At 41.6% G+C, this 60,948-nt stretch overlaps 2 protein-coding genes across 3 annotated transcripts; both read right to left on the reverse strand.

The window, feature by feature from the left end:
• Positions 1-16,890: 16,890 nt before the first annotated feature.
• LOC310811329 (serine/threonine-protein kinase pim-1-like) lies at positions 16,891-26,123 on the reverse strand (the record flags this gene model as incomplete). Its single annotated transcript, XM_083679450.1, has 7 exons — positions 16,891-16,982; positions 17,443-17,619; positions 17,983-18,361; positions 18,560-18,610; positions 24,382-24,476; positions 24,755-25,165; positions 26,102-26,123. 7 exons carry the CDS (start codon positions 26,121-26,123, stop codon positions 16,891-16,893), a joined length of 1,227 nt encoding a protein of 408 aa, XP_083535576.1.
• A 17,539-nt stretch (positions 26,124-43,662) lies between these two features.
• On the reverse strand, positions 43,663-60,554 carry plekhf2 (pleckstrin homology domain containing, family F (with FYVE domain) member 2). 2 transcript variants are annotated; one of them, XM_083679519.1, is made up of 2 exons: positions 60,432-60,554; positions 43,663-47,478 (listed from the first exon to the last, which is right to left on the reverse strand). In XM_083679519.1, the coding sequence occupies exon 2, from the start codon at positions 47,465-47,467 to the stop codon at positions 46,724-46,726; it is 744 nt and encodes a 247-aa protein (XP_083535645.1). In that variant the 5' UTR covers positions 47,468-47,478; positions 60,432-60,554; the 3' UTR covers positions 43,663-46,723. The 2 variants fall into 2 exon arrangements, with proteins under 2 accessions (XP_083535645.1, XP_083535646.1); XM_083679520.1 differs by lacking the exon at positions 60,432-60,554 and adding an exon at positions 47,625-47,730.
• Between the last annotated feature and the right edge of the window lie 394 nt (positions 60,555-60,948).

The raw sequence follows: 60,948 nt of genomic DNA on the forward strand, positions 1-60,948 counted from the left end.
CTGACAAATACACACATACAAACATGAAAATGAGTCATCTACAACAAATGTTTAACCCCAAGGAATAACTACTCAAATTAACCTGCAGTTTGAAGGAAATTACAAATTACAAATCTTAAGTACAATTCTAGTAGTCTAGGGACCTCAATATTTGGCAACCTACACATCTTAGAATAGTTATTACTTAGTTAGCCAGTGCAAAACACTGGGAGTGGTAGGTCTCGAAAAAAAAAAAGGAAAATATAAATGAAAATAAATAGACAATTTGGCAGATGTATTATTTGAAAGAAGGCATACACATCAGTCATTTTAAGTTCTGGATGAGCCATGTGATGCAGAAACCTTAGCGCAAAGAACAAGTACATCTTCCATACTTCAGTCAGGACACTTAAGTCGTTTAATGTCATTTGGTTTAATAAAATGTATAAATAGGTTTGCCATAATGGATGGCTCCGCTCTGATAAAGCTCCCCACCTGAAATTAAACAACATTATATATACACATAATATACATAGCGGGGAGCCCATAAACTTCTAACCCCCAAAACAGCAGAACCATCCAATACCATTAAGACTATGTGGCCGATCTAATACTGGTACCTGCTTAGCAGGGTGACCTGCCCGGTGTCCCCCTGCACCGTGTGCAGCAATGGGCTTGACCAACCTGGATCAGACGGGGGTCATTATGTGAAACTAAAACTGTGTCCGATCTAACAACCGATACCTGCTTAGCAGAGTGACCCTCCCGGTGTCCCCCCACACCATGCTGATGCAGGGACGATGCTTGATCACCTGGATCTGACGGGGGTCATACTAGCATTATGTTAAACTAAACTATGTGTTTACAGTGAATCCACCACTGCTTCCTGCACATGTCTTAGGATTGGCCAGGACATGTCTAGAAACCACGTCATGGTTCTGTGCTAGAACACAAAGCACATCTGCAATCCAACTTGGATGATTATCGAGATCTGCCTGGTCATTCTACTTACTACGCAATCAGTAACCAGCCACCACCTGATATGAGTAACTGTTTCATTGCATGCTTTCTTCTTACATTCAACAGCATACATCTCTATATCATACATTACTCAGCGCCTTTTGGGCTTCACAATTCTTTAGAATTCAATCTAATAATAATAATAATAATGCATTTTATTTGGAGGCGCCTTTCAGGTCACCCAAGGTCACCTTACAGAAGAGAAGTAAAAGCAAAAGCATGACATCAATCATTAAAAACAAAACAAACAACACATTTAGATAAAAACAAGTGAAGTGCAGAGTGTCCAATTTATAGAACGTATGCCAGTTTGAACAGGTGGGTTTTGAGTTGGGACTTGAATGTTGTGATGGAGTCGGACTGTCTTATGTGTGGGGGGAGAGAATTCCAGAGCTTGGGTGCTGAGCAGCTGAAGGCTCGGGCACCCATGGTGCTGAAGCATGACGTGGGGATGGTTAGCAGTCCAGCAGAGGTTGAGCGAAGGGAGCGGGAGGGAGTGTATTCATGGAGGAGGTCACGGAGGTAAGTGGGGGCTAGATTGTGGAGGGATTTGTAGGTGAGGAGAAGGTTTTTGTACTGGATGCGGTAATGTACCGGGAGCCAGTGAAGTTGGATGAGGACAGGGGTGATGTGGTCAGATGATTTAGTGCGGGTGATGATCCGGGCGGCCGAGTTCTGAATGATCTGCAGTCTGTTGATGAGTTTGGTGGGGAGTCCGGTAAGGAGGGCATTACAGTAGTCAATGCGTGGTGTGACAAGTGAGTTGACCAGGATTTCAGTGCTGGATTGGGTCAGTGATGGGCGGAGTCTGGAGATGTTGCGGAGGTGGAAGAATGCAGTCCGGGTGATGTTCTGAATATGGGAAGTAAATGACAAGGTGTTGTCCAAGATGACACCGAGGCTCTTGACTTGGGGGGAGAAGGGTACGGGGGATCCATCGATGATGATGGGTGGAGCTGGGGTGTGTTGTAATTTGGTGAGGGTGGATTTGGAGCCGATGTAATGTAATGTAACATTCATATGCTGCTGAGGATATTGACCCATCGGCCTCAATATGGTTATTTGCTGCACTCCATCGCATCCATCGCTCCATGTTATACATTATATGTACTCAGCACTTGTCACTCTTTGATTCCAACTTGACGTCTTAAGATGCTGAGGAGAGATGTGTGCAAGTGCCTGTGTTCCATCTTCATCAGGGTTGCCGTCGACACCTCCGCTGAGGTTGCAGCATCAAAGCAGAAGGAGTGAAGTGTGTATGCTCCCGGATTTAGCCCACTGCCACCGACGATGCCTACAAACCGATGTTCATCATCGAGGAGGGAAAACCTATGACCAGATGCCGGTCATCCGACTCCTGCGCCATGTGGGCTAAATCCGGGAGCATACACACTTCACTCCTACAAGCCCACTCTCTACTCCATTCTACCTCCCAATACCTGTGCCCAGTCAGACCTTCTTTTGCAGAGCACTAGCTTCCAGTGGTCAAAACTGTCTGGGTGATCTGGATGCGGATGGTCCTCTGGCACCTGTCTCACTTTTCTGTTTTCCTTGTCAAGAACAAGGTTTCTGTTGCCCGTGTTTGGGTCCAGTGTGAGCTCACATCAATCTGATGGGGAGACAAGATTGAATACAATATAACATTTTTGTTTTATTCTATAAACTACTGACAACATTTCTCCCAAATTCTAAATAAAAATATTGTCATTTAGAGCATTTATTTGCAGAAAATGAGGTCAAAATAACAAAAAAGTTTTCAGATCTCAAATAATGCAAAGAAAACAAGTTCATATTCATTTTTAAACAACACAATACTAATGTTTTAACTTAGGAAGAGTTCAGAAATCAATATTTGGTGGAATAACCCTGATTTACAATCACAGCTTTCATGCGTCTTGGCATGCTCTCCACCAGTCTTTCATATTGCTGTTGGGAGACTTTATGCCACTCCTGGCGCAAAAATTCAAGCAGCTCGGCTTTGTTTGATGGCTTGTGACCATCCATCTTCCTCTTGATCACATTTCAGAGGTTTTCAATGGGGTTCAGGTCCGGAGAGGGTCTTGATCTGGACAGGGTCTTGATCTGGTGGTCCTCCATCCACACCTTGATTGACCTGACTGTGTGGCATTGTCCTGCTGGAAAAACCAATCCTCAGAGCTGGGGAACATTGTCAGAGCAGAAGGAAACAAGTTCTTCCAGGACAACTTTGTACATGGCTTGATTCATGCGTCCTTCACAAAGACAAATCTGCCCAATTCCAGCTTTGCTGAAGCACCCCCAAATCATCACCGATCCTCCACCAAATTTCACAGTAGGTGCGAGACACTGTGGCTTGTAGGCCTCTCCAGGTCTCCGTCTAACCATTAGACAACCAGGTGTTTGGCAAAGCTCAAAATTGGACTCATCAGAGAAGATGACATTACTCCAATCCTTATGGTCTTTTGCAAACCTCAGCCTGGCTTCTTGTTGATGAAGGGCTTTTTTCTAGCTTTGCACAACTTCAGCCCTGCCCCTAGGAGCCTGTTTCGAACTGTCCTCACCGTGCACTTCACCCCAGCTGACGTTTGCCATTCTTTTTGTAGGTCACTTGATGTCATCCTACGGTTGTTGAGTGACAGTCGAATGAGTTGGCGGTCATCCTGGTGAGTGGAGAGTCATTTTCGCCATCTGTCGGTCTGTAGCTTTGTTGTCCCTACTGTCTGCTGCTTGACCTTGTTCTTATGAACCGCAGTCTTTGAAATTTCAAGGATGGAAGCAACCTGACGCTCACTGTATCCCTCTGCCAATAAAGCCAGAATTGAACCCTTCTTTTCCTCACTCAAAACTTTTCTTTTCAACTCTTTTGGCATGGTCAATAGTTATTTTTTTATTACAATTACTTTTGAGGTACTACTAGCACTGTTTTTGCCATCCAGCTGGTCGTATTGCAAGAGGATAGTGATGATCAGTACCTCATTAAGTAGAATGAGGTGTGCCTGTATTGGAATTCAATAGACACTGGAATGGAATGGCTGCCATACATGTAGAGATGCTGATTTAAGAAAAATTTGGAGTGGACTTTTAATTTTTTTTTTGTATATATTATATAAGATATATTTTGTTTTCAGTTTAAGCTTGATGCAACGTGGATAATGCTAATTGCTGAGTTAAGTTCCTGAATTGCTTCTCTACTTGGATGTAGGACAGCTTACAATTGCTTTTCTGCCATGTCAGAAGCTGAAAACCTCTTGTGTTTTTAATGACGTTGAGATTTTTAGATTAGATTAAACTTTATTGTCATTGTGCAGAGTACAAGTACAGAGACAACGAAATGCAGTTAGCGTCTAACCAGAAGTGCAAAAAAAGCAGAAAAGTGCAGTGTGAACAATATATACAGGTAGTGCAGTATAAGCAATATATGAGCAGTATAAGTAGTGCAGTATAAGCAGTATATGAGCAGTATAAATAGTGCAGTATAAGCAGTATATGTATTAACAGTAACATTATAAGCAGAATAAATATAGAATGCAGTATGAACAGTATAAGCAGCATATGAGCTGTATAAGCAGTGCAGTATAAGCAGTATATGTATTAACAGTAACATTATAAGCAGAATAAATATAGAATGCAGTATGAACAGTATAAGCAGCATATGAGCTGTATAAGCAGTGCAGTATAAGCAGTATATGTATTAACAGTAACATTATAAGCAGAATAAATATAGAATGCAGTATGAACAGTATAAGCAGCATATGAGCTGTATAAGCAGTGCAGTATAAGCAGTATATATGTATTAACAGTAGCATTAAAGCAAAGTAAATAAGCAGAATAAATATGGAATGCAGTATGAACAGTATAAACAGATACTCACTGCTCACCACATTTCCTCAAACCCCTAATCCACCCTGGGTAGTGGAATATTGGCCCAAGGCCTACCCTTAGGATGTCTACCATTCGGATGAGTTTGGAGGTAAAATCCTCAAACAAGCTTTTGTTGTTTGCAGTTAAATCCTGTTGGTGACAATGTTGTCGAAGACCTACATTTCCTAAGCCCAGATTTTAGCCAACATTCTCCATCATTCTCCACGCTAGAAAGGAACCATAAAATAGGCATGTCATATCAGTTATCAAATCAGTTTTTCTGTGACTGACAAACTGAAAGGGAGAGGAATTTCCCAGTAAGAAATGGACTCACTGTAGCCTGGTTGCCATTTGGTTTCTTATTTGTTGTTGTTATATTGTTATATTTGTCATAGTCTCTCCCCACAGCTGTGTTATTGTTGGCAAGCAAGACTATATTTGGCATTATAACATAAACATAAACAGATATGGCAGTCATGTCCAGCATCATGTTCCAATATCTAAGGGACTGATCATTATTTATGATGGGGGGGGGGGGGGGGGGGTACGAGGAAATCAGAAAATGTATGACCCTCCCTCAAGCAAAATATGTTTTCACATTATCCTCCCTGAACGCTTGAAAAGTGACCTTTCCCCCCTTCAATAAATACTGATTAAAACATTAAGTAGATAGCAGAGCACTTCTAGGACGAGACAACCTGTTATAGTCGTAAGTCCAGACTCCTGCTGATCAACAATACGCACACACAGACAGATCAATGCTGATTCAATACCAGTGGCGTGTAATAGGCTATCTATTCAAAATAAAATAAATACACTTGTTTTTCATGTGGCAGGCTCCTGGTTTGGCAGAGTTTAGTCATTTTGGGTCAGTGCTTAATTTGTAAATCAGGAGGTGCCAAAACTCTGAAGTGAGCATGAGAGAGGGGTTGACCTGAGAAGCTCAAAGGTGCAGGAATGCATTAGAAAAGTCTCCCTTTAAAACAAAATGTGGCCTAAAAACAAATAGTGCTATTCACAGTGGCGTCATTTCAGTTAAACCTGGGGTATTACAGAATAATTGGTGCAAAACTTCATAATCCTAATTTGTTCAGAGGGTCTCTGAGTCCTCTCCTAGGAACATTTTGTATTTTTAAGTGATTTTGATGCAATTTAAGCAGCAGTTTGGTTTTCATGCAATTTAAGAAGCAGTTTGTTTGAAACCGAGCCACAACATCTGCGTCAATTAGTGCCATGTATAAAGGTCACATATTTTACTTGAAGTTGCTCACACAAGATTCAGATTGGGCAAGTGTTTAGTTGTTGAAATAAACATTGTAAACATCCCTACAGTGCAGCACCAATCACATGCAGTATCATTCTTTGAATTATCCTACGTAACGCAACTCACAATACACTGTATCAACATATCACAAACATGAACTGAGGAGTAATTCGTGTTTTTTAGTAAAGAATTAGATGTTGACATCATTACTCATCTCTCCTGACCCAGATTCACACCAGTACACCCCATTGTGTATGATCTTTCCCATGAGAGCTTGAGAGTGCATGTCGATCCTGTCACTGATCCCCAGTCAGTACTACAATCCGTCAGTCCTCTTGATGATGTGTACCTCTTCACTTTCCATCTAGTAGAGTTATATTGGGCCTGACACACAGAGAAGCTGAAGGTGACAGACCTGAGACATACAGATAGCACCATAGAAAGGGAGAGAATTAAACATGAAGTTGGTTGCATTTATCTATTCATAAAAAAACATTGAAATCGATTTAATAAAAGCATTAAGCATTTTTTCTTCTTTTGGCTCTACACTCCAAAAGTTTGAATTTGAAATCAACAGTTAGTATAAGATTAAAGTAGTTATTCTCAGGTTTTATTTAATGGTATTGGAGTACATACTGACCAATATGCTATGAAAGTCCAGACATCACAAACTGCAGAACTGGAGACATTTTTGGAGACAGACGTCACCGTGATTATGATTGCTAGCAAAAGTAAAGATAAAGGTATTCCTCATACCAGAGCTGGACAATAGCAAATTGCCAACTGTAAGGATGGACTAGGATGGCTCATCCATGTGTCCATGAGTGATAAGCTTTATAAAACTGATGCCAATACCAAAACTCCATTATTACTGAATGAATTAAACATGGATCGAAGCAGAGATTCTCATCAGTGTGCTACTGTATATGGGCCAGAGAAAAATTATAACACAGTTTGTGCGATTGGTAATAAAGACCATATTCAATACCAATCAGGCCATAAATTATAGGCCTTCAGTGGAAGTTTGCATTGAATGTCCACAGAGACAGTCTGAACAAATTCATTATTAGATACTGTCCCCATACAAATATGAAAACTGTTTAGGGCTATTTGTATGACAGAGTTACATAAACATGCATTTCACTATGTGAGGACACTCAATTCTAAACAACCTCACATGAGTAAACTAAGAAAAGTCTCCCTAGTCCCTAGTAAAAAATGACCCTTTATATCTTGTATGACATTTTCAAAGAAGAGCGGAGATAAAGCAGCATCTTTTTCCAGAATGACTTGTAGATCATAGTATACCAATGTTTAAGACAACATAAAGCCAAGTTAAACCAGCCAACAGCACTGTAGAGATTTATGTGTCAGAAGGTTTTTGTTAGTAAACCTTAGGGTAGCATGCTACACAGAAGCAAGTAACTTTAGCAATTTTATCTACCAAGATTCCTAGATATGTGTATGATTAAACTATGGAAGACCATGTAAGAGGTTACTTGGGAATGGACTGCAAAGAGAGTTTCAGTTTACTGAAAAATGCAATATGGAGCACTAGAGGTAGTAGCTAACAATGTTTCCAAGTGACTCTTGGAGAATTCGATCCAGGTTGTTGACATTCATTAACTTTAATAATGACATATGTAGATGTTATGTCATGTTCATGTGCTTAAATATTTGTAATGCTCAGCATGTGTCACAAGTTGTAATACATTTCACTTGTTTTACAGGTTAAGACCACATCAACACCACACAGGACACAGACATAAGTACCCCAAAAAAATTCTTTATTTCATCTTCTTTTACAGGTATAATCCAAATTGAGAGGGGCCCTTATTTTCCCCTCACTGTTAGATTTGCCCTGACTGACTGTGCTTGCTGCAGGCCTGTTCATCACCCAATGTAATGTGTAGTATACTGTAGCACCCACCTTGTACATGTTTTATATCATAGTTATGCACAGCCTAAGTTAATTTGTACAGGGAATTTACTGTGATAAATCCAGCCCAAGCTTGTTCCAGTGAATTTAATTATTTCCTTTGAGTCAGTGTAGCCGAGATCTCTAGAATGCTAGCCAGGCTAGTTCACCTTGCTATTCATTTAGTTCTCCGCCTTCATACATAAAACCCCCATAGAGAGTGATATACTTCCTTGACCCCTCCTGTCTCCCTAGTATAGGCTTGCTGTTCCTTCCTGTATTGATCCTCTTTTCAGTGGAGGATTCTTTTCATACAACATTTGTTGATTGTTTGAAATGTGTTTTCGCTGCCCGCTCATTTGAGTTCACGCGTCACAGAAGACCTTGGGCTTTCACTCTATGCCTTACATACACTCGAGAAGCTTGTCAGAAAATATGCCACCCCCAGAGCACGTTGACTTCTCTTTGGCTTGCCTCAATTGTCTGGGGGTGGATGTGCAGTCTTCTATAAGCGTCAACAAACACACTCTACAAACCTTTCTCCTCTCTTTCATCTCCTTTTTCCTTCTCCCCTCGGCACTCTCTTTCTCTGTTGGATGATAGAGCATTTGTTCTTTTCAATCCTTTGGGCCAGAAGTCTCTCTCCTCTGAAGTAAGCAGCCTCATTCTTCCTTGAGGATGTATTACTGCATTTCACACTGATTGCTGTGTCTGTTGACATCAGGCATTCTGACCTGAGACACCCCCTTCTCCTCCTCATCTGACATGTTACTTCCGGCTTCACAGTCTAGAGAGGAGCCTCCACATTTACTCCCAAGCCATTTCCTCTTACAGAGTTTGACAGAAAGGCCATTAAGACAATTAGAATCAACTGTGAAGCCCCATGAGAAACATGAGTGATATATTGAAGAGAGAATTTGAGGAATACACTAAGATACTCAGACAGCTGACTCCTCCGAACTAGCTCAGGTCATGCATCATGTATTATTCCATTTTGAGTGGTAGTCATTAGGCTAATCCCTTGACATCCATGACAGCTTATTTGGCGATAACATTGCAGAAACGTTTTGCCTGCTACTTTTGTAGATGATAGTGATTCATTCCCTGCATCTCTTCAGTGAGTGTGTGTGTACATGCGTGCATTTGTGCAAGTCTAAAAAATAAAATTAAAATTAAAAAAATTAAATAAATAAAATTATTTTCTTCTAGCATTGTGACTGCCAACAGCCCCTGGTCCTAACATAGATTACCTTTTTCTTATGATGACTGATGGATAGATGATTCACTCACTTAGACAAATGTATTTGTTGTAAGTTGTTTTGGATAAAGGCGTCTGCTAAATGCCATAAATGTAAATGTAAATGTCTATGTCTTTGTGTAGAAAGTCATGCCAAACACTGCAAACGTGTGTAACCTCTCATCCAATTTATATAAGTTTGACACATGACTGACACCCCTTCAAACTGCTGGTGGCAAGGCAAATACAGTTTTTCCCAATCATTTAAACACGTTTCCTGAAACTATAGCTCAATTTCTCAAAACTCGAAACACAAAACTAAAAAGAGTTAACCATTTTGTCAAAACTCCACGAATCTCTTGCAAAATGAAACACTACACTCAAAACCATGTTCTCTATTCTCAAAACTGATTATTGTGATTCGTGCTCTGGTCCTCTTCCTGTGGGGGGATGAGGATATTGTTGAGTGCATCAAAGAAGGTTAGCAGACGGGCAGTGTTGTAGGGACCAAGTTGGGCATGGTGATGGATGACCCCCATGGTGACCAATGGCTGCGCACAGTGTCACATTTCCCCCACGCAGGCCAGGGACATCGATGATGGCACGATTTCCAATGATGTTCCTCCCCCACCGCCTGGTCCTGGTCAGGTTGAACCTTGCCTCGTTGATGAATATGTATTCATGTGGAGCAGCACTGGCATCAAGTTCAAGCACTCTCTGAAAAAGAGAAAATGACCATATCAGACAATAGGCCTACATACAGGAACACTGAAGTGCATAGTGACCAGTTATAGGCTTACATTCAGGACCAGCTATAGGCCTACATTCAGGACCAGCTATAGGCCTACATACAGGAACACTGAGGTGTATAGTGACATATACAGTGTCTATACAGAGTACTGGAAGGATGTGGTCAGTTACAGTAACCTGCTGTACTCACTTGCACATATTGGTAACGTAGCTCCTTCACTCTGTCAGCGTTGCACTCAAACGGTACGCGATATAACTGTTTCATTCGAAGCTGGTGTTTCTTCAGGACACAATCTATTGTGGACAGGCTGACCTGGTCAATGTTTGGGAAGAGGACATCTTATCTTGTATGACTCTGTGTTTAATTTTCCTCAGTGTAATGGCATTATCAGCCAACCCCATGTTGATGATGGTGGCCTCTTCCTCATCTGGAAATTTGCCTCTGCCTCCTTGCTGGTCGTCTTTCTATTCTGTGAAGTGTACACAGTAAAGGCTACACATATATCATAAATGTAAGACAAAACAACATTACACTATACATTTGTCTAAGCACTGTAGATATCCATAGAAACCATAAAGTTACATGACTGTAATTACTGGAGAGAGTATAGAAGACTACTGAAGTGGTTCCTTACCTATTCTCATCTCTAAATGCCCGGATAGTTGAGGCTACTGTGAAGTGGCTCAAATTCAGCTGGACTCGCTGCCCAGCTTCGGTCATTATTAGGCCATGATTGAATGCATGGTCAACCAAAGTTGCACGGATTTCATTAGACATATTGGCTCGCCTTCCTCTTCCTCCTCCTCTTCCTCTTGCTCTCACTCTTCCTCTTCCTCTCTGTCCTCCATGCTGCTCCATTTTCCCACAGTAGAGGTCACCTGAGGCCTCTTTTATGCTCTGACACATGATTGAAGTGTTTTGAGTTTGAACAGGTGAGAAGTGAGTGAGACCAATTGTTAATTAGGGTGTCATTTTGAAGGCCAGTGTTTTCCAGGTGAACAAAGTGTGCTAAATGATGCAATTTGTGCTTCGAGTTTTGCAAACATGTGATTTAGAATTTCTATTTGAATGAAAACAATGGAATTGTGCTTAGAGTTTAGCAGTCTGGAGTCTTGTTGTTGATACATGAGCTTCAAGTTTTCAGACTTGTGTGCATAGTTCCTTTTTTGTGTGTATACAATGGAGAAAAACTGTAAAAGATTGTCAGGATGTGACATGTTGGTGACTTTCCTAGAGTTCTCCAGAGGAGGGAAGAGCAGACTTGTTAACTCATCTGCCAATCATGTCTCCCCTGAACGACAACTCTCCAGGCATGCCTGTGGTGTGAGGGGAACATAAATCAAATCCACTGAATATCTTCATAACTGATGCCAAGTTGATTAATTCTCATTTAGCTAGGTTAGGTGAGGACAATGAGTAATCTCATCCAAGGAAGATTTCACACTCACCCTCATCTACAGTGCCATCCATAAGTATTGAAAAGAGGAAGCATTTTGTCTTCTTTTAGCTCTATACACCAACAGTTTGGATTTTAAATCAAACAATTACTATGGGGTTAAAGTAGAGATTCTCAGCATTAATACAGATTTCTTTCATTTTTTTTCCCTCATCCTTCGACTCAAGGCCAGCACGATCCTCTCCACGCGTTCCTTGGCTGTCTGAAACCCGGCAAGCTTATAGAATAGGGCTCCGGGCAGCTGAGAGGAAATGGAGTAAAACCGGCCTTCCTGATGACCTAAAACCTTATCTCTCTCTCCTCCTCAACTACACCTCCTCTGCATCAGCTGCTAAAGCTTCTTACTACCATTCCAAAATTCAATCCTCTGCTTCTGACCCAAGGAAACTGTTCTCCACATTTCTCACTCCTCAACCCACCTCCTCCCCCCCTATCTGCAGATGACTTTGTCACCTACTTTGAAAAGAAGGTTGATGACATTAGCAGCTAAGTTATCGCCAACACTGCTACCACTCCTTCCAAACCCACTGCGCTACACTCAGTCTCTGGTTTATCAGCTCTTTCCCCCCCCTCCCCTGATGATATTCTAAAACTGGTCACATCCAAGCGGGCAACCACCTGCCCTCTCGATCCTATTCCCTTTCTCCAATACATTTTCAAAGACTTCCTTCCGTTCCTTACCACCATAATCTATTCCTCTTTATCCACAGGATCTGTCCCAGAGGCCTTCAAGACAGCCAGAGTCAAGCCTCTTCTCAAGAAACCAACTCTTGACCCGTCTGCTGTACATAACTACAGACAGGTATCCCTTCTCTCCTTCTTATCTAAAACCCTTGAAACCCTAACCAACTGTCTCACTATCTCCTTCAAAACAACCTCCTTGACCCTCACCAATCTGGCTTTAAGGCTAGGCACTCTACTGAGACTGCTCTCCTTGCTGTCATGGAGGCCCTCACCTTTGCTCAAGCTTCCTCCCTCTCCTCTGTTCTCATTCTTCTGGACCTGTCTGCTGCATTCGACACAGTAAACCACTTGATCCTTCTCTCCACCCTCTCAGAACTGGGCATCTCTGGCTTGGCACTCTCCTGGTTTGCATTCTACCTGGCCGATCGCTCTTACCAGGTGACGTGGAGAGGCTCCGTCCTAGGGCCCTTACTGTTCTCCCACTATACCAAATCTCTTGGCTTGGTAATTACCTCACATGGTTTCTCCTACCACTGCTACGCAGATGACACTCAACTCCTTGGCAACTCCTTGGCAACACCTGTCACTGGCTCCCGGTAGCAGCTCGCATCAGATTCAAGACCCTGGTGCTCGCCTACCGGGCAGCAAAGGGAACAGATCCTCCCTACTTGCAAGCAATGGTCAGCCCCCAAACCCCTGCCCAATCACTCCGCTCTTCCACCTCGGCTGGCCTCTACGTGGGTGCAGCAGTCGCGCTATTCGGTCACGGCTTTTCACTGTCCTGGCGCCCCGCTGGTGGAACAAGCTGTCAGGACTGCAGAGTCACTACCTACCTTCCGCTGAAGACCCATCTCTTCAGGCTACATCTTGACTGTCCCTCCTAAAGACCCCTTCATGCCCACTACCCCCCTGTACAGTTTATCTACTGTAAATAAAAATAAATAAAAAGTTAAAAAAATTCTTCCTTCTTCTAGCATTGTGACTGCCAGTGGCCCCTGGTCCTAGCATAGATTTGTTTTTCTTATGACTGATGTATAGATGATTCACTTACTTAGACAAATGTACTTTGGATAAAGGCGTCTGCTAAATGTCTAAAATGTAAAATAATGTAAATGTAAATATGCTGCAGTAGATTTGTTTATCACATTCCCTTGACAATGTTTGTCTTTTTGAGAACTATATTTCTCAGCACAGGGCAGAAACCACCACAATCTCACAAAATAGATACTTAATCATTGGTTTCTTACTACAATTTTAAATTGTCTTTCACCGTTCTATAAAAGCAATAATTCCCTCAAGGCCGTGATTTATCATCAATATTGTCACTTGGTAGAGTTATGGCGACACTCTACTGTGTGTCGTGCCTAACTACTCCTCCTACCCGGGACAATATTGAAGATAAATCACGGCTTTGAGGGAATTATTGCTTAACTATTACTACTGTCAGAGAGTAGGGCTTGATTTGTTCTCTCAAGGAAGTTGCTCTTGAGGTAACTGGCGTGACCCTCAATTACGTCCCAACTGACAGGACAAGAGCAGCTCTCAACGAGAAGAGAGGGTGTTATTTATAATTTATAACGCTGTTAACGAGATTCACTCATTATGCATTCAAAGTGCTGTGTCCCAGGATTCTATATCTTGATGTGTACCCTTTCAATATTACATGATAACATGGTGGAATGTTGATTTAGGCCAACATTCTCTCAACATTCTGTTACTGAAACTGCCATGGAACTTTCAGGACTCTTAAATAAAACCAGCATGAGAATGATTCAGTATCTTAAAATGATTACACAACCGTGCACTCTCTTGTCAACCAGTTCTACCCCAATAAAACCACCTTGCACTTTCTCTCTATCTACCATATCTTAACGATCCTCTAACCTTGTCTCATCTGTCTGGCTATCCTACCTTGTGACTATCCTATTCTTACTTTTTTTCAACTACCCAGCCATCAGCCTTTTATATATGCCAAAACCATAGCACCCTCTCCACCATGTTTCACAGATGAGGTGGTATGCTGTGAATCTTGGACAGATCCTTTTTTCTCCAAACTTTCCATCTTGCAATCACTCTGATACATGATAATATTCACCTTACCTGTCCACAAGACCGTTTTCCAGACCTCTGCATGGTTTTTAGGTATTTCTTTAGCAAACTGTAACCTGACCATCCTTTTTGAGGATAACTAGTGGTTTGCACCTTGCAGTGAAGCCTCTGTAGTTCGGCTGGTGATGTATTCTGCGTATGATAGTCTCTGACACATTCACACTGACCTCCTGGAGAGTGTTCCTGATCTGTGGGACAGTTGTTTCGTTTTTTTTCTTAATTATTTGCATAATTAGCATTCATAATTAGCATTCTCATCCACTGTAGAAGTCTTCCATGGCCTACCAGCCCGTTTGTGATTGCTGAGCTCACCAGTGCTTTCATTGTTTTTTAATATTGTTACAAACTGTTGATTTTGGTAAGTCTAAGGTTTTGGCTATGTTTCTGATTGACTATATGCTACCCTCTGACCATCTTTTATCCATGGGTCCATCAAACTATCTCACTTTCTTTCAACTACCTAGCTAACTATCTATCTATTGTCAACAGTAAGCAATCTTTACATTTTTCCCACTACCCCACTCCCACTGCTGTAAATTGCACTTTGATGGTGGAATTTGGGAGACTGCTCACAAGCAGATGGGAGATATTGACATCTGACAAGATCACTGCCCTGAGCCCTGAGCCCTGAGCCAGACACTGGAACAGTGGAAAGAGGAGCAGCTGCAGGGGAAGCTGAGGGATGGGGGCTGGAGAAATGTAAGCACTTTTAAATTCATAGACTAAGCTAAGGATGCAAGACTGACCATCCATTAGACCTAAATGAAAGTTTTAATCATAATTTGAAGCTATACAGTGTTTGTTTACAATAACATCTACTTGCTGTTGGTTGGCTTGCCCTGGGAGGATGGGAGCAGAGACAGAGGTTTAGCCAAAATGTGGAACTTTCATAATAAGTATAACCTTAGGCAAATGAGCCCACTTGGACCTACTCTCCTTCCCCTGGGCACACACCCGCCGTAAGTGTTGCAACACTACTGTTTGTGTTTGTTGTGTGTGTGATATGAAAGTCCCTTGTACAAGCTTGATGATGGTGATGACGATGAGGACTATTTCTTAAAAGAACCAAACATTTATAATTGTTTCAACTACTGCCTTTTAGCTTTATTCCCATGCTCCCTCTTTCATTTACAAACCTGTATTATGGTGAAATAATGGTTGAATTTGAGTTGAAGAGCCAGACAAACTAGAAACCAGGTGAGGCCAGCCATGAACAGGCAGGGGCAGTGCATCTGTGCAGTGTCAATGTGGACAATTATAGTGAGATGGCTTGAAAACATGTCAGTAACAACATGGCTGCTATTGTTTATAAAAACCTCAATTGAATGTCCTATGAATTCTCTTTGAATACCCACCACAAATCACAACCATCACAACCAGTATATGTGCAATCAATAGATCTCTCGAAAACATTCCTATGATTGGTAATGAAAAATGCCTCACAAAATGAAAGCGCTTGCTGCTCCATGCAGTCGGTTAGGAGCGACTGTGGGGCTGCACAGCGCCTTGTTCAAAAAACAGTGTGAGCATAGATCTGGCAACTCTCCTAAATCTCAAGCAGTTGAATTATTTGAGCAAGTCGGACACATTTTACCCCCATCATACAACAGGTATTGAAAGGCGCTGGTCAGCAGCTGCTCAAAACTGCCACTCTTGAACACTGCCAGAGTCTGAGGGCCTCCTCTTATGATACAAAAAGGTGACATAGTCTAGCATCTTCTGATAACTCCCCATGTTACACATTGGAGGAAATCAACTTCGTGTTTGTCATTTGTCTGAAACATTGTTCTCCCCTGCTGCTGTTTTGGACCTGGTCTCTCTTGAACATTTCATTTTATCTCATTGACACTAACCTGGATAAATGTCAGATGCTTGTGTGACAACATGGATGACATTAGCCCTCATAGGAGAGACAACAGTGTACTTTAACAGTGGAAATGTTACTTTTGTCCCCCATCCCCCTTGCACCCGTAGCCACTCTGTGGGTGGTTCTCCCAATGATCTATATCTGTATACAGATCAATTAGTGGTCTCTCCCCTCACATGGTGTGGATGTGGTGAGCCCAGAGGGGCTGTGGCCATCACATTAGCTGTGCACACCATTGTGACTGAATTTGTAATAATGCGCCATTCATATGCACTCAGAATTAGGAAACTGACATGTTTTAATTGGAAAATCGTTGTAGAAAGAAGAGTATCAGAATCAACCAATAGGAAGCTCTATGCAAATAACTATTGTGCATTTAACTCTGATTTTGGTTGTTGGTATTTTGGTCATTTGGTCATTTGTTTCCATTTCAAAAGTTGTGTGGCTACCATGTTTTCATGAGGTAGGAAATTGATTCATACAATATGTGTGTATGAACCATCTACTTTACATTCAAGCCAAGCTGGACTGTACCCTTGAAATACTGTAGGAGGTAGAATACATGTTTAGAGAGGAAATAAGACATCCAGGTAACAAATATTCTCTACTCTATCCTACTCTACAGTACAAATGAAAACACTTTCATGCTTTAGTTTTGTTATCTGAGTTTTATCTCTTTCCTGACAAAGCAGATTGCAAACGTCTTTCCCTGAGTGGGTTTGGTTGTCTGGGCAGACCCAGGCAGACCTGGGTGTGGTCGGGCTCTCAAAGGAGCCAGGGGTGGAGCTGGACCTGCTCCAGGGTCGGCCGGTCCACTGCCTTAGTGCTCAGGCACCAGCGAATCAGCTGACGGCACTCTGTCAGTGAGGAAATCAGAGCATGATTGGACAGGGGCTCCTCTTATTATAAGCGGTCATTGTTACCTTGTCCTCTTGTGGGTTTTGATAAGTCAATATCCCACTACCTCCTATAATCTTTCCCACCCACATTCATTCCTCTCAGGTTGCGTTCCAATAGTCTTTTCCTTCTAAAAAAAAAAAAAAGCATTGGAGGAAAATATCTAAGGGGAGGAACCTTAGATGAAGGAGGATATGAGGAATAGAGGACACACTATTGGGACACACAGACCACCTTCCCTATCACTTCATCCCTACCTCCATCCCTACCTGTCCGTCTCATAACCTCCTTTTCTTAACTCCTCCATCCCCCTTCCATCCTAAGTCGAGACACTACTGATTGGTGCCGCTGGTTTTAAGGGCGGAATAGCCCTTTTCTCAGCTATTACATACACAGTAGTTGTGGAAAGAGACTGCTCACCCGGGGAGACTCCCTTGGTGAAGCGCACACGTCCCTTGACGGTCTCTCGGATGGTGCTGAAGGGCAGGAAGCCACACACCATGTTGTAGAGGGTGACACCCACCGACCAGACAGTGGCCGGGCCGGCCAGATACTGCCTCTGAAGGAACCACTCCGGAGGGGTGTACTCCAAGGTGCCTGGGAGAAGGATGGACATTGACACACAAGGGGGAAGATTTAAGAGGGATGTCATTGTGTCAAAATGAGGTAGGATTAGGTAGGGTGGGATTTTGCCTAATTGCTTAGACCTATCCAGTCCTTTTTTTGTTAAGAAGCTCTAAATATTGTAAATATCTGACCCTCAAGATCATCGCTACCCTCTCAAACACCCTTCCCCATTCTTTTGAGTTACAGTTTATATTGACACCCTGATAGCAGTATACGAACTGAAATCCATGGGCATGATTAATAACCCATTGTGAGTACATATCAACATTCATAAGTTTGTAAAACAAACAAGGGCCTATACCTTATCAACATGCATCCCCTGTTGTCTCTGACCTGCAAAATCCTTGTAGGCGGTATTTTTCAGCAGGTCTCCGCAGCCAAAGTCAAAGAGCTTGACCCGATATGAGTCGGTCTGGATGAGTAGGTTCTCAGGCTTGACGTCGCGGTGCAGGACCCCTCGCTCCCGGCAGTGGCACAGCGCCCGCAGCAGCTGCACCATCACCGGCCGTGCCATCTCCTCGCCCATGGTACCCCCCCGGTCATGGCAGAAGGCGATAAGGTCCTGGCATGGCTCGGGGCGCTCTAGGACCATGACGTAGCGTGTGGGCTGGTCGAACCACTCCAACATCTGCAGGATATAGGGGCTCGGCGGGGCCACGTTCACCTGCTTCATTAGCGCCACCTCCAGGGGCATGGGTCCTCCTTGCCCAGGCTGTGTGTGTGGGAAGAATGGCCGTTAGCATTCCTATGAGTATTAGCAACCATTAACATTAGCAATTAGCTTTGTAATAAAGGCTGATGCCAGCATTGTTATTAGCATTATACTAACAGAGTGCAATCTGAAAAGCTGGTGCTATCCTGATAAAACCCTACGAGGACCTCTTCGGAATCAGGCTCCACAAACACTCACAATGTCCAGCTCCTCCTCAGCTAAGGCCTTGGACACGTACTTGATGGCCACCTGTGGAACAGGAAGATCAAGGTAAGGGTCTTGCTTGATGACACAATGGCAAAGTCTGTAAAGCCTTGATACATTACATCTCTGTCATTTTACAGATGCTCTCGTCCTAATGATTGACAGTTGGCGCACGTAACAAGAGGACATGACCGCATTTAAGTGCAGGATTTAAAACTCTGGAAAAGGAAATTGTCTTTGCAAAATAGAGAACAGTACCAAAGTACAAAAATTGAGTTCAGAGGTTATTCTGGTTATTTCCTTCAGCAGAAGAAAAGACGTGAAAGGTAGAGCATCACCTCAAGAGGGTGACGCACACCGAACACAGCAGTTACGCTATCATAATAGACCATTACCAATGAGGGTTAGCAGTCTGCCTGCACCATGTAATTAGAGTTTAAAACCATGGGGGTTGTGTTATAGCGGTCCTATTGAAAGAAATTAGTCATTTTCCCTTTATGATAATAACACTCACTTACTGTCACAGTCATTCCCAATAGGCTTTAAAAAAAAACTAAACGGATGCTGTAAGGAAATGAGTGAGGATGGAGAGAGCAAGAGACCATGACAGAGGAGAGAAGAGAGGGAAATTACATTGATTGACAGTCCGTTGGAGGGAGGGGAATTATAGTTCCCCCCCCTCCAGTGGTTAAACAGCAATATTTGAGGGAATCATTCAGTTTTTGAAAAAAACACCAAATTTGGCACAGAGGTAGATTTATGTACCCTGAAAATATTTAGATATGGAGCCACCACATATTTGAGCCCTGTGAGCTGTAGGAGCCATTTTTTCAAAATGGCCACAGACGGTACTTCGTTATTTCACAAGCCACTGATTTTCAGAGGGTCTATTTTGTTATAATATAATACATTTGGGATAATATATTTGGGATTGAGTGGTGAAGCCTGTTCTCCAGTCTAAGTAAATTAATTTAATCTTGTTTAAAAGTAGCTGTTGTATTTTACTGTGGCTATCCTGCCTTAAGCTCTGGGACCTAGTTTCTATTGAAAGCCATCTGTTTGAAGCCAATTGCTGTCAATCTCCAGTGGGAGGGCCTGAAACTACTCTGCAAGGTATTTTAAGTCCTGCTCACCTTGGACCAGGACTAATACATTTGGGATTGAGTGGTGAAACCTGTCTGGTTATTAACTGATCGTTAGGTGGGAGGGGCTGCTACCCTGCTAGTCATCAGCAATTACAGAATCTGCATTTGTATCCTGACGGTCACAGAGCGACAGCCTCCTGACACAAAGACGAAGGAGTCAATCTGTGGAGTGTATCGAGGAAGGCCTGAGAGGACGGCCAAACTACAAAATATTTTTATTCTATTAGTTTATTTTTTCACTACTCTAAATATATTGAGCGATACCTACATCTTGTATTGACCACAAACCCTCTATCTCTATACTGGCAAATATACCCTCTATCTCTATACTGGCTTTCTCCCCATTCCTGTTATTTCATCCCTCAGGAGGACGCATCGATGCTACACCTCCCCTCGCAACCATTCCAATGTAATCTACCCACTATGTTCAACTGACCACGACCTCACCATCACGGGAGGACTTTGGAACTGCCAGTCAGCGGTCCGGAGAGCAGAGGCAATCTCAGTTTATGCCTGCTTCATGTCTCTCCACTTCCTTGCCCTCACTGAGACATGGATTACACCAGAAAACACAGCTACTCCGGCAGCCCTCTCTGATGCCTACTCCTTTTCTCATTCCCTTAGACTCTCTGGTCGAGGGGGAGGCACAGGACTCCTCATCTCACCTAAGTGGTCACATAATGTCCTTCCCCTGTCACACCTGTCCATATCCACATTCGAATTCCATGCCATTTTTGTCACCTCCCCTGTCAAACTTCACATTGTCGTTATCTATCGTCCACCAGGTCAGCTTGGCCACTTCTTAGATGAGATGGATGTCCTTCTCAGCTTCTTCCTTGAGGACGGTACACCGCTCTCACTACTGGGTGACTTCAACATCCAGTCAGAGAAGCTTAGTTCGTCTGGAGTACTTGACCTCCTCTTCTCCTCTGAATCATAAGGCAGGCAATCAGCTTGACCTTGTCTTCACCCAATCCTCCCACACCTCCAACCTTACTGTTACCCCTCTTCCAGTTTCTGATCATCATTTTGTATCCGTCTCCCTTTCCCTCAAATCCACCCCCTCCCAGTCAGTCTCTACCCACACTGTGTCCTCTTGTCGCAACCTGCGTACCCTCTCCCTCACCGCTCTCTGTTAAATCCTTCTCCCTTCTATCCACTGATGCAGCAACCTCCACCCTCCTGTCCACCCTTTCCTCATCCTGCGACTCTCTCTGTTCACAGGCCTCAAGGCCAGTACGATCCTCCCCACGCACTCCTTGGCTGTCTGAAACCCTGCAAGCTTGTAGAATAGGGCTCCGGGCAGCTGAGAGGAAATGGAGAAAAACCGGCCTCCCTGATGACCTAAAACCTTATCTCTCTCTCTCCTCCTCAACTACACCTCATCTGCATCAGCTGCTAAAGCTTCTTATTACCATTCCATTCAATCCTCTGCCTCAACTGTCCTCCTCCCCCTCCTCCCTCCTCCCTGTCTGCAGATGACTTTGTCACCTACTTTGAAAAGAAGGTTGATGACATTACCAGCTCTTTCTCTCTACCTCTCGCCAACACTGCTACCTCCTCCCAAACCCACTGCGGTACACTCGGTCTCTGGTTTATCAGCTTTTTCCCCCCTCTCCCCTGATGATATTCTAAAACTGGTCACATCCAAGCAGGCAACCACCTGCCCCCTCGATCCTATCCCCTCCCCCTTTCTTCAATCCATCTTCCATTCCTTACCACCATAATCAATTCCTCTCTATCCACAGGATCTGGTGAGTGTATGTGTGTGTGAGGTTGAGTGTTAGGTTAGGGTTTAACTTAAAGGGGAACGCTAACAAAGTACACACACTTTAACACTAGTGGTCCTAACGCAGGTCCAAGTTTCAGTATTAAATTATGCTGCATAACATACTTCACTCACAACATTCGTAATTTCGTAAATGCTGCAATTATCCCAGTGGTGACAATGATAGTGGTGAAAACATGTGTGACATACGAACGGAGAGAGTCCAAATCATAGTCCCCTCCCTGATTTTATCGGTGGGGGACAATAATACAATAACTCTGCCGAAGGGAAAACCCATGTCTTCCTCCTTCCTTGACTTTTCCTAAATGTCTGTTTTTAACATGATAGCCTTGTTACAATTTCAAAGTCACACATTCACACAAAAAAATATGGAAGCATTTTCATGATTACCAAACCCTTTTTTGATAGAAAACAGGTCCAAGTCACATCCTGAATCACTATTAACACCTGCCCCACGAAAGGCTCAAATGATCACTGTAGCTTTACCCTCATAATGATGAATGGAAGCTGATCGTACAGTTATGAATGGCACCCGTAATGGCAGCAACATAGACAAACAGACAATAAAAATTGCAGTATTTACATGATCAAAGCGATTAAATGTAAATAGAAGCCTGTCCAACTCTAACCCTAGCTCCAGCCCTAACTCTTGCTCCAACCCAAACCATAGCTCCAGCCCTAACCCTAGTTTCAGCCCTAACCCTAGTTTCAGCCCTAACCCTAATTCCAGCACTAAGACTAGATCCAACCCTAAGAGTAACTCCAACCCTAACCCTAGCTCTAAACCTAACCCTAGGTTCAACCCTAACCCTAACATTAACTCCAGCCCTAACCTTAGATCCAGCCCTAACCCTAGCTCCAGCACTAAGAGTAGTTCCAAACCTAACCCTAGCTTCAATACTAACCCTAAACGTAACTCCAGCCGAAGAGTATTTTCAACCGTAACATGATTTGTTACATGCCTTGTTACAATTTCAAATTCACACATTCAAAATCTGGAAACATTTTCATGATTACCACACCAGCACTTAGAGTAGCTTCAACCCTAACCCTAGCTTCAACCCTAACCTTAACTCCAGTCCTAACCTTAGCTCCAGCCCTAACCTTAACTCCAGCCTAACCCTATTCCCAGCACTAAAAGTAGATCCAAACCTAACCCTAGCTTCAAACCTAACCCTGCTGTTGTTATAATTGATTGTTGTCTGTAAAAAGAAAGTTGTATTGCTTGTAAATTGTGTCCTTTTAAAATCTTGATGTAAATAATAGTGATGTATTTTAGTGTATGTATTCTGTAATCATCACCCTTGAAAAAGAGACCTTGGTCTCAAAGGGACTTTTCTGAATAAATAAAGGATAAATAAGAAATACAAATAAATAAAATAATTTATGAACGCTGTTTTGTTCACAAAAAGCACACAAAAAGAGGATGTTGTTGTTTGGAACTTGAATTGAATTTCGCCGCAGTGGCCAGACGTAACAGATTTTCAACAGATTTATGCACAGCTCCTTTAAGTCATCCTCCAATGAGGTGGGAGTAGTGGTAGGATTAGTTTATGTTAATTTATAAAATGTTTGCATTTGTATAAACATAAAAAATAATTATCTTTATGTTTTGGTTTGTTTAAAGGCCTAAATTACTTTTACATCCTCGGGCTGCACAATGGTGTTGCATAATGATTCAAGTCACAAAATGGCAATTTAAGTCAAAGTATGTGTATTTTGGTCGGGAAATTAAATTAGAAAATTTTTTCCTAGAACAATTTTTCACATGCAATGATGTATTTTATTTCATATAGCTATATGTGATGTGGCTAGTCTGTTTGTAAATCTAGCACGTAGAGTCAAATATAACCCTCCGAACCCTCTTCACAGGATTTTTTGAGAATTACCTTTTATAGAGAATTGCTCCTTGCTATATCTATATTTACTTTCCCAACTAGCTCTGTATATGACGTCAATGGCCCCCAGGAGCCACATCTGTGGCGCTCCATAACTAAATCTTTCCAGGGTACATGAATCTATTTTTGTGCCAAATGTGGTGCTTAATCAAGCGATTTATTGGCTTAATAGCAATGTGGCAGCAGGACACTGGGGGCAGTTTATGAATGATCCAGGAGGTATTCCACATGTCAACAAGCTGCAGACATTCATTACCTCAGCTGGATTCACCATCTCAACCCTCTCTCTCTCTCTCTCTCTCTCTCTCTCTCTTTCTCACTTAAAAAATGCTCTCTCTCCCCATCAAAAATGTAGAGCCAGGGAAGAGCCGGGGAAGGATGTGTGCTTGTTGAAATCTGTCTGGAGTTGGGGGAGTGTCGGAGTGAGGCCTCTCTGTTATGTAAATGTCTTGATGTGAGGAGCTGCGGTGCCTTCATGACATACGGTCAATTAAGAGAACTGATGATTCAACAGTGTCCACAAGACAGAATCCCTAAGAGTTATTTGTGTGTGTGACTTCCTAAGATTATGAGGTCCTTTCAGTATGAGACAGTGATTGAGTATGTGGACAGTTATACGGCTGTTTCAGACTGCTTTAAACTAGCCTGGGTACCAAACTGGTCCTACATTCAACACTGCTCCATTGTTGACTTGCCAAATAAGTCAGATGGCAACAGGCTTCAGTAGACTACCCCACCCAAGCTAGCTTTAGATTGTTGATAACTATAAAACAATATTAAGTGTCATTTGACCTGGGTCAAATACTTTCAAATATCTAAGCTGCCATTTATTTTGTTTGCTTGATACAACGGAAACAACAGAAAAGTCCCAAAAGAGCAAACTCCAAGCTAAAGCAAGCACACCTCAAATATTTTCAAGTTATTGACATTTGACCCATGAGGTCTGCTGTAAACACAGGAAGGAGGAAGGGGATGTTGTCTCACCGGCATGCCGTCTGACTTCCGAGTCCCAGCGTAGACTGAGCCGTAGCCCCCTTTCCCCAACAACGGGCCCTTAGCATAAAGATTCTCCAGACGTGCTGTAACGAATGGTCAGAGGTCATTAGTTCAAGGTCATGGGCCAGACTTATTTGAATAGAATGTTTACAGACTGATGTACAGTATACCCCTGGAAACAAACAAATGGATTGATATTTTGGGAGAGGTAGGCCTGAGGATTTTAATTTTGTGAATCATATAATTCATATAATTATAATCAATCAGAGACTTGGAGTAGGCTGTAGGCTGTTTACAGGATAAAAAAATTGTTCATAGAGGAGAAACCATTTGGGCAGCCTATGTTGGCAGTCGCCTTTACCTTTACGATGGCGTTTAGTGGCTTTGGGACGGGAGGTGGAGGGGGATCCATGGTCCTGGCAGTAGCCAGTCTCCTCTGGTCCCCCCTGGTGCAGTGGCCAGGGCCCAGGCCTCTGGCCCAGGTTGAGGGCTGGGCTGTGGGCTATAGGCTCCAATCGCCCCCCCATGCCTGGGGCCCAGGCCCTGGAACTCACAGCGTAGCATCTCTGGCTAACATTGACAGGGCACCAACACAGGACCTTGGGAGCGGGGGGTGCCGGTACGACAAATGGCTCATGAAGAGTCAACTCCTTAGACCCGTTACATTCTGTGCCGGCAGCAGAGGTTTTGGCGTTGTGGGATCCAGACCTTTTCCTCTTTCTCCCTCCTCCTCCCCCGTTCAGAGCCTGACTCTGGTCAGAGCTGTTGGGGGCTGGGGATAACATAGAGAGTCATAATGATTATGCACAGTAATCAGTTGCCTTAATTATATCAATGTATGAAAACAAACTTAATGAATAATTGCTGTTTATTATTTATTTAATATGCATAAGGTCAATGTAAATATATATACATATATATACATATATATATATATATATATATATATATATATATATATATATATATATATATATATACACACACAGACACACACACACACACACACAGTATATATAGTCTTTCTTTTTTCTTTTAAGTTATCTTTCCTCACAGTATTTTTGTGTTATTGATTGTGATAACCAATTGAACTAAAAAAGTGTCTACTTTACAAGCTACAATCGGAAAGAGTTTACCTGGAGAGAAATTTTGCTGGGAGCGTGTAATCATGGTTGAATTCTATCCTCTTATATCAGCCATGATTTTGCGTTGGCTGACACGGATACTTCAAACCAGATATGCATCTGACTGCGTTTTTACATGGGTATAAAAGTTAAGATTTGCTCTGACGTAATTTACAGTGAGTGACAAACCATTGTGACACGCGCAGTTTCTGTGCCATGCTATTATGAATACATTTTGTGGATATGCCAATATAATGAAAGCATTTTAACTTTGATACATTTGAACAGTGCCTTGAAATGTATATGAGGAATAGGCCTAACTAAAACGGTGTTTTACTGAAAATTTTGAAACTAAATTGATGCATCCACTTGTTGAGATGAATCAACATAAGAATGTAGAATTCTTATCAAAAAATTACATTTTGTCAAAGCGATTGATAACAATGAATAGCCTGTCATTTCACTGTGCCGATTTTGTAATTCGATCGCTCTTCTATATATCGCCAGGTAAACACACATCTGTTGCAGTGCTTGACTTTAATCGTCATGTTACATGACTCCAGTCGAGAGCGCAATGTTCTTACCTGAGATCCTGAGATTACCCATTCCCCCAGTTGCATGGGTTAAAAAAAGATAGACGGGACGGGTGGGAAATTAGAATAAATGATTCTTTATTATTCTTTATGACGTCATGTGCCAACAAGTAGTAATAATAATAATAACCTTTTTTGTATAGCACCTTTCAGACAGACTATGCAGCTCAAAGTGCTTTGACAGTTCAGTGCAACCATATCACAATAATAAATAGTTCATCACAACCATATCACAATAATAAATAGAACAACTTTAAGAAAAAAAAAAAAAAAAAGTAAAAAGAGTAGGAAAAAAAGTATTAGTCATTGTATGCCAGGTTAAAAAGATATGTTTTCAGCTGTTGTTTAAAAATGTCGACTGAGTCCACCTCTCTAATACCTTTTGGCAGGGGGTTCAACAATTTTGGTACGTAATGGATGAAGGCGGCTTCCCCAATTTTCTTTTGGGGAACCTTTGGTACGTTTAAAAGACCTCCTGCCTCAGAGGACCTGAGGGCTTGTGAGGGGAGATAGGACACAGAGAACTCTAAGATGTATGGGGGTGCTAAACCATTAAGAGCCTTAAAAACAAGTAAAATAATTTTAAAATCAACTCTAAAAGACACAGGGAGCCAGTGCAGTGCAGCCAGGACAGGGGTTATATGCTCTCTCTTCTTTGTTTTCGTCAAGAGTCTAGCTGCAAAGTTCTGAACCAGCTGTAACTTGTCTTTTTAGGAAGGCCAGTAAAAAAAAGCATTACAATAATCAAGTCTGCTTGATATAAAAGCATGAATTAGCCTCTCAGCATCCTGCGGGGTTAAAAATGAACGTTCCTTGGCTATATTTCTCAGGTGAAAGAACGCTGTCTTGGTCACCCTATTTATGTGAGGTTCAAAACTCAGGTCTTGTCAGAGTCTTGTTACTTCCGATTTAATCTGATGGGCCAGATTTCCTAGCCTTTTTGAGTATATCTCTTTTGTTCTTGAGGCTGAGCAAGTGAATCTCTGTCTTATCCTCATTTAGTTTCAGAAAGTTATTATTCATCCATTGATTGATTGCAGATAAACAGGCAAGTAGATGTCACACAGTTTATGTATTAGAGAGAGTGAGTGAGTGAGTGAGTGAGTGAGTGAGTGTGTGTGTGTGTGTGTGTGTGTGTGTGTGTGTGTGTGTGTGTGTGTGTGCGTGTGTGCGCGTGCACTCCTACGATGGCACCTGAGAATTGTATAGTTCAAAGAAGTGAAACTCCATTGGACAATAAGTAATTTCACTCACACACACACACGACTGTGCTTTAATTGTGTTCAAGGGAAGACATTTTGAGGCTTTTTTTTTTACAATTACTCGGGGGAATAACGTTACATTTAATACCATCCATTTGAAGCACTTGAGCAAGTGATTCAGCTAATGTTAACGCAAGGTTATCCTCCTAGCATAAAGTCCCTAACGGGGCTAACGTTAGGCTTTCAGATATACCTGTTTGTTCGCCAATGCTAGCTACCTAACACTAACGTTACCAACCTGCCAGATAACGTTAGGTTAGTCACAGTCAGCTATGGGCAGTTTAGGTTAACGTTTGGAGTTGCTTCTCAGATAACGTTAGATTTTGTCCACAGCAGACTTTTTGACGTGTCATACATAGAGTAAACACAGGTGTTATTGTGAGGTCTCCAGAAAGGTTAATTTTAGGACCAACCTCCAGGCTAAATGACGTTGTTTGTTTACAGTGCAGAGTAGGGCTGCACAATTAATAAAAATGTAATTGAAATCGCAATATGGACTAGTGCAATATCCAAATCGCAGAGGCTGCAATTTTTTGTTAAAGGTGAAATGTGTCAAAATAGCATTCTAAATGAACTATTGTTGTGCTGCAGAGATGTCCCGGCCTACAAATCGTATTCTACAGACTTAAGAAAACATCTTTGTTAAGTACAGATCCCCACAACAATCCCACCATGATCATTTTAATGTACGGTTTTCAATGAAAATTAGAATAATGCCGCAAAAATATAATTCCCTCTAATATCGTGAATCATATCGCAATTGCAATATCAACCAAAATAACCGCAATTAAATTGTAAACAAATTCAGCGAACGAGTGTGATCACCTGCATGGTCGCTATATTGGTTGGCATGACACTTCATGAGAATACTATGAATAATAGTAAACTACTGTCATTACTTGTTTGTCTCCTAGCCAGCTGTATTCTATTTAACAGAGAACGGTCTTTGCGCTTGTCATGACATCTACATAAACTATTCAATATTTAAACGGCACATTCATACCTGTAGTTTATTTCATATTAAACCAGAAAGGTATGCCCATTTCTGATTTATTGCAGCAGCAGATTTCTAACTCAAGTTGAAAAATGTTCACATGGCCTCTTCAACTCAATTTGCACTGCCTAGAGTAGCAACGTTTTTGAAGCAAATGTGTGAACACGGCCTAAAGCACGTTCCGACCCTTGGCTTACTACTCTGGAAATTGTGATATGAGAAGGAATTATTTTTCTTCCTTATTCAAACACTGTATTTTAGACACCGTAAAATATGGGTTTACTAAAGATTGTTGATCATTGTTCAGGAAATAACTGAAGCAAATGATAATCATTCAGCACTAATCAACTAAGAGGGGGCAGCCCTAAAGTCTCTCTTGCAAGCCTGACAGAGTGATGACTGTGCAGACTCATCTATCATGCAGAGACTGTATCCATCATGCAAAATGACTGACTGATGCACATGAAACATTGAGTGCTGCTGGCTCACCTGGTGAATCACACAATGGAATTGCCCTTCAATCACATAAGTGAATCACCCTGTGCAGCTGCTTCCTCACGTGAAGCTGCTTCCCCAACTGGAACACCTAGCACAGGTGCTTCTGCAACTGGAATTCCCAGTGCAACGGCTTTGGTGAATGAAACTTTGAATGCAGCAACTTACCTCTCATCAGAGAACAACAATATGGATGTGTTCAATATCCCAACTCTGTTTCTTGAAGATGTGGTGCTGGTTGAAGAGGAGGGTTTGATGGATGGAAAATAGGCATCAATTTCAATTGATGAGGAAATTCAGATTGGATATTTTCTAGAAGATGACAATGATGTTCTCAATGATACCCTTCCACTGGAAATGGACCATGTGGAAAGTGTATGTACAGTCCAAGTCCAACTTCATCAACCACCAAAGATCACCAGGCTAAGGCTTTGCAGGGGAAATGTTTTCCAAGAACTAAACGCTGCCTTTAAGGATGGTCGTGTATCTGTAGATGACTCTCTCTTAGAGATTGAGATGGTCTTACCCAATGGTACCACAGAAAAAGGAGAAGACAATGGTGGAGTTTTGCGTGATGCACTAACTGAGTACTGGGAGACCTTTGTTCTGAAATGCACTGCTGGAAACCTACTGAAAATACCTATGACATGACATAAAAGACGATTGGGAAAACGTAGCTAAAGTGATGGTCTGAGGCTACAACATGGTGAAGTACTTTCCTATAGTCTTGGCTAAGCCCTTCCTCTCCTACTGTCTTGGACATAAAATCATGGATGATGACCTGTTTTTGACATTCTTAGAAACAGTTACCACTGAAGAAAAGGAAGTTGCCAAACAAGCGATGAAAGACTTAAAATCTATCTCTGGAAGAGAGGAATGGTTGTATTTCCTAGAGGCCCATGACGTTAAACTTCTCGTCACCGAGCAGAATGTCAGGAAAACCTTACTTGAAGTGCCACATAAAGAAATAGTGCGGGATGAAGCATATATAGCAGTGTTGGAGCTGTGTGTTGAAAGGGCTGTAGCCATGCTACAACATGAAATCCTCATCAAGAGAGAAAATCTGATTCTTGATTTCCTCAAGAAGTTAATCAGGAACTGTAGTGAAGATCGGAAGAATTTCTCAGATTTTGTACTGGTAATTCTTTTAAGAATTTTAATTGCATACAGTTTGATAGTGTTTTGTGTAATGTTGTGTCTTTGAAGGAACCTATTGTTGTTTACTTGATTCACAATATTTATTTTGTAGGGCTGTCCTTGACTAAGGAAATTCTTATTTCACCAATAGTCATAACATTTTGTTGACTAATTGTCATGACTGCAGAGTCACTACTATCTTCCGGCGTAGATTAAAGACCCATCTCTTCAGGCTACATCTGTCTACAACTGTCCCTCCTAAAGACCTCTTCATCCCCACTACTCCCCTGTGCATGTTTCTCTCCTGTAAATAAATTATAAAAATAAAATAAAAATCTTCCTTCTTTTAGCATTGTGACTGCCAATAGCCCCTGGTCCTAGCATATGATTCACTTACTTAGACAAATGTATTTGTTGGAAGTCACTTTGGATAAGGGCATCTGCTAAATGCCGTAAATGTAATTGATGATGTACTATTGACATTTATGTATTATGTGTATCAACAAATTTAAAATTATTGTCCTTTTGCAAATGAATGGAATCATGCAGAGGGACCTCCTTAAATATAGTGGCCAGACAGTAAAGACCAAAGCATATTGATAATACGTTTTATTGTGATTCCAGAGATGTGCTTATTATTTTTCAGTAATGACTAATAACACATTAATTATTTGGAGGGGCTAATCACCTAAAAAAGTCTTAAGTCACCTAAGACCCTAACTACTGATGAGTGGAATAATTGACTACAGCCATTAAATTACTATTAAATTGCAATACTATTTTTGTCTTGCTTTCAACAGGTGCAGACCTCCTCATTGCCAAGGATATCCACGTCTGATTCTTTGAGCCAAAGAGTACCTTTACAAGAAGCGGTTGCGTGTTAGAAGTCCCAAACAACTATGTGTCATACCTTGAGTTGGCAGAATATTTTACCAGTGTCATTGATGCAAACATGTGGGTGGTGGACATTATTTAGTGGTAAGTGACAGGTGTGAGTAGAATTTTATGTAGTTTGTGTCTGTACATCTGTATCTGCATGTGTGTTCATATCCATGCTCTGTTTGTCTTTCCCAGGTGGTTTGGCGCTCGACTGCCGGTGACTTCTGAGGGACAGCATCATTGTTGCAGGATCTCTCTCTCTCTCTCTCTCTCTCTCTCTCTCTCTCTCTCTCTCTCTCTCTCTCTCTCTCTCACTCACACACACACACACACACACACACACACACACACACAGACACAAGCTGAAAGGACAATTGTGGGACTTATTAAATAAAATGTTAATATACACTTATTTGAGATTATGCACAGGCGATGCAGCATGTCCCTTGGTCGCTAAACTCACATAATCAGTCTTTTCATTGTTTGTTCAGTTGTTTGTTAAAGGGACAGTTGTTTGTTAAAGGAAACATTCAGAAATTGAGTGATGGTCACACACATTGTGCAAGGTTAATTCAGGTCAAACAGGACTAGGGGTACAACTTTATCACAATATGATTTTTCAGTCTCTTGTTCTCTCCATTTCCCTCTTCCTATCTCAGGGCAACAATGCTTTTTGGGGTTTTATGAAGACTAAACTGGCAAATGTCTACCATAATATTCTACCATTGGCTCATGAAATGCCAATTAAACAGGTGCGTCTCACCTCGGCTTGAAATTTCAGCTAAAACATTAATAGTTTTATAAAACATTTGGAAATATTTTTGTATGTTTTTTTATAAATGTTTTATTGCAATGTTTTTGTATTTGGGTTGTAAGAATTGTATTTGATGAGAAGGAGCTGGCCAAGAATGTGATCCACAACAGCACATATATATTGATGTTTTGGATGTGAATCTGTAAAATAAACTTAATATTAGGTTTAGGAATGTGATTGTCATACATACTGATAATTGTTAATTATGAACAAAATATCAGAAGTTCAATGATAGTTTTGGGAAATTACCTGGCAAACTGCATAATCCTGCTTTTGTGAAATACCCCCCTGGTTATGGTGGGTGTATATGAATATTATAAGAAGAATTATTTGGACGGTTAGAACCAATGGTTTGTCCATATGGAAACTTTCCTATTCAGCTGGACTGGCTTTGGAAGATGAATGGACTAGATGGAGATCAGTTTCTCCTTAATTGGGCCGCAGTGAAAAACTGATAATCATAGCCCTATCTGTGGGGTTTGTATCCCGTTAGGAGGGGTTGGTACCATGGACATGCAAAATATCTGAGCAAGGGTTTTGTTCTTTTGGCTTGCTGTTTAATGAGCTATCCTTGAGACTTTTCTCCATGTTGACCTTAGTCTGACCCGGCTGTCCTCAACTTTCACTGTTTTTCAACACTTGCTGGGATTCTGAGGTGTTCTTTTAATGGGCTCTTTCTCACTCATATCAGTTGTATAAAATATTATTCTTGACAGTATATTGGGATTAACAGTTAACATGCAAATCTGCAAAGTTTTATTGAATATAGTTAATTGACTTCATTGTTCAATTAGGGCTGGGCGATAATTCAATATGATAATTTATAGTCAATAGAATCATATTGTGATACACAATTCTGTTGTCTAAATTGATAATAACAAGCACATATTAACTAACATTTCTTAGAAAACTATGTGAAAATGATGGAATATCATTTGAAAATTGCAGTTTTGGTTTTACATTACACACATTACATTACCATTCAGTTCAATGCCATTAACATAAACAGGATTACATAATCTGTGATTTCACATACATGAGCAGATATTGTGATATATATCGATATTGAGAAAAAAGTCCTTATGATGAAGTCACTTGTCAAAATCAGTGTTCTGAATCGATCACTTATTTTTTATCCACTCATTAATTGCATATGGATATGAAAGTTCACCGTTGACAGTCTATTTATTTAGGTTATATTCCTGATATTTGGTGTTTGATGCCCAAATATTTTTTGCCAAAATGCGCGCACAGCTCAGAATACGTCTTCATTGTTTACAAACAATGTAGCAATGTACCCTGACACTTTTTGTGATTGTTCTATTTCCATTACAAGTAGGATTTTAATGTTATCCATTTCATGTACTGGTAGGCTTCATGTACTGGTAGGCTTCATGTACTGGTAGGCTTCATGTACTGGTAGGCTTCATGTACTGGTAGGCTTCATGTGCATGGCTCCATGCATGACCATATTAGTGAGGGATATGTAATATAAAGGCATCAAAGAGTCGGTTACAATATGAATGTAGTGAAAGGCTTTTACTGAATTTGAAAAAGCCATGTTTTTCATTTTGCACATGGCTGCGAAGATTACTGCTCTGTATACAGTTCAAATGCTCATTCATTTTACCTAGGCATTGATACTGTAAAGTCAGATGTGAGCAGATACCTTAAATCATTCATACTGAAAAGAATAATAGGTCATGTAAATGTAGTTGAAATATCAATCCAAATCCAAAAGTGAATCCAAATCACTTCATTTGGCAAGTACAAAAAATGTAAAAGAATTTCTCATAACAGTATTTGCCTTGAGAAAAGTTATGAGTAAACCATGTATCCAACAGTTGTGTGTATACATATACACACTGTACATATATACACACTGGGCCTCATTTATCAATATTTCCATGTGTAAAAGGTTGGAAGTTGATAAAATACTATGACACAATTTACTTAACACAAAATATGCATGCCAACTGTTTCCAATGACTAATAAGTGGAAATCAGTTTGAAAGTCAATATTCATATAGCTCTCCATACAAATGTTTGTGTAGTTTACACAGCCATATAGCTCAATAAAATATCCTGAAATAACTCGTCAATTTTGTTCACAAGCAATCATTATGACTGATGGACATAACGTGATATACAGGTCGGTGATTGTAGTCTTTCCTTCACTCCCTTTATCTCTCAGTGTTTGAAAGTGTTGTAAGTTCTTTTCTCAGTGAAAGGTAGATGTCAATGGTCATGTATGCATCCACAGGAACATGGAGATTGTTTTGTGCCATTACGTAGGAGGACAGGGTGAACAGAAGCTGTCACGGCGGTGGATACAGTCACCTTCACAGCTGATACCATCTTCCTCCGACACCTGACACAAATAGTCCTCTATGTCATAATTCAGGAAGGGTATACATGACATCAGGCCGACCATGGGGAACATGTTAATTCCTTGATGGATGAATCAGGTTCTATTCCAGGACACCTTGGTGGAATCCAATTCATCCTGCAGAGGTGAAAATAGTAGAAATTACCAAATCATAATTACTGATTGGGTATTGGGAAAACCTGGAAACACTTAAATTTGAGGCCTCGATTGCCAGATGTGCTCATAGACAAATGAAACAAGCACAGAAGGCGTGATAGCTGTGACCTATTTGGCTACTGGAAACCAAATTTGGTCATAATTGGACCAGTGAAATAGGGGGAAATGACACAAACGGTGTTTTGTAGCGGTGTCTATTGGTAGATTTTAAAACATGTTTGCTGATATGTTTCCAAAACTTTATTCAACATATGTACCAAGTTGGACCAACTATGAAGACTGGCCTTTTATTAAGTTCTTTGGTTGACAGGGGGCAAATTGTTTATCGAATAGGGCTCTTTTATGTACTGTTTATGTGTCTAGGTCTATTTTTTCATTTTAGGGCTGCTCCTTCTTAAGCTGCAGTCATACTTTTCTTTTATCTTTAATTCACCACCATTCAAAACCACAAAACGTTGCATCACCATTCGCCTTCCGTTGCACAGGAATGTTGCCTCGCTCGCTTGGTCAAAGTTCAATCTTGTTTAACTTTGACCTATGAAATCGCAGGACACACCTACGCTCAACCAATGTGGGAGCAGCTGAGAGGATTTGGGCTGATGAGCAATGCCTGTGATGGATTGAAGCCCAAGCTGCATCATATCAAGTACAGCCCATTTTTTGCCACAGCATGCAAGGAAACTGAACCATTAGTTGATTAATCGTCGGTTTGGTCTTAGTCAGCTAAGATTTTGTTTGTCGATTATTATACCTTTTTCCATACTAAATGAGTTAATTCCTGAAAAAACAATAAGCACAATAATTCATTCCGTTAAATTCTGCATGATGGCATGTGGGAAACACACTTTTACAGATTTGTCTAATAAATTAGTCAAAGTCAAACTAAGAATTTCTTTGGTCAAGGACCGCCCTATTTGGATTTATCCCAAATTTAGGTGAAGAGTTGATAAAACCTTTGGAGAAAAAAAATCTAAATGGTATAAAATCCAATATGGTGGACATGGGTGGTCCAAGAGGCAAATTATAGACCTCTGCAGTGTCCGTCCCCCTCTGGTAACAGAATAATTTTCTCTATGGCTGTAGGACAGGGTTCAATGTTAACATATTTTACTGTGGATGCAAAGCACCTCATAGACTAGCAATGTCAGGGTTAGCTTCTCTGCCCCCAGTAGCGGCTCACAGGCATGACACTTTGGTAAGATCAATGTCTTGATGAATGCTTTGCATCTGACACTTTGTGTCCTTGTTCTCCCTTGCCCGGTCAGTCCACTTGCCCGAACAGAATTCCAACTGTCCTGAATTTAGTTTTTGTTTTGAGTGCATTTACATACAGAAAATAAATTAGATGTAATGGTTAACCAACTAACCATTAATCCTATCTGTTAGACAATTAGGCCTAATTTCAAATAAATTGTGTTGGTGACTTGAAATACCATAATTGCATCATATAAGGCCCATCTGGAACGGTGCCTGCCGGATTGAGCATAAATTAGGCCTTAGTCCACTCAACTATGCTGGGGCGTTTGAGGGAGAGGACAATCACAGTCTAGGTAATTTCATGAAAGAAAAATCCAAGTCACCTGCCATCTGAGCCACTGTCCCGGAGCAGTTTACTACTTGCCCCGCAACCCTTATTGTTGGACCCTGTAGCCTCTGGCCAATATTAAGATTTGCCACAATAACTTTACTATGCAACACAGAAACAAAACCTGTGGTGCTCTAAGACTGTAAAGCAGTTAAATGTATTTAATATAAAATTAACATAATGACCATTGGTTGATATAAAATATACATTGTTTGAAATTGCCATTTCCTAAGTAAGTACAAAAGAAATCTATGCAACCGTTTTACGATCTCGGAGAACCATGGCTTTCTATTGTGACAGCCTTACTTGTTATGTGTAGCAAGTTTCATGTCAATTAAAATGACATTGTGGGAGTGATAGTGATAGTTCCCCTACTGTCTCGAGGAAATAGCCTCCTATAACTTTGGGGTCACTGCTGATACAGTATGCATTCAGCCATAGTATTCTTCTTGAGAACCCGCCATCGCTCCATTGATGCATTTACCGAACGGCTTTAATTTGTCATAGGAATCAACATGCCATACAAAATTGGGGCCCTTAAAAAAGTATGCTCGTTTGTTCAATCTTCTACTTCTTCGGATTTCTGTGCCCTCTGGGTCAAGAGTGGATAGTGTTAGGCGTACATCTTCTTTCTGTACATGCAATCCCTTTTCTTTGCATTTTGTGTACATCCACCTGTAGCCTTGCAGAGCCCCTGATCCTTGGAGCTCCTCCCTTATGAACTGAATAGTTTCTGCTAATCTTTGTGGCGAAACAGTCCATTCTTCTTTAGAATTCATTTTAGGGTTTTTAGGCTGAGAACGATCCTGTGTTTTACACTCAAAATATGGAGGATGTCCTTATATTTGAGGCCCAAGTTAAAGTAAAGTTCTATTAACTCTAGTTTATTCATGGGAGGATGAAGGACAACAGCTGATGAGAGGTTAGGGTGGAGGAGGGAGTAGATTATTTCTTCCTATGTCTCAATTACACATTGCCTGGAGAGAAAGACAGACAAGCAGAAAGATTAAGTTGACTTCAATAGACACAACACGTCATTCCTCCCTCATTCTACCCCCTCAATTGTAGAGAAATCAATAGTCTTACTGGTATTCACTATGATGTTCCCACAGAACTGGAATGGATAGAGTGGTAGCCAATCACTATTCTTGCTCAGTTTTTGGGCAAATATTCAATCTCTGTATAGCCACCATTCCAGAGTAGTAAACCAAGGGTCGAAAAGTGCCAAAAGTGGGCATACCCTTCTGGGGGGTATACTACGACGCTAGATTATGGGGTTTGCGAGGTAACTCCAGGTTTAACTCTAGGTTTTCAGCGTCACAATGGTGGTTTACTTTTTACCAGGGTACATCGCCATGGTAACCTATGCTGTGCACCTAGGTTATGTGGTAGATAAGAGATGGAAACATGGAAAGCACTGCCTATTGTTGACCAATCAACTCTGGAAAACGTCATCGTCGTTACTAGAAGTTCACATGGAACTAACTTGTATAGTAGGTGCTCTAACAATAAGAGGGTCTTCACAGGGTAAGAGTTTTTAGAAACCCGCTGGCTTTCCCTGATAATTTGCCTGTATGAAAAGATACAGATTATTATCGCCCTCCTAGTCTTATAATTTTCCCACTTTTGTCTGAAAGCAATTTCAGCTATTTAATTTTTCCATTGGCCTGTGTACTGTAGGCCATATCATCAGAAGACTGTGACTTTTTTAGATTATGACATTTGCATAATGTTGTAATATTTGTTTTAATATTTGTTCTTAATTTTACTGTTACTCTCACAACTCCCACCTGTTATCTGTACAGTAGTCTTTACCTACAACCATTGTAGCTAACTACACAACAATATAAGATTTACATGCTAAGGTTTGAGTATGGCCAGAGAGACTACAACCCTACAGGAAGCTAAGATTATGGTGTTGTGTACAGTACCAGTCAAATGTTTGGACACACCTTGCCAAGACTGTGCAAAGCTGTCATCAAAGCAAAAGGTGGCTACTTTGAAGAATCAAAATATAAAACATATTCTGGTTTGTTTAACACTTTTTTGTTTACTACATAATTCCATATGTGTTCCGTCATCGTTTTGATGTCTTCAATATTAATCTACAATGTAGAAAATAATAAAAAATATATTCCATTTCCAAAACATGTCACATTCCCTCTCAAGCTTGCAGATCTGAAAGGGCTCAATGGGTGGTAGCAATAGCTCTGTTTGGCCTTCAAGTACGCTACATGAAAATTGTTGGAATCTTTCCACTCTTCTCATCTCTGAAAGGGCCAAGTTGTTAATGACAGAAGGAATAGGCAGTTTTGGAGTGATACTCAGCCTTGGCCTGATGTGGTCTCAGGGCTCCCCCCCCCCCATATGTCTTGCCTGATGCTGCCGGGGCTTCTGGTTTGAACAGGAAATCCACTTCAACCACAGGAGTCTGTTTCAGACTCATTTGCATAAGGAACATCTTCATTCGCAAGAATTTGAAAAGGTTAAATAGAATACATGCATGCATAACTACGTGAGCAAAATTATGCACGCATATGGTAAAACACAGAAGTGAAGTGTGTATCTTGCTACAATAACAGCAACTGTCGGATGACCTTTGACCAAACTTGATTGCATTTCCTCCTTGAACACCCATATCTGATGTGGTTTTTTAGGTTTTCTGATACATTGAACAGATTGGACAGAAAGGACGACACAAAGAGCCTTCCGCCCATGCATTGTTAAGAAAGCGTTGTGTAACAACTAAAGCTGACATGAAAATCTACCATCTAACAAATGGATCCTGATGGATCCTGATTGATACAAGTGCCGAGGGCGTAGAGGCTCTGGGTTGTTTCTAGACAGGGCCCAAAGTTGAAGACCATCTGGTTTCATGACTTCCCCGCTTTGACAGCAGGTCTCCATTATGATACTGACTGGTGACTACTGACTAATTTTGTACTTTAAGTTTTCCTGTAAGAAATCACAAATCAAATAGGGACAGCCTCAACTCTCCTTAATTACAGTTACCACTGAACAACTGCAGGTCATATCTCTCAGTAAGAACCAAAGGTTGCTTGCACAGATTGCTTAGCAAGTTTGTGGTGGTTAGTACTCAAAGATATGTCGTATTGTATGATTTCTGTAGTACTGTAAACATGACAGTCAAATAAACATTCAATGTCTTATTCCTACAGGATTATTCTCAGAAATGAGAAGTGTCACAATTCTCTGCAATAGCACACTCTCCACCTTTCATTTCATTCACACTGGTAGATTGATGGAACAGGACATTAAGGTTATTAAAGATGTTTAGAACACTGAAAACAGCAGTAGAGTGTAATCATCTAATAATGTGTGGGGGTGCACTGTACAGTGAATTACAACTTCCTCTTGACATCGTGCTCCCTACAGAGTTTGCCAGATGACTGCTAGAGTGATGCACCCTGGCCAAATGTTTCATATGGTGGTTCATTTTGGCACTGAAGAGCGTCATGGGGGTCATAATTGGAGAGCTGGAGTCATAACCTTGGCAGTTTTACATCACTACAGAAGCCTCCAAGCACTGGTCCAAGTTCAGCTTTTCTCCAACCGCATCAAACAGAGCTGTGTGATATCGCAACAACCTGAAGCCCCTCGGCCTAGACACGTTGGTTTTAAATGCTGTGAAGATTAGTTTCAAAGCAGAGCACTTAAAGGTGCAATATGTAACATTCAAGCTTGCATGTGTGGTTTTGTATATGGTTGATGGGGCATAACCATCAAAATAGCATTCCAACATGCCTGAACTTTCCCTGTTCATTGACTGAGTGGATATGAGGCTGAGTCATAGGCAGGCACCTCATTCTTCTACTAATTAAGACCCTCCTCCACACACAGGTTTGTTGAAAATGTCTTTGCTATTTGAATGCTCGAACGCTCTTAATTGAACTCAACCATCCGAGTTTGTCATTGTGTGTATGCTCTCTGCTGTGGCTACTGTGTCATTTGAAATGTATCGGATATCACATTTTTAAAGTGACACTTCTTTTGTGAGAAGTAATCAGACAACTTCCACTTTCAGAGTTCTGAAAGCAATGCATTTTCGACGCATCTCTGGGCAACCACTGTGCCTATATTTCAGAAGTAGAATGGCTCATCACAAACCCAGTCAGGCAGATAGACAGACTAATAGTGTACAGGTGTTCGGTTGTAGCACACAGCAGCCAGACTATTAATACCTGTGGAGAAAAACAATGTGACTTTGCAGAATGTGTGAGTTTGTATGTAAATGATGCTGTCTAGAAAAAACTCCCTCAAACTCCCTCTACCTTGATCATCTGAGTGAAACAACATCTCATACACAACAGTGTGAATGGATGTGTAGACCTGTTAGACTGAGAAATGGTATGGGCTTTTCATTATGGCATTTTTGCACCCCTCACCAATCATCAAATGAAACTAGGAAAGGAGAAGGGTTAGAGTCGCAGAGTTCAAAACCAAACTCAGATAGAGGATGTAACAGCTTGTGTTTTTAAAAACCATAGAATTAGAATAAGTGCAGTACAGGGTGTGCATTCACATCTGATAAAGCCACTCTTCTGGCATCATCTGGTCTCCACTCTGTTGGTCTACCATATTGTGCAGACTGTGAAGTTATGTGGATTTTAAATCCAAGTCTGTTATTTTACCCATTCTTCTTCTAAAAAGGACAACCATTACATCCACATCATCCTCTTCCTCTACACAGGATTCCCTCACCTGTTTGCAGTAGGAGGACTGCCAGTGGAGCTGCTAGGAGGCTACATGCATCCAGTTTAAACTGCTGCCAGTAGGTTGTGCCCTACAGCATTTGCACTGCATCCAGCAATCTGCATCTCTATTCTGAGGATCTGAGACCAGACACTCAGACATTCTCCCCTCCCCACTGGTCCTCTGTGGCTCAGTTGGTAGAGCATGGTGCTAACAACGCTTAGGTTGTGGGTTCAATTCCTGCTGGGACCATATATACTGAAAAATGTATGCACTCACTGCAATGTAAGTCACTTTGTATAAAAGCGGCACCTAAATGGCATATATTATATTACTCCCCCTTGAGAGGGCGTGCCATGGAAACGACACAAAACTCCATATTGATCTCACACTGATCTGATCAAAAAGGACTTTTCTTACTGGTGCATGGTCTGTTTGGTGGCTGAGGTTCAAGTCACTTTTAAGCACTTTGTGACAAACACTGGTTTGTTAAAGGGCTATAGGATCGATTGTGAGTCAAAACCTCCATCTCTTATTGGCAGGCCCGTTATCTTAATCACTGCCTCTTTCAGCCCTTTTCTCTTCTTTCAGTCTTCTTCTAACCCATTAGCCTTTTGTTATCACCCTGCCAACTTTCAAAGGGAGGTCAAGTTGCCGTGGCGTGACAGTGGCACCCATTCTTTCTGTCCCTCTCATCATAGGCGTTGAGGCAGTCCACACTGCTGTATCAGAGTGTGTGGAATGGTCCAAGAGTTTACACACGCTGGGGCAGACAAAGACTGCTACAAACCATTAGACCTTGAACGTTTTTCTTTGGTGTCAGTCAATATCCTAAAAAGCAAATAGTAAAAAAAGATAGAGCTTATGAAAGCGTGTTTCAGTTAGGGTTTTCAGTTAGCTGATCAATTACGACATCACAAACTCTAACAGCATTACCAACCTTTTGCTGCAAATGCAATTAACAAAATGTTTAAGTAGGCTACATTAATACCATTTCTTTCCATAGTTTCTCTTGGAGCATTTGGCCAATTGGCTACAGACATTCAATGGCACTTAAACATATCACAGACATTGAGATTAGGAGGTCAAAGTTCAACAGCAGGTCCATATGACTAATATGATTCTTGGCCCACGGTCAGAGCAGCTCTCACCATATTACCATGGCAACCGTAAAGCAGAGATTAGCGTGGGGCCGTGCTCGGTGTAAGTGCGCCAATTGGAAAGGATTTGGGTTGGACTCTGAGCTATTACTCTCTAAAGCAAGAGTTTTGTTATACCAGAGGGAGATAGTTTAGCTACTCTTGGCAACTGAAATACTCCTGTCAGCAACCTGTGGGATGCAATATGTGAGTGATGATAGCCCAAGGCTATTTAGTTAATATTCAGCTATTCTATTTCATAGTACTTTTGATGGTTCTTTTGCATGTTGTTGGGCAAGTTCAACTGCATAAACAAATGATTTATTCAGGGTATATGATAAGTATGATAGTTAGCAACCATCCGAATTCTGATTTAATGTGAAATCCTGTTCCATGTTGTATGCATGCATGGTGGACGTTCTGAGGATTTCACGCCTCGCAATTCCTTTGCTATTATATAGTATATAGTGTAGGCCTATATATATATATATATTATATAGTATTATATAGTATATAGTATAGGCCAACAGGCCTCTCCCACCTATGTTCTATTGTTTGGAGAATATTTAAGGAGATACAGACCATTCATTGTTCGAGTTTCTCGGGTTAGGCCTTTGTGCACCGGTCTCCTGTGTTATCCTTATGGTTAAACTTCCATTTGTTTACTACAGTTTGATTATTTTGTATGTTCCTTTGAAACTCTTCAATCGGTTAATTTGTTGATACTCTATTCTCATTCTTCCTATGTGCGTTAATGTGATGTTGTGCACTAGATAAAGGTTCAGTTAACAGCATGACATAATCGTGACCCGGTTATCACAGAGTTCACCATTAATGTCTAATGTTCACATGCATAGTTAACAATACATAGACTCGAGTCATCGGCATCAGGTATTGCACTATGCATAAACTCCTCACAATTCATTGTAACTAAAAGCATGGTAATAGCATATTGGGTATTCTTAATGGAATCTAGGATCCGATGAGAGGGATCAGCAAAACATTATTAACCACAAAATATATCTTGTAGTCAGATACAATGTAATGTTAACTTGTGTTAGTTGGTCATGTGACCACTAGTGTGTAGAGTCTGCTGTATCATGTCCATAACCGTCTGAAGTCATACTGGGGAATACAATTCTTTATTCTCATCCTGTCCAGTCCTCTCCTTTCAATAATCCTTTGTTTTTTTTTTACCACTTCTTCAGTTTTTATTACACCTCTTTAGCTGTGTGTGACTTAAGGAGCCAGGCTTTTTGGAAGGCTTCTTGATAATTCATCAAACACTGAAGAACATTTTTGACTCATTCAAATAAAATGTTGTGTAGATGGATGAAACATGAAATATTAGGTAGGCATGTCCAGAATGATTCAAAAATCATTGCATTACTCATTCCATGCATTACAATGAGCCTGTCCTTCGATTTTTTCCCTCCACCAGCATCCCCTGAGCTTTCTATCAAACTCATTTGGGAAGTCCTAAAATGTGGAGTCATTCATTTGACTCAACTATCTAAATGTTAGTTTTGGATGTGGAAAAATACTATCATTAGAGCATTGAAGTACTAGTTTAAAATGTTTATCATGACAATCAGGTTTGTTTTAGATCAGGCCAAACCAAATGGATAAGGACCCGGGCTAAAAGCCAAACTGCAAACCGAAGAACCCGATCACTGGGCAAACTGAGACCCTGCACCCATGCTTAACATTGAGCAGGACTGACAGACGAGTTTGGCAGCTGAATTGTAGCCTGGTAATAGTCACGAGGTAACGATAGGTCATCTGACTAAACCAGATATGATGTCATAAGCCAGTCAGTTCTCAGCTCCCTGAGAAAACTGTCACCACCGCCTTGGCAAGCTGACTAAACACAATGGCACACACCCAATTCTGAACCGATGAGGACATTTTCCAATTACAGGGCAACAAAATGTATGCTCTGCATATAGTGTGTTGTGTGAGTATCAAGCCACAAAAAGACAGGCAGACTTTAGGCAATACGTTATATATATTTCCGAGAATTAGTATCTAACGATGATATGCATGATTACATTCAGTTTTAAGCCCTTTTGAGAAGTTTTAAACAAGAAATAAAATGAACAAAACAAATCACAAAGAAAATAATAACATAAAGACACCACCCAACAGAAAACAAGAGAACTTGGAAAAATCCATGATACTCGAGTGGTTCACAAACCAAACTAACCAAACAGACAAAGTAAACCTCTTTAAAAAGGTATGGTATGGTCTCTTTCAGAATTCTTGTTCTCTCAGTTCTGTGCCAAAAAATTAATTGTTGCTTCATGGACGTACAAATCTAAATCTCAGGTTGTGTAGGCCCCACCAGCACCCTCCTGAGGTGATGTGAAAGGAAGTTCTGTAGTCCAGTCCTGTCTCAAAGATCTTCATGACAACATAGCTCTTTGTTGCGACCACTCTCCTGAGGTGACGGGAGGGTAAAGTGCTGGTGGTCAATCCAGTCCATACGTGTGGGTGGGATGAGCGCAAGGAGACCTGAAACAGCGTCATTTTACAACTATATACTTTACAAAACAAACTGTACAAATGTACAAAATCAACAGAATTAAAAAAAAAAAAAAAAAAAAAAAAAACGAATTGTCATTTTAAAATATTCAGAAAGAGGACAAACATTACCATTGGATGAACATCAGTATATGCTAGGATTTAAGTCAAGATAGATGTGCCAAATATGAGAGACCAGATTGGTGCTTTTCATGTACGTAAGTATGATGATAACCCTTCAAAAGAAGCTGTGTAGCATTGTGAGTAAATCCAAAGAACTAAAAGATAATTAGAGACTATGGGTTAGTCAAGAGATTTGCTTTCAAACATCAGAAGTATTGATTTTCTCATGTCTTATTGCCTGCTGAAGAAACCCACTGTTACAGTGGTCTACTATTACCCCTTAGTGATATACGCAAAAGAAAAGCATAAAAACACAAGAATCCCTTTTCACTGTCAGTTCTGCCACTCAACACACGGTTCTGAACAGAAAAAACATTCCACTTATCACTGAAAGACACCCTTGAAAATGAGTTCAAGTCTTCTGTGAGCTTGACTGTTCCAAGTGTAAAAATGCTAAAAAGAAGACATACTATATTACCATGGAAACACAGGAAGAGAAACTGGTCTATTGAAAGTGTTGAGACTAAGATCGGTCCAACCCAGAATGTAGAACCTGAATGTTAGTGTGTTTACATTTGCGTAAGGAAAGTTGTGGTTGTTAGTAGTCCACCATTGTTCCTCTAACAAATTAGTCTCAGTTCCTAGTTCACATGGTCTGTGCCTTAGACCATAGCCCGCCTTATAGGGAAGCTCAATTAATTTACAGGAACGAAGGGGAGAAGGTATGGATGGGGGCTGTCTTTTTTTTTTTCTGAGAGAAGTAGATGGGAGACACTTGAGAGTTCCTGCGGGAGTATCCAATGCTTTCCCTCCAGGGTTAGCCAAGTTCAGTGGTGAGTTTTATTCTGACAGAGCACATGCCCTCTGACCTTAGAATGGCAGGTTAGGAAGCGGTCGCACACGAGGAGACGACAGTAAGACAATGGGCTGATTTCCTGATCTTCACGGTCAAGTCACTGTGGAAGTTAACCACATGTTTGCCAGACAGTCTCTCTCGACAAAGCAATCTGTCACAAACCTAAGCCAGGACCATAAATAACACTTGACTGTACTCTATTTTGCATCTTCTTGAAGTAAAACATAAAACCCTCTTACACTTCAACGACAAACAAACACCATGGTTAACAATCACACACACTTTCCCTACATCCATTGCTGTGCTTAAGGTCACGTCGCTGAACCATAGCTATCCCGTAAGTCAGCTTACAGTACAAAAGGGGGTGTTGCACTTAGGGTCTACTCTTATGGATTTCCCCCCTTAAAAAGATGGTGCCCCTCTTCAAAATATCTCACACTGTGTTGGACAAAAAATCTATTCGTGGGCTGGTCAATGCAGCATCCTTTCTTGTGTCTCAGAATTCAAAAACTGACTCCTAGTCGTGCTGTTCTTTAAACAAGCTACATATCTTACTAAGAAGGCACTGTGTGATAATTAAGGACTTTGTTCATTTTTGGGACGATTGACTGTCGGCATCTCATATCAAGCCAAGCCAAGCCATGCAGAGAAACTGTTAAACCAAATTGGAAGTGGCATCCTAAGACACACCTAGCTTAACCATACAATCATACAAAGCTTTAGCGGATTTGTCATTAGCAACAAACTACAAAAGGTTAAACAGATAAGACAGTTAACATTTGCTTTCCAGGATTTACATACTGATCATTGGAGACATTTGTTAAATGTAGGACAATTCACTTCTATCAAAAGCATGTTGTTGAGGAGAAATATACATAGAAGGTAGAAAAATACTGAAGGAATTACGCAGAGCTAAAATGAATGCACCGTAGGTATTTTACCTGAATGATTTAAAGGGGGGCCATGGACAGTATGCCTAAACACTGCCAAACACTCACTTGTCCCTGCAGAAATACATACAGCATTGCGGGAAGGACAAGCACCTCTTAAGGTTCATTGGTAGAAAAATATATTCCTTGGAAAAACAAATAGAGAGAAATAAAATCAAAGATGAAATTAGTTAGGGACAGCGAGGGGGGTTAATTTACTCTTAGCACCATTCTCTCCTGTAGTGGGGTCCACTGATTCATTCATAAGAGAGAATGGACGGTGGAGAAGGTGAAGTGTCATAAAGGAAGCAACCAGTCTGCAAATAGTGTTCAGATGTTTACCGAACCTACAACAACTTCCAACAGGCATTTCACCGCAACATCATCATGGTTTGAAAAAAGAATTCCAGCCAGAAATAAAAAGACACAAAATAAGAGCATGTTCCTCAAAAGCATTGAATGAACACCATGAACTAATCCTCTGTTGCAAATTTCAAGCAGTGGTGGGAATGACACAATTACACTAAAAACAAAACAAAACCCAAAATAATAAATGGAATAGCACTAATTCATTCCTGAATAGAAGGAAGAAGGACGGTTGACAGGAGTCGAGTCATTCTCAATCACTGCTGTCGTCCTCGTCATCGTCGTCCGACAAGTTGTTGCTGTTAAACTTTGACCCCGGTCGGCTGTAGGAGTCCGAGCGCGGGGCCAAGCCTCCCCCCGTGGCCAACTGTGAGAAGCAGAACTCGCACACGCGAACAGGCTTGGACGACTGGCTGGGCAGCAGGAACTTCTTGTCGGAGCACGGGCCACACACCACAAAGCCACACTTGCGGCAGTGGTGGCGGCGGCTGACGGCATTGAACTTGACCTTCTGGCAGCGCATGCAGATAGTGGCCTCCGAGTCAGGTATCCACACGGCGGCGTGCTCGCCTGTTGGCGCCTTGCCACTCTTCTCAAGCAGGTCGCCCACGCACTTGCCAATGTGGCTCATCCACTCTGACTTCTCGGTTGCCGTGGCGGCGTAAACGGCGAAGGACTTGGTGGGTGTCTTGATGAGCCAGCCGTTGCGCAGGTCGCCCTCGTCGGCCACCGTATCGATGGTGACGCTCTCCAGCGGAATGATGTGCTGCTTGTTGTACTTCTTCTTCTGGATGACGATGTTTCCGTACACGAGGATGTCATTGAAGAGGAAGAACTGCCGCGCCTTGGGCTTCTTGCGGCAGAGTTTGGTGAGCACGCCCTCGCCGATCAGCACGCGGCCTGGGATGGCCAGCGGCTGTCCTGCCGCACCGAAGCAGCCCTCCACCACCCCGATGCGCTTGGAGTTGGCCTCGCTGTTCGCCAGCCGGTCCACCATCTTAGCCCCTCCTGGGAGCAGACAGAGAGAGAGAGGGGGGGAGGGAGACATGAAAAAGAAAGGAGAAAAAGGGAGTGAGTCACAAAATAGCAGATTTTCATTCTTGAGCTAGTCCCTTTCTAATCTTTGATTTACCATTACCCATGAATAGCCCTACAGAGTTATAATGTGAAAAGAAGTGTCCCATTTGTGCAATGCGTGCACAGTACATTATATCCTATGAATGTGAAAAGTAATAGAGGAGACACATGGCTGGCAAGGCAGAGATATGAAGAGAGTGACTCAAGCAAAATGTATTTCAACAGCATTGAAAGAATTTACTTATGTTGGGGTCCAACCTTGTACAGCAACATATTTTTATTAGCTATTACTCTATGCTGGGGACAATTTTCTTTTACCATACAAAAGACAAACAAACAGGAAAAGTGTGATGAAAAGGATTCAACAATCACACAACATTGCATGATCGACGGATGTCAAACTGAAGCAGACAAGGGTTTTCTCCAAAAACTTAACCTACATGAGGCTCCTCTGCCTTAAGGATTTTTAAAACTTGTCAGCATTGCACTAGGTTTCTATGCCATTGGACTACCAAAAGGTGTTATCTTAAACAACTCCTGGAGGACAGGACAGGACAGGACAGGACAGCTGGTTCACACGTATGCAAAAACATCACATGTTCAAGGGACAGAGGTTTAAAAGCAGCCAGGTTTACATTCCTCCTGGTATTCATGTTTGTACTGGCTAGGAGAGAGTTTTGTTTGGTTATTCTACCCACCACCCCCAGCCTCCACCCACTCAGTCACCCTGTATGTAGCCTACCTACTGGGGGGTTGGATCAGCCACAGGCTCTCTGCCATTTTGTATACTTGTTTGTTGTTGTCATTTTAACTCCAGGCAGGGAGCTATACAGAGCGGAGCCATGCAGTTATGCCAAGCTTAAAATACATGACCATTTTCATACAATAAATGGGTAAACTGATGTGAGTGTCCTGACTGAACTATCATTACTGAGGTTAATGGCTGCAGATGTTCAACCTTCCTCTGCACCCCAGACCATCTGGTTGCATGCTGGAGCAGAATAAGACAGATGTAAAATAAAAAATTATGTCCACAAAATGACAACATTATGAGAGTATGCTAAAAATATCTGAAATGGTCCCAAAACGTCTAACCTGATAGGGATGATGTAGCTGACCCATCATTCTCTTTTACTCCAACTGGCCTAACTACTGATGACACATTGTCTCTGACTCTCTCGCTCCATCTCTCTCTCCGTCCAGAGGACAAATTCCCTGTCTCTCTTGATCTTTCCCTCACTCACTCTCTCACCATTATTTTCCTCTTTCACCATCTCTCTCTCCACTTTCTCCCTCAATCCAATTCCCTGTGCCATACCCCTGAGGGACACTAGTCTATCTGTAGCTTCAGAGCATACTGGCTTGAAACCAGAGAGAGAAAGCCCCTGATCCAAGAAAAGGCAACCCCTCAGGTCTCCCACCTCCTCTCAGTGTAAATCTTCTCTGCTTTGACCCTGATGCCAGCTAAGGAAATACTCAGTTGGGGCTTTTGGGCATTTCTGATGGCAGAAAGGTCATAGGGCACTGATGAGAGAGATGGAAGGCTGCTGGGGCCCCCGGGGCCTGGGGGTGGTGCCCTGTGAGAGATGGAAGGCACGTGACCCTGGCTGTTGGTTTTTTTGAAGTAGTGATGCACAAAGACGCTCGCATGTATGATAAATGTATGTCCACAGATGGATTAAGCCTATTTTGACCACTCAAATCAAGCATACGGCAAACACTTGCCACACATAGCCTATCTGAAAACCTTTGATCTTACAACTCAATCACAAGACAGACCCAGGCTCAAATTGCTCACACACACACGAAGAGAGGACCAGAGATGGAGAAAAAAATCAAAGAAGGGCGATGTCGCTTCAGGCCTATCCCAATGCCACTGCGGTGATCACATTAATTAGCAGCAGGCGCTAACACTAACATTAGCGCTTTGGCCACACTGTAAGGAAGCAAACAAGCTCCGAGTGATCTGTGCATCAGCCAGCAGGAGAGCTAACACGACTGACGGGTGAGAAACGGAGTAGAGCCTGGTGCGACCCTAGAGGGGAGGTTGTTGGGAGACAGAGGGGTGACATATTAGCCTCGTTAGTGAAGCCTTGCTGCCCACTGCCATGAAAACAGGCTTGAGCTCCAACAAAGAGATGGATGAGGATATCTAGAGCAAGGCCTGGGCGGGCGAGAGAGAGAGAGAGAGAGAGGGGGGCGTAAACTTCAAAGCATAGCACTAACACTGAAAAACTTTTCTATATAGCAGCACTGACTCTATTCAACGTCTGCATGTGAACAAGATTTTAAATCAAGAGCACTTTGACGTTCAGCATCTTATGGGAAGAGGCGAGGCGCGCCACCCACAGGGCCTGGGATAGTACAGGCGTGGTTGTTTTAAGGCTTAAGAGCCCAACGAGCTCGAACAAGACGTCCACCCGAACACCACTGTGACTCACCTCTACTTCATGACACGATATTTAAACACAAAGACAGAGTGAGCAGGGTGGAGACAGATGGAATTGTATATCCCACTTCAAGGATAAAAACACCTTTGAGTTTATAGAAAGGCTATATTCACATGCTCTTGTGCTCCATCTAAGCCTGAAACTGGGGGGGGGGGGTAAACACTGCTGCAAAGCCAGGTACATTAACAGTGATAAACAGATAAAATAGTCCCACAACTCTTTTCCCCAATCCATCCTTTTTTTTTTTGTGGGAAATTAACAGACGGTATAGACAAAGAGGTCTAAGTGGGTGGATTGAACCTGCACCACCCTGGGCTGATATGAGACCCAGAGACTACACTAACGCGCTGCACTACTCACCGGCTCAGGTTAGAACTCATGAATGGGGATGTCTCTGTCTGGCTGCAGAAAGCTGCTGGAGCTCAAGTTTCTAGCTTAGTAGATCCACTACTAATAGGCTTAGTTGAAAGACCCCCACAGCACTCTCACTCTCTCTTCCATAGACAGGCCCACACATGTTGAGTAACAGCATGAGTGACGAGGGTCACACACCGCCTCTTCAGTATGAGACACGGTGGACATCAGACGGTGGAAAAACAATCCATCTCAGTGCTGCCTTCTGAGAGAAATAACTGTGCAATCATTTTCAACCCTTGATAAAGAGCATACATGTTGGTGCTGTATAGTGGGAAGGTTTGTAGGGGGCCTACTGCTGAGTGATATGTGGCTCCTCTGGAGGATAAATCACCACTTCAGAAATGTCACAGTTGACAAATAATACCACCACTTCAAAATAAAAATAAAAAATGGCTGAAAACAAAACCTTCAAAGTCTTGATTCAGTTATTTTTCAGGCTTACAACTCCACCAAAACAGAGACAAACTAATAACAGGAGATCAAGAGGTAGCCAAAACACACTCAGGATAAACTCACACTCACCCTAAAAGCCCCAGACACACCCCATAACAACACCTGGAGAGTTTGTCACTAAGGGAGATCAATGGTTGCTCTGTCTTGTGCCTCATCTCGTTGGAGTGATCCAGGCTGGCAGGTGGGAGAGAGTTCAGTTGCCAGGTTGGCAGGTGGTGAGCCTACCTTTGCCCAAGTGCCAGGCTCACACCATGGGCTTCCTCATCACCAACAGGCCCTTTGAAAACTAATCATACTGTTCAGCATTCCACCTGTGGCTTCAGCCCTCACACGGATTGGGCACCTAGTCAACATGTCACAAGGTTCTCTGAACTCTGAAAAACTGACATATTCAACTGGCATATGTATGCACAGGAACACTTGTACACAAACACATGAATGCTCAAACACGTCCAACAAGTCTACATCAGACTGACCACTACTTGTGATGCTGAATTAAAGCTACCAGTGCCACCGCCTACCAGGTATTTGCATCTCTCAGGTGGAGAGCTTGATGTAAATACGAACCAACTGTAACATTTTATTTAAATAAATAAATGTTAAAAAAGGGTTAAAAAGGCACAGGAATGGCTATGATTATATTTTGGATCAGAGTGGATCAGTTTACACTGGGCTATGTGCACTGTTTTGAATGCTACAGTGGAGATGACTATCATTTCGCATGTCATGGATGGATAAAGCTAGCACTAGGCTACTCAATATTTTGAATGTTGGTGCGTTTGACGTCACAAGTCTACCTAAGGTTACAAGAGCACCAGTAGCTAAAGATAAACCCATGATTTATTGATTAAGGGCTCTGTCCTGGTGTCGTCTCGCTCAGCTTTCTTTGTCTAGCCATTTTTCGCAGAACAGATTGAGGCTGTGACAGTAGATAAGTCTACACCCTAATGTAATGCAGACATGAAAATACTTCAAAGCTTCAAGTCAGCACTTTTACGACAATGTTCGCAATTTGAAGTTTACTAGGTATACAGGGAGGGCGTAATGAGCATAGTTCAGTCTACCTCCCCAAATGTCCCTGAAGCAACATTTTGAGGCCTATACCAACATTTTCCATAGGCATGAGGGCATCCGGGCTAATGGAAATGTATGGGGGAACGGCCTCACTAATAATGAATGTCTCCTTCCCCCAGTGCTTCCTGTAACATTGAAGAGAAGAGGCACCCGCATGCAAAATAGCCTTCTGCGTCTCTCAAAATGTGAGATATCTAAAAATATCCATGGGTTTCTCAGACAGGCAGCACTGCAAAAATGTTGGTCTTTATTAAGTAAAAAATGTATCTTGATTATCCTAGACCACTTTGAAGGCACAATCTGAGATCGATTGTGCTGTTCAATGGCCAATTTGATACATACCCTTTGGTTCTCAAATAATGACTTATAAATGCCTAATGAACTTATCATAACCCAAAATATACTGTAGGCCTTAGGCGTTGATTGTTTTACTTCATTGTTTAGCTCTGAAATTCATTTGAATATCAATGACTGTTTGTCCTTGCATCCAGAACTAGGTGTTATAAATTTGAGAGGTGGTCACATCTCTCCAGCCCCGTCTTTCAACTTTACCCCAAACAAGTGGCCGGCCAGCCATTTGGTTGAAAAACTAATTAAGGTAACACTACATTAAGTTCACATTTGTAAAGGGTTTATAAATGGTTTATAATTAGTTAATAAATCATGTATAACCAGTTCATTATTCAATTATAAACCATTTACAAACAGTGAAAACTCATTAGTTAGGGTTATGATATGTTCGATATTGACTTGGTGTTTGCCAAATAGGGAGCCAGTTATTAATGCTTTATAAATACACTTATAAATGCTTTCATTTCTGGTAAGGCCTGGACAACTGTTGGACAACAGCAACAGCAGGCCAGTACACTTTTATAATAACTGATATGGATTTATTACCAACAATATTTCAAAATTGTCCAATACTGTAATAATGTCTCTATACAATGTGTATATAGTCCAGTGAGTGCCCTATTTTGTCTAAATGGTACAATGGTATAATGAAAGAGACACACGCAACGCTGTGCTAAGAATCATAGTCTGAAGCAATGATGGTCACGGTCTATAAGTTTGGATTTAATGGCTGCTACTGGGACACAATATACAGGTCACTGTCTGTAACAGCAGGTTATCTAGTTACATTTCAGCATGACTAGCATTTAAATATTTGATAGTTTATAGGGCAGTATTTTTATTTTGAAGAAAAAAATCCTCTTGTTGATCTCTACTCAGTATTTGGTCAAAACTATCAAATGATAACATTTCTAAATGATCGGTGGATTATGGCCAGCTGCTGACTCGAAAAAAACATCACATAGCGCTTGCAACTTACTTCAATGGTGATGCTACTAACTAGCTCCATACGCTAGCTAGCTTGCTATAAGCTCATTTTGATACTTACTATAGTATAGACAAGCATGAATAAACAATTTGTGAATTATTTGTTTATGACTACTTATTATGAATGATGCAATGTTGGATCACTTTACTTGATGTGCCCTATAAACATGCATTACTGTTCATAATTGCTTATAAAAGGTGGAGTGTCTTATTTTTAGGTGCACATTAATTATACTCAGTTACAAATGTTTGTAACTCAATAATTAATGTTAGTAACTAATTAATTAATGGTAAACAGTGTTACACATTACATTAAGGTCACATATCATCAGTTGGAAATATTGATTACCCATTAATAAATGTTGGTAAGCCACTCATAAATGATCAACAGTGTTACACTTTATATTAAGATCATATTTCATCAGTTACAAATCTTGATAACCATGTTTACTCCATAAGTATACATGATAGAAGGATTTCAAGTATGGGCCATGGTTAAAAAAAAAAAATCACATTGTACTGTTTGTAAAGATGTGTTGAATTGGTTTGGTGCCAGCCAAATCATCCCCACAACTCAGGCAATAACTTTACAACTGCAACTTTTTGGCATGATTTCACATTAGGGTTAGTTATTAAAGCATGTATAAGCTCATTTATAAAGCATTAATAACTGGCTCCTGATTGCAAGCTCCCTATTTAGCAAACACCAAGTGAATATCGAACAATCCAAACAAATGAGTTATAACTGTTTGTACATGGTTTAGAATTGAATAATAAACTGGTTCAGTAATTTATTAATGAATTATAAACCATGTATAAACCTTTTGCAAATGTCATCTAAAATGTAAAGTATTACCCAAATTAAGGATTGCACATTTAAGGACCACTGTTGGAGTGTGCAACTGCCCTGCATCGCAGTTCAATTCCAGCACCAGCTCACATGAACCCTGGCAAGGCAGGGAAGTGACTCAGCCACCAAGAGAGAGTGGTAGTGACAAAGGCAGAGAGAGAGAGTGAAAAGAGAGAAAGAGGCTTTTTGTGTCATATACAGCAGCCTCCAAAACAAGCGAATCCATTTAGGTCTGTTGATGAGGCAGATGCTTCGGCAGATGAGGCCATGGTGGCAAACAGCGCCACGGTTCTTGTTTTCCTTCAGCACTGACCTCCTGTGTTTTAGTGATGTGGTTCAAGTGTTGAAACCCAAGCTCTTGTACTGAACTGTTGTCAAAATGGGTTTTGAATCACTGAATTCTTCAGTAGGGTACTGAGAATGTGGTGAGGTACTTCTAATCTCACATCCCTCATGGGGAGAGAACACTTTGCATAGTAATAGGATGTTAACACAGCTAAATAATAAAGGATGTCTCAACGTCAGTTTGTTAAAATGCCATTTTAGGGGAAATAGACCATAATGAGGCCTCACTGTTTAAAGAAGTGGTAGCTGTAATAGGCCTAGATTAAATATTACAGTGAAGTCATTTAGGCTTAGGTTCTGTCTACTGTGTTAGCTGTTGTGGTGTTGTTGACGCCGGTGCCTGCCATGTTGGGTCACATGAGCTGATCCTTGGAAGCCTTTGAAAAGGCTAGTTTTGCCAAAGAAAGGTAATAATCCAATTGAGCCTTTAAAAGAGGACATGCAGTAAATAAACTTGTTTTGGACCTGTAAAGTCCTCGAAGAAGAGCTTGGTTTTTCAATAAAGGCAGGCCTAGAGGTAGGTAGGGGTGTGTGTGTGTGTGTGTATAGCAATTCAGAAAAGCTTTTTTGTAGACTTGCTGGTGTATTGAGGGGGGGGGGGGGGGGGGCGGCAGTCAAAGAGCTTTAAATATTGGTTTGTCTTGCCACAGACTATTTTTAAATTTCTACTTACAGCAAAGAGGAAGTAATTACCCTGCATCATTCTTGAGAGATGGTGAGCATGCAGAGAGTACACCTCTCACTATAAAGAGAGATCGGCATGTAGGCCAGCTGCTCAACAGGAGACGCCATCCAATTCACTATCAAACCAGAAACGTTCTCTTCATTTTATCTTAATTGACTTGTACAGTCTGCACCCTTTTTGCAGAGAGTGTAACACCAGTGACCAGAATGCAGCCTTGTAAATAATTCTGCGCTCCACTAGACTCACCTTCCTTGCTCTCACCCACCCTTCTGTCTCTCTCCCTATCCGAGGGGAAGGTGGATTCAAGATAAAGAACAGAAGTACATGGGATCTGATTAGAGAATCCAAGGCCACTATAGCTACTCAAGGCCCCTGTGCAGCAAGTGCCCAAAGTACTCCCCCTCTCTCTCGTACAGTGTACTCCCCCTCTCTCTCGTACAGTGTACTCCCCCTCTCTCTCATACAGTGTACTCTCCCTCTCTCTCATACAGTGTACTCCCCCTCTCTCTCATACAGTGTACTCCCCCTCTCTCTCATACAGTGTACTCTCCCTCTCTCTCATACAGTGTACTCCCCCTCTCTCTCATACAGTGTACTCCCCCTCTCTCTCATACAGTGTACTCCCCCTCTCTCTCATACAGTGTACTCTCCCTCTCTCTCATACAGTGTACTCCCCCTCTCTCTCGTACAGTGTACTCCCCCTCTCTCTCCGATGACATGCCACTGCACTGCGAGTTCTCATTCTCTTACCTGTGCAGAGGTCTTTCTACTGATGTACTACAAAGGACACACTCACTGGCTTACCATGACGAGCAAATGGCATGCCTACAAGACGGATTACAAAGTCTTAATATGAGCGGAGATAAGGGGATTGGAGATTAATCTGTTGTGTATCTGGGAGTGTTTGTGTGATATCTAAAAACAGGTGTGCAGGCCTGGTGAAGAGAACGAGGGCAAGCAGGACTGAGCAGAGGTTAAACTACTCACTGGACCATTAGGTGGTGTTTCCTATTCACAGAAGCTATGAGCTGATCCAGTGGCATTGTTATTGGAGACACTCCATTCTCCCCTCTCACAGCTGCTGCAGATTTCGATTCAGACCCTTACTTTTTTTTAAGTTATGCTCAAGGTAGTTTAGGCCGAAATGAAAACCCTCATGATGTCCACCTTTTTTTGGGGGTTGCCCCTCTAAGGGAGAATGGATACCTTGGGTAGTGTTGCTTTGACTAAACTTGAACGGCGCATCATCACTATAGTTTAGGCCAGTATGCTGTATGTTTTTCAACTCTGACATGTTTCATTACTTTGACAACAAGGGAGTCAAAATAAATTCAAACATCCCAGACCAATCCTTAATGAGTTATGATCCTAAATGAGTTTGGGTATCAATACATACATGAAAGAGGACTCTTGATGTAGCTCAAACACAGGCATAGTGAAGTCATCCTTAACTATTCATGACCTCTGCGGCTTCTGTCCCAATGTGTATACTCTCCAAGGTACTTTGTGATCATTAGGCAAACAGTGTCTGATGGGGACAGAAGTCCTATCCAGTTATTGACTGTTCCACTTCGACTGTTGACAGTGACAGTCCTAGTGATGTTAGCAGAGAGAATGCATTTGGGACAGGTGAACCACACTGCCCTCCTATGCATCCAATCCTATGTGCAGCAGTTCACTCAGGAAAGAATCGTTGGCCCAGTTCAACCAAAAACACTCATCAAACCTAAGCACTTGAGCTGTACGGATGAGGCCTTGTTTCCCGATTGTGGGTAATGTGCTGGAAAACATAGGATTTGGGTTACAAAATCCTTTGGGTTACAAAAAAAAAAGTAGCCTCTCCAAGCTTTATGGGGTTACAACCCAAAAAGGTTTGGGAAGCACTCGGTATGGGATCTCAACCATGAGCAGGTGTGGGAAATTCCACTGTGTAAATTACAGACAACTGTAGACAACATGGTTGTGTAGATGAAAGCCATAACAAGGACAATAGGTCATTGAAGGACAACTCTTTCTTTATCAGCTGCCTTTGTCTACAGAGAATCCTGGGAGGAAAGCTTCCTTTAATAATTTGTGCATGTTTGCTGACTCATAAACGAGTAAAAACATTAGGTCTATCCTATCTGACAGAGGGACATTAGGCCAATGAGGAGAAACCATTCTCCATTGTTAGACCAATGAGGAGAAACCATTCTCCTTTGTTAGACCAATGAGGAGAAACCATCCCCACTGTTTTGAAGTGTCAAAACGAACAACAACTCGATTAGAATGTTAAGCTCTTTCGATGGCTTGCAGGGGTGAAGGCTTGCAATTTATTTTGACACATTGCTAAATCACTGTTGGACAAGGAAAGTGACTGGCCCATTCTTCAGTGAGCACAAAACTACATGAGGTCACTCCTCCACGACCTCAGCTGCCTCTCAGGCCAAACGCTGACACAACATGAGGCTGAAGTGTCTTTCTGTCACAACACGCTTTCCTTTTTAGGCCATATGATTACTTAAACACAATCCCCAACACTACAATTTCAAGTAGCAGGAAGTGTGGGAGCTGTAGTAAGTCTGAGCCTATGGCGTCTGCTCAGACTGCTCACAGGGTTACAGAAATCACCGTGCAGGTCGAGAGTTGGGACACCGGTTTCAGATTAGCTGTAGGCTTGTAGAGGTCAAAAGGCACCGTGTCGTGTAGCTGATTCCGTAATCTTAGCTTCTGCTTTCATTTTAAAAAGTTACACATACCACTCAGAAAGCACCAATAACCGCAGGCAAAGCATTTAGTAGAATGACGTTTAAAGTTAAAACAACACTGTACAGATCTAACCACATGATGATGACGTGTGAAACTGTAGCGCTTCCAAACTCTTTCCAGGTTTTTGGTAGTGCTCGTTAAATTCAGGCACGGGGTCTGTGGTAGCAGTACCAGCTAGATTGAAGAGTAAGGCTACACTGAGGAATGCGCTCCAAAGACATCTGTTTCACTCATTCAGATGTGCTGATGTGTACAGCACATTCACCTCTGGGCCATTTAAGAACAAATAACAGGTAGCAGAGAAATGAAAGTGACCACTGTTTAGGGGTAAGATGGGAGCCTGTCCCTGAGCCTGTGTTTCTGCTTAGCAAGGAAAGTGGTTCTCACATCTTGCTGACTGTTAGCTTCCCTATGCAACGGGTACAAGGAGTGGACCATTTTCAAGAGTAAAATTATCAAGGTGGCAAAGCCATACGTGCCAACCAACCAATTAGAGATTATCGCAGACAAACAATTGTGTGCCTTTTCAAACATGCCAGATGGGGGGCAAACAAGAGAAAGCAAGAGAACCCCCCCCCCCTACACACACAGCAAATGCAGAAGTGAAATGTTTACATAATAATGAAAACCCCAGAAAACTCTTCACCCATTAATCAGAGCCACTTTCTGTGTCTGAACACCTTCCTGAAAACCAAGTCAGCGTTAGAGAGCAAAGTGCCATCTACTACCTTATGCCATAGCAAACTAAGCACATCTGAGCTGCTTAAGACAAGGTAACCTACTCTTGTCTGACCATGCAGTATTTTAGCGTGTTTAATCTGCATCCATTTATAAACAGAGCCATATTGGATTGAATGTATTGGATAAGCCTACAGGAACCAAATCAGAGTAACATCCTGTACCATTGCAGAGAAGCAGCCTGTTTGCCTTAGGGTGGGAGGGTTTCCCATGAGCTAGTCAACTTCATTTTTCCTCATCTAACCTGGGAGAACTGGTTTTACACTGGTGAGAAAATAGAACAAGAATGTTCTGTCAAACAACTTTGTGCTGGCTATGCATTCAATTATCAAGCTATAACTGTTTGACACACTTATTGGAAAAGGAACAATTAGACTTGTATTCAATATGCTTTTCCATCTAGGCTAAGATACAACTTTTGAAAATGATAGACAAGGCACTGAAGGCAGGATCAGAAACAGGGTAGCAGAAATTGAGAGTGTGTTTGTGTGTGTGCTATAGGCCTAGTAGCCTAAAGGGTTTCACACTGAGTAAACAAACGCCCTGAGATGTGACTAGCATGTTAGGATGTCTGATGCTAAGCTGTACTTAAATAAGCCTACATGGTGACTCAGTAAATTATCTGTTGGGGGTAGGTAGTAACTGCCATCTTAGTCCATTGACCTATATAAAATGGTATTCTCTGTGTCCAAGTAGTAAGTCAAGTCTTGGTATAGTACCTCTTATTTCCTTAGGTACTGCTGCATTCAGTACCTGAATGAGAGAATGGCATGCACCATCTCTAAAGAACAGGGTGTATGTCTGTTGACGCTAAACGGTTGTAGAAACAGTGGCCAATGCTGTTTTATGTCTTGTTGGTCCCCTGCACTTTGTGGAGGTGAAAGTAGAGATAACTGGTTAAATTATTTCTTCACAACAGGATGCAGGTGGGTACGTAGACTGCATAATTAATGTCGACAAGGTGCAAAGTACTAAACCACAAACCAAAAACCGGCGCATTGTAAAAAGTTTCACTGTAAAGAGGCACACTAACGTTAGATTGTTGGCTAAATACTATAGTCCTTACGATGTTACAAGACGAGGTAAAACAAATGACTGCAAAAAAAAATAAAAAAAAATACTAATACCCAGATCCATTGATGCAGAGACAGCTGTGGTCAGCAGTTTCAATGTTATACCACACTTGCGGATGATCACTGATGATACTACCACATTCATAGCAAGCTAAAACAGTATGAAATGTACAATTCTACCAATCACCTTTTGAAATTTGGAGATTAAATATGGCTAATCCTGTTCGTCTGAGACTAGTTTCCTTGTGATACCTAATCGCCCAGTATGGAAAGTTATGGATTTGTGGTCAAGCTTTACCACTACAGTGCAGGCTAACTCCTGGCTAGATAGTAGCTAACTAATGGAGACTGACTGCTTATGTCAGCTAATTTGCAAGCTAGCTACCTTTTAAGACTACATCCAGATCTACCTGATGCTGATCTCGCTAGGTGGATCTATAATTCAGGTAGGTTTATCTAGGATACAGACGCGTGTGTGTTACAGTTAGTTACACTAATAGTAATAGACTAACCGACCTAGCTTTAAACTTACTCAGCTAGCTAGCCACTGGCACTTTGGCAGAAGCCGTTAGCCACAATGCTAACGCAATGCTAAAGACTGATCCAACTCCTCCATAGTGAATCCATTGAATTGATGTGGTGTGATTGGGAAAAGTATTTCGCTAGCCAGTTAGCACATCAAATACTCCGTAACTGTTAAGAACAATACATACCCGAAGTCAACTTCTTCGGCCAGCAACTTCCAAGTAACTTGTAGCTCCGTTTAATTAAATTCCAAACTTGGCAGTCGCCCCCGTTCCTCTACCTTGCCTCTCTCCGCGGGCAGCGGCTCGCTCGTTGAAAGTAATAACAATATGGCTGCGTGGTGGCGTCACTTGACTTAGTAGCTGGGAGCGAGTTTCAGGGATGGGCTGGGACGTTTCGACTTAGCAGTAGTAAACAGGACGGACGAAGTACTTGTCCATGGGTGGTTTGCCAGACTTTTTTTGGCCCTGTACTTTTTCCATTAAGTAACTGTGTGTCACTTCCATTGAGTTTCTAAACGCGCAAAAAATGCTCGAATTTCAACAGAGGTTATCTTTGCTCAAATGGAAATCGTCACAAACCAAACAAACCTAACAGTTCTTGCATGCGCAAGCCAATTTATATGACCTTTTAATTTATTCACGGCACCCAATGCCATTAATAGCATAAATTGGTTATTTGGCCTAACAATTTTCTTTGGCATTG

The sequence above is a fragment of the Argentina silus genome (genome assembly GCF_951799395.1).
Source record: "Argentina silus genome assembly, chromosome: 10".
Taxonomy (NCBI): domain Eukaryota; kingdom Metazoa; phylum Chordata; class Actinopteri; order Argentiniformes; family Argentinidae; genus Argentina; species Argentina silus.

Coding starts and splice junctions, on each gene's coding strand:
- plekhf2 (XM_083679519.1), bottom strand. CDS start 47,467: ATGGTGGACCGGCTGGCGAACAGCGAGGCCAACTCCAAGCGCATCGGG.